The sequence below is a fragment of the Dipteris shenzhenensis genome, chromosome 8 (assembly GCF_047967505.1).
Source record: "Dipteris shenzhenensis isolate YYH24624 ecotype China chromosome 8, Dip_SZ_1.0, whole genome shotgun sequence".
Classification (NCBI taxonomy): Eukaryota; Viridiplantae; Streptophyta; class Polypodiopsida; order Gleicheniales; family Dipteridaceae; genus Dipteris; species Dipteris shenzhenensis.
Genome location: NC_141603.1, coordinates 9,507,863 through 9,579,951, shown reverse-complemented (window position 1 = coordinate 9,579,951; position 72,089 = coordinate 9,507,863). Strand labels below are relative to the sequence as shown.

The following is a 72,089-nucleotide window of genomic DNA, read 5'->3' as shown; positions in this document are numbered from 1 at the left end:
CCTTGTGTTTGAAAAGATAAACGTGTGAAAACTTGAAAATTGTGATAAAAGACAACCTTGTGTTTCAAAAGACAAACGCGTGGATGTGAAAAGGCAAATGTATGCTAAAAGCAAAACTTGTAGAAACTTGAATTTTAAATTTTTCTTTGTTTTTGAATTTAAAATGAGTTTCACTTTCATTTTCAATTTACTAGTTTAATTTAGACTATAATGCATTTTGTTTTGGAATATAAAAAGTATAATTTTAATTTTATTACATTTTAAATTAAAATTTTAAAAGTAGTTTAACTTACATTCGTTATTATTACTTTAATTTATTTCTTTTCAGGGAGAATTAATATATTCTTCTAGGTAAATATTAAATTTTTAATTTTAAGTCTTGTTTTCTTTATTTTACGTTATTTTTTCATAAACTTTAAGTTAAACTACTTTATAGTTTTTATTATTTAAATTCAAATTTATTAAGATTTTAACTTCTTATTAATGTGAATGTTCAATTCTTATGAGTTGTAAGTAAATTAGTTTTTGAAAATATAAATTTTATCTTTTTTAAAATGAGAAGGGGGAGGGAGAGAGAGAGAAGGGGGGGGGCCGCTGCCGTGGCAGCGAGAGAGAAGGGGGGGGAGAGAGAGAGAAAGGGGTGGGAGGATGGGAGTGGGAGAGGGAGTGGGAATGGGGAAGGTGAAAGAATGGACGTGGGCGTGGGAGTGAGAATGGGGGAGGTGGGGTGGGAGGATGGGGGCGGCAGCGAGAGAGAAGGGGGGGGGAGAGAAGGGGGGAAGAGAGAGAGAAAGGCGTGCGAGTTTAAAAAAGATAAAATATAAATTTTATCTTTTTTAAACTCACAACCTTAGTGTATTAAAAAGAATAATGGAAAATATATTATTTTTTTCTTTTAATTCGCAACCTAAGGATATTAAAAAGAACAATGGAAAAGAAATTATTTCTTACTTTTCTTCGCTTCGACGGTTGGTGTAGTCTAGATTAGCATAGATTAGTTTGTCCTTAGAGGAGAGAACTCCAAAAAAACCAATCAAAGCCATGCTCAAAATTTCCCGACTAGTTCCTAATCAGAGTCAGTCCATTCGTTCACATTCGGTTTCACAGTCACAACAACCCTACCATTTAAGCAACGATTAAGGTTTTTTAACTTTCAAGATGATTGAAAGTTGTATCAGTGGACATGACAGATTATAGTTGTGGAAGTTGACAGAGCATTTTACACTTATATCAGTTGCGGGAGTTGACAGAGCATTTTGCACTTATATATGACAGACTTCAAATTTGTATTCAAAGATCATTGTAAATCCTTATTTTTTTTCACATTTATGCTCTAAGCCTTGTAAAGCCTTTTAGGCTATTCCCAAAGCATTTATGCTCTAAGCCTTGTAAAGCCTTTTAGGCTATTCCCAAAGCATGAAATTGATACTTATATGATTGGGAAGAATAAAAACTTGAGGTGTATTAATGGGACTCATTGTACTTTTGATTTTTCAAAGTAATTGTAGTTTGTCAAAGTACTTAAAATTTGTGTTGTGCTTGAATAAAGGATGGATCTTGAGGCTACAGCATTTGTCAATGGTATGACACTGAAATACAATGGAAGAATTTATGCCCCAAAGGACTTCACAAACTGGACAGTTGTTGACACAACAAAGAAAGCATGGTTCTTGGTCTTAAGTAAAGGAAATCTCATTCTAGTGATGACAAAGAGAGAGTTGGAGAAAGATGAGTGGGCATCAAATGTATCTTTCTCAAAGAGCAATTTGATTCAAGGGGGCACCTTAGTAGGAATAAAAATTGAAAAAGACAGCAGTACAATGATGATTTACACAAAGTCAAGAATGAGCAACAGATCGTTTCTTCTTTCTAAGAAAGATGCAATGCACTTTGTGATGCCGCCGCCAAAAGCACCTAGATTTCCTGAATTGGTTCCTGCATTGGAGATCCTTCAACATGTGTGGGAGGAATTTCCCATTGAGGAAGCAAGAAAAATGCAGTCAAAGATTATCCTTGAATACTTTCAGGGTGTCATCCAACAAGGTTCAACTTCATTGGAGGGACCTAAGGTGCAAGAATCCACACATGAGAAAGGAAGTGATGAGACACGCCATGTAGACCTGGTTCATGGTAATACAAATGAGAGAGGAAGTGGAGTGGATGAGACAGAACACATTGTAGCAATGGATGAGGGTCTTGTACACGTGGATGCTTACAAGGGATCTACATCTGAGACAGGAATTGAATTGATGGAGACCGGACATGCACATGCATCTCAGACAGAAATTGAATTGAGTGAGACACGACATGCATCAGATAAGACAGGACATGCACACACATCTCTTGTTCATGGTATTACTCACTTAGATGGTGTAACTCATGAAGTTGATGGAATAACAGAACAAGTGAAGCCCTTAAGTATACCTGAAGTTGAGGCAATAGAAGAAGAAGTAGGATGATCTAAAGCAATTCACATTGAGCCCCTAAAAAATAAACCTCGACGTCAAATGCAAAAGGCAAGTACTTCACGAGCTACAGTTCCAAGTCCTATAACTGGAAAAAGAGGTCGTTCATATACAAAGAAAGGGCAAAGAAGAGAAGAGGAAGAACATGAAGAGGATGCGGAGGGTCTTGAAATGGAGTCAGGTCTAGAAGCAAAAATGTTATCAATGAAGAACCTAAATCTTCGCTTGAATGAGGTTGTGACAGATGAGGATCCAGGATATATATGGGGCCAGAAGACTCAAGTTATACATGCTTCAACAGTGGTCAAAGCAAATGTCTTCACCAACAGCAGGACCTTAGATACAGCCTATGCTGAAAAGATTTTTCAGGCTTTGATTGATGGAAAAAAACCAGTTGTTTCTAATTTGGTACTCCGTCCAAGAACATTTTGGCCAGTCATGGGAGATTATAGTCAATCCATCAATTTCTCTCAGCCTATAGATTTTGAGATGCAATTCACTAAGTTCCTCAGAAAACAAGTTCCCTCACTTCAAGAAGGACAGAGTTCAGTGAATGATCCAGAACGACATATAAGGGATGCCAAGAGAAATTTCTTAGCTCATTGTACATTTGAGGCAATAGATGGTCAGCACTATGCCTATGCTTGTAATGAGCGCTCTAGAGATGCATACAAGAAAGAAGAAATTACTTATCAAACCTTCGCGAGTGTGCCTCAATTTCACTACTATTCTGCATGCATTTTATCTTCAAGAACGAGAAAAAATATTTGATTGAGTCGGAAAGAATTAATCATGACATTTATGCACTATGAAAAATCACCTCCACTTCAGAGATGTTGCTCAAAACTAGGACCATATGGAAAACTTTTAATTCTCCTTTGACCACTCTCAAAAGAACTGCAACTAAAGTGGAAGCGGATAATCTTGTTGACTTCTACACATGCTTGAGTGCCATTGTACCAAGGGGAAAGCAGGAAAGAGCAGAGGTGATTACAAGCTTTAAGACAGTAAGGGATAGGTATCAAGACTACACAAGCATACTTTTCCGTAGTGATGAAGTTTCTCATCAGCAGATCAAAGACGTGTGTCTTGCATGTGAGAAAGGAGATGTCACATATGAGGCTCCATCATTGATTAAAGAGAAGGCGAAGAAGATTGAGAAAAAAGAGATGACAGCTCGGATGTGGAGGCCTTTAAGAAACCTACCAGACAAATACGCAAGTCTTGCTGCAGAGAAATTAATGTCCAAAGAATGGTTTTTTGGCAAAAAGGATAAAGATCATTGCATGGAAGATTGCATCATCCAACAGGTCAAGCGTGATGCAGTAAAGAGTGCAATTGAATATTTATTGGGAGAAAAAAATATTCCAATTAGCCAATGTAAAATTGATCATAACATTGTGAGGCAGATGGCATCAGCTTTACGTCAGCTAAACAGAAGGCTTGGGCGCATAAATGGGTGAAGGTAGAAGATGATGGATCTGAAATTACTCCCTCTATGAGAAGTGACAGTCCGGAAAATGTGTATGCATATGCACAAAAAGTCATCAATAAGCACACTCTCAGAAAAGAAAAAACTTTGAACAAGGGCTTTTATTTCATACATGAAATCATTTCAGAGTCTGGAAAGAGTGTTGAGTGCAAGGGAGTTTCATTGAATGATTTTTTGTCCGACGACACTGCTTGGGAGAGACCTCAGCTTTTCTTTGTCTATGAAATATCACCGGATGACATCCGTCAACTCCTTGACAGAATATTACATACCACCATTGGTAGAGTGGGACAATGTAATATAGTCATATTTGCTGATAAAGATGACAAGGAACAAATGTCTGCTACCCTAGAAAAACAATATGGCAATGAGCTCAAAATTTACAATGGGATATACTCAAGAAAAAGGGACAAGAGAGAATGCGGTCTCAAGATACAGAGTCTAGAAACCTTTTTCTTGTGCATGAAGAGCCCTTACAATGATCACTCCTTACAAAACAATATAAGAGGGAATGCAAAGAGATTGCAACTACTGCTGGAAGAGCATGAAGCTCCAAGTCCCCTCCATCGCAAGGCAAATCACTATGAAAGGCCAGCAAAAAGTGCTGATCTTTTAATTAGTATGATGGAATTTTTGCTACCATCCGGATGGGAAGTCACATTGTGCCGAATGGGACATCTGTTTGAAGCTCTTATCAGAAAAGGACACAATGTAAATATTATTGAGAGCCCTGCTTGCTTGGAATACCTTGATACCGTGGCTTCTCTCACAATAAAGTTTGATAAGAAAGGTCGGATCTCACATGAAGAGGATGACATAGAGATGATCATGTATGATGAGAGCAAGAAAGATGATGAAAATGATCAAAGCTCTGGATATAATAGTGAGGACACCAGCGATAGCAAGGAAGCAAAAGAAGATGGATATGACACTGACCTTGCCTCTGAAGGTTACATAAAAAGACCACGAAGATATGTAGAGGTATGAAAACTTATGTTTAATTTTCTTTATTCATTTAAAGGTCTTTTTAAATTTATAATTAATTTAAAAATTTGAATCTCATAATAATTTTATCATTTTATAGGAGAAGGGAGAGGAGGAGGATGAGGAGGACATAGCTGGAGCAGAGAATATAGAAAGCTCATCTCAAGAAAGCAAAGCTGCTCTGGCTATCCGTCGGATGACTCTAGAAAATAATCATACATTGCAGCAAATGGAGAAGTCATTTCAAGTTAGGTTTCAAGTTCGAGAACAACCTCTTACTTTTATATTCGACGAAGAGGACATTTCAATCCTCATAAACTTCAAGAAAGAGGTCAATGACAAGGTCATAATAGCCATCCTCAGGTTTGACACAAACTTTTTACTGACTTTATGCTTTTGTATTTCCATTGGATCAAATGAACTAATATTCTTTTCTTTTTATTGCAGTATGGTTTTACAACAGCTTCCGCTATATATACAAAGATGTGCATATATGGTCGATCCTCTTGTTTCTAGTGTACTTAGCAATAAGCAGAAGACCATAGATGATGTTTTTAAGTGGTTGCAACCTATTGATTTGACTGCGGCGCGAGTTATCTTTACCGCATATCACGAGGAGTGAGTATCAATCCCTACCTAGCTTATCTCTTACATTGTGGAGGATTATATCAAATAATAATTATTCTTAATTGATAATGCAGCTTGCATTGGAGCTTGGTAATTATGGACATTTTAGCCAAGCAATGCTTCTTTGTCAATTCAATAGCATCTATCCATGGCAGTGTGTCAGAGTAAGTATAACCTACTTGTGTCATAATTATGTCAATGAGATGCATCCTATGCAATGCGCACATTCATTTATGTTTTCTATTTTGATGTGTAGATCTGCTCGAAAGTTGGTAGGTGCTATAGATGCACTTATGCAAATGGAGGGTGACTTGGAAGATCAAATAGAGTATGTAACATGCCCTGCAGTGAAGCAGAATGATGACCACAGTTGTGGGTGGAGAGTCGGATATAACTACTTTTTGCTCCTTGCTCAAATTTTTAATTTGAGAGGCGGTGAAACCTCATTGTCCCATATACAGACTTGCATCTATATGCATTTATGTCATCTATCATTAAGGCATTTATTGATAACGTGGTGGAGCATCCAGAGGAAACATTGGTTGCTACGCCCATAAGTTGTCCTGATGTAACCGCTGTATTGGACGAAATGGGGAGCTCTTCTGAGGTTAGGGTCATCATTAGCAAGCAACCTTGTGTTTTGACTTTTGGTAGCGAGGAAGTTACAATCCTCTCCGACCCTTTGAAAGAGGCTAATGACAAAGTCATGATGGCCATCCTCAGGTTTGATATGAACATCTCTTGGCTTGATACTTCAATCATTTGATTCAATCTGCTTCTAACATTTGTTTATTTATTGCTGCAGTACGGTTATATCTCATTTTCCTAGATCAGTACAGAATCGCGTCTGTATGCTCGATTCTCTTCTTTCAGCTATACTTAGTGATACCAAGAAGACAGTAGATGATGTTTGTTCAATTCTACAACCTTTAGACTTGGATGGCATACTACTTGTCTTTATGCCATACTATGAGAAGTAAGTATGGTCTCAATCTTTCTTTTACTCTCTTATTTATAATATTGTGTCAATTAATACTTAATATTGTGATAAATCTTATCGCTCTTTATTGGTGATGTAGTTCACATTAGAGCCTGATAGTATGGGACCTTGATGACAACCATTGTTGGTTTGTCAACTCAATTACAGGCTTTCACGGGGTGTTCAGGTAAGTGTTCTTTTATCATATCATTATGAACATGCATCTTACTATTTACTACACAAATTCACTTTGTCATATGTCATGATGGACAGGTCTGCAAACAACTTAGTTTCTACGATTATGAAAATCAGGGAGCATCAAGACCAACCAAATTTCCAGACACGCCTCGCAGAGTGGAGCAGAAAGACATGTTTAGTAGTGGGTGGAGAATTGCCTACAACTTCATGTTGTATCTCAATGAAATTTTTGAACATGTCTCTATAGAAGCATATACCAAGCTCGAGCTACAAGATTTTGTGGCTAAGACTGTTCACTATCTAACTGCTATCATTGGGAAACAGCATGATGGACTCAATGAAGAACCTGAGGGAGCCAAAGAAAAAGAAGAGACAATTCAGTCTCCTTCTGTATCACAGCCTCAAGTAGAAGCATTACAGTCTACACTTGAATTAGAGACTCAATGCATTCTTCCTACACAAGAAGTGGAGACTCAATGTGCATCTACAACATCACATCTTGTAAAGGAGGAAGAGATTAAGTCCATCCCGATTGCACCAGAAGTAGAATTTCAATGTACACCATCCACACAAGTAGAGACTCAATGCACTCTTAGAGAATCACAGCCTCAAGAGGACTCATCAGACTCTATTCAGTTGTAAAACATGTAGAAAGAAACATGAGTCCTTGAAGATTTTTATCTTGTTTGTATTGATTAATGATAGTGTTTTTAAAACTTATGTTAAATGTTGCAATACATTAGGATATTTTATGATATTTATTCATTACAATACATAAGGTTTTACTTTTTTGAAAGTCTAATTTATTATGTACAATAAATATCTTATGATGAGAATCTAGTAATTATATCATTCTTATGTTCCATCACTTTATTTTATAGATTTCAATGTACTCAAAATCTATCATTTATTATGTACAGCAAGTCTAACTTATATTATATTAAAAGAATATCTCATGATGAGATTCTAATAATTACTAACTTATATTATATTAAAAGAATATCTCATGATGAGATTCTATTAATTATATCATTCTTGTGTTCCATCATTTTATTTTATAGATTTTAATGTACTATCACTATCTTACATGTCTCAAATGTCTCCCATTAAGGTCTTGCATCCCATCATTTTATTTTATAATGTCTCGCATTACGGTCTTGCATCTGTAGTTCTATAAATTCCCTAGTAGTTGTTCATCTTCTATATCTCACCCGCAGCAGACACTTCTTCCACTTTGCTCTTCTTACCTTACTCCTCTCCTCAAGCTTGCTCCTTCCATCTTGCCCGCATCCTTGCCTCCTCTTCTCAAGCATACTCCTTTCATCTTGCCTTACCTCCTCTAGTTACCTTCCTCACTCTCGTTACCTTCCTCACCTCGTTCGTCTTCTATATCTTTCCTCACTCTCGTTACCTTCCTCACCTCGTTCGTCTTCTATATCTCACCCGCAGCAAAAACTTCTTCCACTTTACTCTTCTTACCTTACTCCTCTCCACACTTCTTCCACTTTACTCTTCTTACCTTACTCCTCTCCTCAAGCTTGCTCCTTCCATCTTGCCTGCAGCCTTACCTCCTCTTCTCAAGCATACTCCTTTCATCTTGCAGCCATTATGGATCTTTTTAAGGTAATCGATTCTGTTGAGCAAGCCATTAGTAGCCTCAAAGAATGGATTGCCGAGAACCAAGGAAAGAGAGAGGAGAGAAAGCAAAATCCAGCTCCATTAACCCAGTACGAGAAGGATGACTTTGCTTGTCAGAAGGGCTTAGAGAAGGAAGAGGAAAGAAAAATAAGTATGGCTACTACTGAAATAGATAAATTGCAGTCATATAGGAGAGAGTTGATAGACTTTCAAAGTGAGATATCTTCGCGTGTGGCTCGTTATGGAAGATTTTCCCCCGAGGAAGCGCAAGCCATTCGGAATAAACAAAGTGTTATGCAGGAGAAAATTCATCAATCCTTACTTCTCTTCTATAATTTGAACTACATCGATGAGGAAGAGATGAGCTCAGCTCTTGAATGGGTTGAATTTAGGCTAAGGACTTGAAAATAGAAAATTCATCAAATTGAATGGCTGTAGTCTTGAAAATCTCAGGCTTAACTTTTGAAGGTGTTTATTAACACCATTAAATATTAAGAGAGTTTACAACAACCGAATCTTATTTTTTCATGTAACTTATCTAGGCTGCGTTAAATTTTATAATTTTAGTTTCATGTCCTTAAAAAATATATATAAAAATGCTTGTTTTTATGTTTTTATATGTGCTTTGAAGATTGGGTTTTTCTTAAATTTTATCTGAAAACTAGTCCAAAAGTATATGTAAAAATGAATTTGTACATTGACAAGTCCAAAATTAATGAAATAAGTGTTACACCAAGCAGGTCTCTGAACTTGCGCAGCTTCTCTGTGCCCAATGCCTTCGTGAATATATCAGCTACCTGATCCTCTGTGCTGACATAAACTAGATCAATAAGACCTAGTAAAACCTTCTCCCGTACATAGTGATAATGCACCTCAATGTGCTTTGTTCTAGCATGATAGACTGGGTTGTTTGCCAAGTGTATACTGCTCATGTTGTCACAATAAATGACAACTGGCCCATCTGTAGACTGATGCACATCATAAAGTAGCTTATGCAACAGTTGTTCGGTACTTCTGGGATGCCCAATTGTTCGTATCTTTGGTTGTTCGGTACTTCCGATGGCCCAGTTGTTCAATACTTCTGGGACGCTCAATTGTTCGATACTTTTGGATGTCCGGATGCTCGTTGTGTTTCTAGAATATTGGTTCTTGATTTGCAGGATCATTATGGGCTTGTATTTTCAGTTATTCAGTACTTTTGGTTGCCCAGTTGTTCTGTACTTTTGGGATGCTCAATTGTTCGGTACTTTCGGATGTCGGGATGCTCGTTGTGTTTCTAGATTATTGGTTCTTGATTTGCAAGATCATTATGGGCCTTTCTGTTGTATTGCTATGGCTTTCTTACACTATGTAAGCGACATTGCAGCCATGCTTTATGGACATATCAAATCCGATACTTCAGGATGCCCAAATGCTCATTGTATGATTACCTTGAAGATCATAATGTCCCAGTTTATGATGATGAAAAGATGGACTTACATGACCCGTTCAGAGAGAGGTTGGTGGATGAAGACAAACATGATGATGCCTTCTTTGATAATTATGGCTCGCAGGGTTATGTAAAAAGGCCACTACGACAATACTTAGCGGTATGAACTCTCTATTTCTCAACTAAATATAATTTTTTAAATAAGATTTAAATTTAAAGATAATGAATCTAATCTCTCATATTTGTTTACAGGCAATAGAGGGAGAAGAAATGGATGAAGTCAATATGGAGGCACTCCCTTCTACTTCAGCAATGCAACCACCTCTAAATTTGATTGAAGAATCCCATGAGCACAAGAGCTTTAAAGACACCATGGAAAAGCAGAATGACCGCAAACATAAAATACAAGCTATGACAGAGACCCATTCTACAAATTTAGCTGCATTGGATAAAATGGAGAGCTCATTTGAAGTTAGGATCGTTTTGAAACGAGAACCTCAGTATTTGAGCTTTGGTAGAGAGGAGGTTTCAATCCTCTCCAATCCTTTAAAAGAGGTTAATGCAACACTCCCAAAAGAGAACATATATCCACTAGTAGATCGTCTATTAGAAATACTACCAGCCCAATCAGCATCAGTGTATCCATGCAACTGTATCTGAACCCTAGCCTCATAATAGTCCATACTACAATGTGGACTTCACATACCTGAGTATGCGTCTAGCCGCATCCAAATGCGGTTTCCTTGGAGCCTGCATAAACTGACTTACCAATCCAACAGCATAGCTTAGTAGATCGTCTATCAGAAATACTACCAGCCCAATCAGCATTAGTGTATCCATGCAATTGTATCTGAACCCCAGCCTCATAATAGTCCATACTGCAATGTGGACTTCACATACCTGAGTATGCGTCTAGCCACATCCAAATGCGGTTTCCTTGGAGCCCTGCATAAACTGACTTACCAATCCAACAGCATAGCTCAAATCTGGCCTGGTAATAGTCATATAAATCAAACTTCCTACTATGCGTCTGTACATAGAGGGTCTTCCAGAAGCTCACCTGCATCTGTGCTCAGCTTCATATTCTGCTCCAAAGGAATTGAAATAGGCTTACAGCCTATCATCCCATATTTGGACAGCATGTCCAATCTATACTACCTCTGCAAGAGCTGTATCCCACTTGGTGATCTAATCACCTCAATGCCCAAGAAATAACGCAGCTCTCCCAAATCCTTCATCTCAAACTTCTGCTTCAATAGCATTTTCACATGAAGGATATCTTCATCACTATCACTTGTGATGATCAAATCATCAACATAAATGACAAGCAGCATAATACCTTTCTCTGTTTTTCTCACATAAAGTGAGAAATCTGCCTTGGAAATCTGAAAGCCAATAGTGACAAGATACTGTCCTATCTTGTCAGACCATGCTCTAGGTGCTTGCTTCAAGCCATACAAGGCTTTCTTCAACCTGCAACTCAGGATGAACAGCATGAACATAACCTGGTGGCTGCTCCATAAAGACCTCTTCTTGCAAATCACCATGCAAGAAGGCATTCTTTACATCCATTTGATGTAAATACCATCCCTTTGATGTAGCCATAGCAATGACTACTCTTACGGTTGCCATCCTTGCAACCGGACTGAATGTTTCTTCATTATCAATGCCATATGTCTGTGCATACCCCTTGACAACTAATCTTGCCTTGTATCTGTTCACAGAGCCATCTGCATTATGCTTGACCTTATAAACCCACTTACAGCCAATTGCATTCTTGTCTTTAGGCAAAGGCAGCAATTCCCATGTAGCATTTGCTTCCAAGGCATCCATTTCTTCATCCATGGCTTTCTCCCATTTTTCTTTTCCCATGGCTTGCTCAAAAGAAGTGGGTTCTGGTTCCTATATCACTTTGACCATATAGGCATAGTGAATGGCTGTAAATCCATCATATTTCAGCCTATCCACAGGATACTTGACTTTGGTAGACCTGCGCAAAATAGGCTCACTACCAAGTGCTCTCAAAACATCCCTGGTCTTCCTTACTCCAGGTGTAACAATAGAAGGAATACCCAACTCATCATCAATGCTCTGTTCTGAGCCACTGGATTCACCATCCACATAAGAGTGACTTGCATTCCCATCGAACATGGGCTGATCTACCTTCTCTTTTCCCTTTTGTGATACCTATGTACCACTATCTGCATTGCTTTGAGGAGATTCTCTTGGTCTCAATCTGCCTGTCCATGGCGAAGTATGTGAACCACTACTAGATGACACTACACATCCACTAATATTTTGTGATTGCTGTTATGAATTCTGTGCAGCATTACCATTTTGTGCATCTACATCAATCATCACATTTACTGGTTTGAACCAGCTTCTCATCTCATCAAAAACAACATCTTTGCGCACTGTAAACTTACAAGTAGAAGGGTTATAGCATCTATACCCTTTCTGCTGCAGAGAATAACCAATAAAGATGCACTTCTTAGCTTTTGGATCCAACTTGGACCTCAACTCATCTGGCACATGAACATAGGCAATGCAACCAAAAATTGTCAAATGAAAAATATCTGGTTTCCTACCAGTATACATCTCCTCTGGCATCATGCCATGTATTGCTGCAATGGGAGTCCTGTTCATTATGTAAACTGCTGTAGCAACTGCTTCAGCCCAATAATAATCTGGTAGGTCTTTTTCATTTAGCATGGCCCGAGATACCTCTCCAATATGCCTGTTTTTCCTTTCTGCAAGTCCATTTTGATGTGGGGTATGACTGCATGAATATTGCTGCTTTATGCCATGCTCCTGCAAGAACCTTGCAAACTCATTTGAGAGGTACTCTCCCCTTCCATCTGACCTTAGGCATTTTATTTGCAGGCCTGTTTCTTTTTCAACCATAGCTTTAAAAGCTTTGAAATTCCCAAACACTTCACTTTTCTTTTTCATAAAATGCACCTAAACTTTTCTACTGTAGTCATCAATAAAAGTGACAAAATAATGACAGCCTCCAATAGATGCAGCTTTAGTAGTCCACACATCAGAGTGGATTAATTCCAATGGCTTCTTACTCTCTTGAACATGCCTACGAAATGGTTTCCTTGCCTGTTTTCCAAATTGATGCATTTCTGCAACCTTGAATTTAGGCAATCCTGCAACAATATTTTGGGCCTGCATTGTTTTAAGTCGCTGTGCATTAACATGACCAATGCTATGACCCATTTTACCACAATAGTAGCATTCCATATTGCTGTTTGCATTTTGGCCTCTCTGCCATCCACCACGACCTCTCTGGCTCCCCCTACCTCTAGAGTTACCACATCCTCCTCCAAAGGACTGGTTTTCTTGAGTTTGTTGCATATTCTGATTTCTACATGGCCTCCAGATCAGCCTCCTCTACCTCTGCCTCTACCTCTTCTACCATTTGAGTAGAAGACAGTTTCTTTTGAAGTTCCTCCTGAAGAAGATGCACCACCATTTCTCTACTCTTCAAAAATTAGAAGAGTAAACAACTCCTCAAAATCAGGAAATTTTTCACGGACGGCAATGGATGTCCGGAACTGTGCATAATCCTTTCCTAGACCATTCAAGGTCACAGAAACTAAATCATCATCTTCCACTGGCGACCCAATGGAAGCAAGTGCATCTGCAATCTTCTTCACCTTCATGTGGTAGTCATTGATGCTCATATTTTCTCTCTGCACATTGTGCAACTCCTGCTTGAGCTGCATTTTCCTAGCTTGCGTATTTGTGCTGTACATTTTTGCCAAAGTATCCCATGCATCCTTTGGCGTACTTGCATCTTGAATATGCACAATCATAGAATCCAAAATACTGATAGACAGCCAGTACATAACTTTTCTGGCTCTCTCATGCCATCCTTTAAATGCCTGCATTTTCTATTGATTGGGAACATTAGGAAGAACTGGTTCTTCTTCATTTCCTGTAATGAACTCCCAATAGCCTTTTCCCATAAGGAAATTTGTCATTCTAAACTTCCATGCTTGGAAGTTGTTCTTGTCAAGCTTCTCAGTGACAATCTGTGAAAGAGAATCAGACGCCATTGCATAACACTGCAAAATATTCTGTCACTACAAAAAACACAGCTTCTGCCTCACACGGGCAAATCTGCAAAACTGACGAAAGTGGTATTTGACCACACATTCACTTCCTAGTGACGATTTTGCATCAATAGGCAATAAGGATGATTCTGTAACTCCCAATATCTCTGCGCACAGGCATATGATGCAATTTCTACAGCAACTTTTCACGGACCTGTAGAGCAGTGGTCGCATAGCAAAAACAGGGCCTTTTTCTCAGTGCCTGCGAAGAACTTCTGCCTTCAAAACGGGCCCCGAAATGGCCTCGAATCAGAAAAATAAAGTCACCAAGGGCTTTGCCACACCGCGAAGGGCGTCTCAACCTGAGACAATGCACTCTTGCACTTTCCAGTTGTGCTACCTGCAGAGATTTGCTCCCAAACTCGAAAAAGGAAAGCAACACTGGTCCTCTTACCAGGACACCGTGAACTTGGTTTGCTTTCTTGAGCTCCTTACCACGAACCAGGCTCTAATACCATGTGAAGATAGTGGGAGAGAAGGAAAGAGTCTCACTTGCGGCTTTCTCACATACACAATGGGGGAATACCTTATCTGGTTGTAGCCACTGAAACCATCAAGAAAACTATAGATTTCATGACATTACAACATCTAGCAAAGAATCACAAAATGGTAGAGGGAAAGGGTCACTAATGGTAGCAACATTTAGCTTTCTGTAGTCCACACATATTCTGAGTTTTCCATTCTTTTTGGGCACAATGACAATAGGTGAAAGCCATGTAACATGGGTGACAGGATATATAAAACCAACTCTTAACAACTTATCAATCTCTTCTTTGACTTGCTTTGCGTGGATTCATTCTGTGTCTTCCTTGCACCACAAGAACATCATCTTGCTTTAAATTGATCCCATGTTGACAAAACTTAGGGTCTACTTCCTTCATACCAAGCAAATATGTCTTTATACTCTATCACTAAGTCTTTTAGTGCCATTTTGAAAGGTGGAGGAAGGAGTCCAATAGCTCAAAGAAGAGTGTAAGGTATTCATGTTCATATTTTACCTTTTGTTGCATCTGACTTTTGTTCTTCAACGTGTTTTATGCAATTGGGAAAGCTTGCTCCTCTTTGATTTCTGTTAGCTTGAGTTGGGCACCTCTCTTTTTTGGCTCTGCGGAGTTCGAGCTTGTTCTTACCAGCAAATTAGTTTTTTCTTTAGGAATATATTTCGGGTTGAAAGAAGCTTGTCCTGCTGTGTGTGTATCTGGAACCTTGTTAGGTTGTTGAATGTTGCTTTGCTACAGTGTAGGATATATATTTTGATGTCGGATGGTTTCAGAAGACTCTCAGACTGTGTCCCTGGTTGTCTGAGGTGATCTTAGCCTTGCCCATGTTTTGGAGCTGTGATGTTCTTGCATCTGTTGCTGCATTACTCTCAAGTACTTGCTGTAGAGCTTTATTTTTGCCTTGTGCTTGATTGGGCTAGTTCATTGTTTTTGATGTCTCTCTTGGTCATCTCCAAGGCCGCGAACACTGGCTTTGTACCTCTGGATCTTGTGACTGCTAGTGCCTGCATGTTCCTCTGATTTCTTTCATTTTGTTGATTGTAATCCTCATTGTAGGAGCCAAGTACACCATATGAACACCTGGTGGTGGCGGATGTTGCTGCTAATTTTGGTTACCTCTTGCATTATAATTGATTATTGGTATTCCTCTTTCAAGGCCCCGTAAAATCACTGAGAGGACCTGCTCCCAAACCGCCTCTCTAACCAAAAGAGTGGTTGGCAATGCCTCCTTTGATTGAAAGAGCTAGTAATAGAAAGCCATAGTCATATCAAGGATCTTTTGCAAGTCTATGCTCTTATGAGTCCCAAAGCCATTGTAAGCTAGATCCCTGTGGATTGTGGTCCTTTAGCATGGAAGAATTGTCTGATCATCCTATCACCCTACTGGACCCACCTAGCCTAAGGAAAGTGATATGAGAACTTTGCTCTATAGACCTCCAAATCTTGCAACTCTAAACATGCACACTCTAGACGTCCCTAAGCCACTAGGATCCCTAATCCTACTCCATGAGTCTGTTTATAGGTGCAAAGACTCTACGAAGGGCTCTCTCCTGCCCCTGAAGAGCCACACTCTGTCTAATTGCCTGACTTTGGAGCTCCCAACTGCTTTGTTGAATCCTCTTAGCTACCCAAGTTGTCCACCCCTCATCGGGTCTGCCTCTAGAGCTCTGCTACTATTAAGTGATAGACATCCACCTCTTGGAAGAGAACATTTGGTACACATACCCCCTTTTGGGGGAGTCTGCATTGACGGGGTTGCTCCAAGCAAAGAACTGATGGAGAGTGGTCTGACATCATAGTACCTACTAGAACACCAATGGAGCCACCATGGAGTAGAGACCAATCACAAATATAAAATCTATCTAGATGCTCCAACAGTCCATCATGCCGCCATTGGCCAAAAGAGAAACACAGCCTACCCAGGGTCCTAGTAAACTCAGGCTCTCACCAAGGATCCCTGCTACTTATTGCAAAAATGAATTGCCCCTAGGTACTATCCTTAGTTGGCATCTTTGCAAAAGATGCTTCTCGTTGCTTATTCTCCATAAACTCGAGCTTATTGAAGTCCCCTCCAACAATCCACGAGTCCACCTCTGGGAGGTGATTCATGAGCTGTCTCACTAGAAAGACGATCGGTGCTATCAGCAAAGCGGGTGCAAACACTTTCAAGATACCAAACCGGGCCGCTCATGCCCAAAGGCCCATCCACACTTCATGGCTTGGAATGGAGCTTGCCCTATAAAAAAATATATGGGGCCATTTCTTGGGATACTGCAATACATAGCCCTCCACTCCTGCTAATTGTTGGCGACCAAACTTCAAGACCCCTCCAAGGGAGAAGATGGTGTCGGCATGTGATGTTTGCATTGGAAAACATGTGCTCCTGAATCAAGGGAAAGTCAACTGGTCTACTTGCTAGAGTCTATTGTAGTTCTTGATAGAGAATTAGGTACTACGGCTAGCTGTGTGCACGATCATGAAGTCCGTCCATATTCCAACTCACCACCATCAAGCTCATAGAGAAGGGGTCGTAGTGAACAAGGCTCCCTTGTGCATTGGATCCTGCTCTAAGAAACTAGATTTAGTGACGTTGTTGAGGGTCTGGAGAGAGAGTAATTTGTGTTTATGTGCCGATGGACTAGAGTCGCCACTGGCTCAATCCCTACCTTGCATCTCCAATACTACATGAAAGAAACATCTACGACTGTTAGGGGTTAACTACGCACCTATAGTTAGCTCTAGTCCTAAGTACTACCTATAGGGGTAAGTGATCATAGTCAGCATCCTAAAAAAGGTATTCAATTATATATGCATGTAACTACTAAGCTTGTACTAATGAGTCTTGTTGGTCAGACAGAACTCAAACATGAATCGGTTTACAATGATACCATGTTTATGAGTTCTACTGTGATCTTTTACTTAAATGCAACAATGATAAATGAATGGAGAACACTTTCTGATTTGTATCTGCTATTTGCAATGTGTTATTAAATTGTGATCAGTTTCTGATTTCTATCCAATTGTATTCCAAATTTTGTGCAAAGGCTCTTCATGAGAAGTGTTTGCTTAAAGTCTTATGTAGAAGTGCTCTTGGTATAACCACCTTGAACACATTTGGCGATCTTGCAATTGGTTCGAGTTCAAAAAAGCCTTTGAGATCGAAGGAATCAAGGAAGCTTGATGCAGTGTGTCGAAAAGTGCTAGCAAAAGATGCCATCCAAACAAATTTAGGTGTTAGAACAACATAGATTTGTGAAGGAAGACCGATAATATGTGTGCACCCTAGCTTGTTATCGCTTATACGAAAGACCAAGACTAGAGATCACAATTTACATGTAAAGGGGGTTGTAATCCACTCCTTTTAAGTAAACATGTAGACGGTGATGGGATATCTCAAGGTGTATGCCCCAGGCACACCTTGGTTTCTATGTGTGTGTGCTAGAGGCACAGTTAGGTGCCCATAAGCATTGTTAGGTGGTGGTAGAAGCCACATAGGATGATTGAGAGAATCTAGGAGCAAATTGAGGAGATGTTGTTTTAAAGTTTTGAAAAGCATCAGTACAACAGTGGCTACAACTTTCTTTTAAGTTGCTATACCTGAATTTGCATGGAATACTTTCATTTAGTCACCTCTATGAAGCATGCAAGTGAAAACATCATTGATTTGTAGTATGGATTTTGGTTGCAAGCCTTTGCTACTCTAAATGCTTGTATTTTGAAGCTCTTCAACTCTTTCTAGCCTTGTAAGAGAGTAGACACTGCCCATTCTAGGTTAGACCCTCTCATAGCTACCATCTTGAATATGGATAAGTTCAATGGTAAGGGCTTTCACACATAGCAGATGAAGGTTAAATTTGCATTGATGAGGGAAAACCTTTGGGGGCTTGTCAAACCGGCTTCAACTTCTTCTTCAATAGCCTCCAATGCTGGAGAATCCTCAGCTCTGACATGCCCGGCAAGAGATCCTGCTGGAGAGGAGAAAGCCTATGGCATCATTGCTCTTGCCTTAGGAGATGACTATATTCATCACACCTTTGATTTGGAGTCTCCTTCAAAAGCTTGGCAGAAGCTTGACATTATTTTTGGTGCTAGCTCTCACATCTCAAAATTGTCACTGAAGATTGCTTTCTTTGAATTGAAGATGGTTAGTGGCACTCCTTTGGCTACCCATGTCAATTACATGTGGAGTCTCATGACCTCCTACCACTACAGATGATGCAATCGTAGTGTTGCTCAAGAGTATGCCTGAAGATTATGATCATGTTGTTACCACTTTGAAAAATCTTCCTAATTCTAATCTTGAAGGTCTTATCTCTACTCTTCAAGAAGAAGAAAGGCACATGGAACTCCGGAAAGGCAGTGACACAACCTATGCCATAAAAATCCAAGAGGGCAAGTTTTCACCTTGCAATCATTGTGGGAAGACTAATCACCTCTCAAGAGACTGCTTCAAGATCAATCCATGCAAACACTGTGGCAAAAACAATCATCATGAAAAGTTTTGTAGAGCCAAAAAGGAAGCAACTTCAAAGTCAGAAACTACCAATCTACTTTCAGTTGATGTGCCTCCACAAGATGAGGCATCCTATGAAGATTATGCTTTTTGAATCATCTCCATCTATGCTCCAGATCTCTCTTTTTTGAGTCAAGGTACTCAGCCTGGATAGTCCTCCAAAATGAATGAAATAAACTATTGTGTGTTTTGTAAACACCACTGGTCACCATATGATGTAGGCCATGTGTATGTGTTTTTGCTTCATGGTACCTCCTGCAGACATTGTGTTCATGTACATGCAGGGGAGATAACCATTGGAAGGTCTTTTGTATCCCTTTTGTTTACTTCACTCCCTTGGGAACCCCTTGCTAGCATGAGAGCCTAGCCATAGATTTATCCTTGACCACCATGAGATGGCATGAGAAACTATGAGACTAGATGTATCCTTGACATAGTCTGAGGCATGCCCTTAAGGGGGGGTATGATGGGGATATCTCAAGGTGTATGCCCCAGGCACACCTTGGTTTCTATGTGTGTGTGCTAGAGGCACAGTTAGGTGCCCATAAGCACTATTAGGTGGTGGTAGAAGCCACGTAGGATGATTGAGAGAATCTAGGAGCAGATTGAGGAGATAATTGTGGAGCTCAGAGGTCATCAATGATGTGTTCTTTCTTTATTCCATAAGCAAGAATTCTCAGTTTGTGTTCACTCCATGCTTTCCTTTCAGTTTTCCAACAGACGGTAGTCATCACTCTTCAACAAGCTGGAGTTAATGTGAGAAAATGTTGTAAACTATTTATATTACTTTGGATATACATACAAAATGAAATTGTTAAAGTGAAAGACCATAAAAAAGGAAATTAGAGTGCTTACAAAATTTTATGAATTAACTAGATCCACTTTAATAGTAAACTTTAAGTTTAGTACAAAAAAATGAAAAATACCCATGGCTATTCTAGTAACAAAATAATAGTAATAAATGAATTCATACAAGGAATAAAGGGTAACATGAATAAATTTGTTTAAATGAAAATTTCAAGAATTCAAGAAAAGACCCCTAGAAAAATTACAAGCATAGGAGTAGGCAAGAGCCAAAAAATTATAGTATACATTTTTTCAAAATAATCATTAAAAAAAAGAGTTTAAAGTTTTAGGAAGGAACAACCAAAATGAAAGAGCAAAACAATCTATAACTAACAATTTTCCAATGCTAAATCATTACTAAGTGGCTAAGTATATAACTTACTTTGTGACTAGTTGAAGGACAAAAATAAAAATATATGAAAAATTAGAGGGGTGAGAAGGAAGTAAAGAAGAATAAATATATAGATATATAGATTTATAACTAAAACAAGACTGGGTGGCAGTAGCAAGGAAGGGGTAGAGGAAAGAGGAGCAACCACAAGCCAAGCTCATTTTCATGTTTTATATAACTATATATAACTATATATATATATATATATATGTATGTATGTATGTATGTGTGTGTATATATATATATATATATATATATATATATATATATATGTATGTATATATGTATATATATATATATATATATGTACATATGTATATATATATCTATATGTATATATATGTATATATATCTATATCTATCTATCTATCTATATATGTATATGTATATATTTTAGAGAAGCTTCTTTCTTGGTCGCAATGTGAAGTGCCTCCATGTATGTTGTTGGATCTTTACTCATTACTTTTGAGTGAAGACAAGGCTCCAAAGCAATAACAAATTTGTTCATCTTTAAGTGCTCCATCCATACAAGACTTTGAGGGGCCAATGATGCAGATGCCACAGCTCGCAAAGTTGCCCTTTCATACTTTGTCCATAAAGTTTCATATCGGATTGCCAACGCAGAGACCATCTCACCCTCTCCTTGATAGAACCGGTCCAACTGCAACATCAAAGCATTTGGCAACTCCACTGCCCCAAATCTCTACTTCATTGTAGCCACCACTTGGTCCTAGTCCTCCTTGGTAGAGTTTGACAAGGCCTCATGCCAACTCAAGGCTACACCTTCAAGAAAATCAGGCAAAATCTCCGCCCGATTCTTCATGGACCATCCAAAAAGCTGGCATCCTCAAACAAAATCTCAAAGATAAGACTCCGGGTCTTCCCCTTGGGTCCCTCAAAACACTTAAATCTTCACCATGATGAAACACAAAAAGAAAACACCAAGATCCAAATAATATCCCAAACATGATCCAAACAAGATCCCACAGAGCCTTAGTATACCAAGACCAACTTATTATGCATAACCACTTGTTGAAAACCCTCCACAATGTGATCCTCAACAAAATCTTCAAAAATAAGTGACCAACTAGCACCATGAAAACATTGTGGATACATGTATTCAAGAATCACCCTTGTCACAATTAGAAGTGCACATAATAGCTTCAAGATATTGTACTCTTCATCATTTGCATAGCAAAAGAAGTTGAAAGCATTGAGAATCACCACTCCACTGTTATAGTCAGAAACTACCCAAAGACTCAACTCTTCTTCACACCAATCTACTAGTGCATGAAACAATCCCCAATCTATCATTGTGCCTACTGTCGGCATTGTCGATTCACCAACATATTCAAGAGTGCAAACATAAAAGATATGATCATGATGACCGTGCAAATAGCTTGAGCATCACCTTCACAATCTTCTAGTTCTCTTAAACAGGCTGCAATCTCTTCTAGCAGAGTTCTTCTAGGCATCTTCTTTATCACATCAGAAATCACATGCCTAAACTAGGCATAACATGCAATCAAGTATACCCGAGACCGTTTAGTAAGGTGGGATGAATCCAATACCAAATGTACCGACATCTCCACCAAAAGATGTGACATGAAATTGGGGGTAATAAACTTCATGCACCTCTTCATTTCCTATTGCTTTTGAACTTAGTGACAAAGATATTTATCATTGAGAAAGGGACATTAAAAAGAAGCTTTTATGCCAAGATACCACACCATACTATCCTCCCTCAGATGAGAATGAAGATGGTAACATCCCAATGATGTTGTACTCAAGCATAGGGAGAAGGAAAGGATCAGCCAAGGCCATAATCTCAGCAAGCTAGTCTACGCCAAAGAGAAGAGCGATACTCATACATACAAGAGGGAGCGGAAGCTCCAAGACTACTCATAGAGAGAGAATGAACTAGAGAGGTCTCTGTACATAGGTTGGAAAGTGTTGCTTGGGATACCTTTGTGTGGGCATTTAGTGATCTGATGGTTTTCTCCACATCCAAAACACTTGATAGGTGCTCAATATGTGGTTGGTCTTACTTGATTGGCATACACTAGAATGGGTCCTTTGGCACCACCCATGTTGTACTTGGGGTATTCTATTTCATACTCATATTGCGATTCTAGTTCTTCAGGTTGGAGTTGCTGCACTAGGACTTCTAGAGCAAGATTGCGGGCTTGAGGACACTATGGAGGATTAGGATTTCTCAATAGTTGATGCACTTGTGTCCTCATAGGAATGGGATTGAGCCATGGCACTTGTGCATTGAGTGCGAGGCTGGCTGCCTATATATCAGGATTGGCACATGTTTATACTGTTGGGGTTGGGGTTGTGCAACCCTCATATTGTAGAAGCATGTGTTTACATCATGGCATGCAACATTGCAAATGGCACACCATAACCTTGGGGTAGGCCGTGTTGTTGGCCATATAGGGTGGGCACCATACATTCTCTCTTCTTGGATACTGTGGTGGTGGCTGAGAGATGTGCAACTTTTGCTCTCTAGCTTGCATCGTTTCTTTCTTCACCCTTAAGGCCATGGCTTCCACTCGATCCTTGGTGGTGCGATCCTTTGTGGAAGTTCTTCCCTTCTTGGAAGATTTCTTGTCACAATTACTTGATTTATAGTCATCATTGTTGTTGTTAGAGTCAATCATGGCATCTTGGATCTCAATTGTATCTTCATGAGCATGACTTTTTTCATATCTTGGCGAATGAATTTTTCAGCCAGAGATGAACCATGCAATGAGGTACTTGTCGTCAAGATGGGGAACACACTTGGCTACTAATCTTTTCATTCTTCCCAAGTATGCTCATACCTTTTCTTTTTTGCGCATTTCCATATTTTCCAGCTGGAGGGTGGGGTCATCTTGTAGCCTTTCGGTTTGGAACCTCCTTTTGAATTGCTTGGATAGTAGTGCCCATGTGGCTCTTTCGTTTATGAGAAGTTCTAGATACCATTTAGAGGCCTCATCAATTAAGGCCATGAGAAACCAGGTGACTTTGATTTCATATGATTAGTCACCTCCAGTACATGCTGCATTGAAGAGTTGAAGGAATCTGATAGAATCCCCTCATCTATTATACTTTGGCATTTCTAGTTTACCAAAGTGTCTTCTTCCATTTTTGTTGTTGTTGGTGTTGTTTCCTTGTTGGTCAAATAAATCTTTACAATGCAGAATGTTATTTACTATTTCTTCTTTAGGACCAAATGTTATTTACTATTTCTTCTTCACGCCTTTGGTCCTCCATGCTGCTTGTCGATGGGGGAGAGCTTGCATTCTTGGAGAGCGTCGAGGGTAGAAGAAAGTTATTAGAAGTAGGTAGGTGGTAGCCTTTGTCTTGATCTCAAGTGCATACACAATGCTTAATTGTAGCTTTCAAGTGAGTGCATATGACTGTGAAGTCTGCAATGATTTTGAACTCCGTAGCTCAAAAATGGCAAAAAATATGCGATAACCACGAGTCAAAATTAGTGCGTATGTGGTGGCGACTACCATGGCCCAAAACGATGAGAAAAACATTTGAAAAAGTTCTTTTAATATAGATCTTTGTGGGCGTGAAGTCTGGGTTCAAACAAGGTGTGATTTGGCCTCCAAACGGCTAAGTTACGGGGCTCGATGAAGGGATGAAAATGGGCAATTTTTTCGATAAAGGCTCTTTCTCTTTTTTTGTTTTCCACTATAAGGTTTGGTTAATCTAACCTTACTTAATGTCCCTAAGTATAGTTGGCTAGACTAATTGCTCTCTTTTTTTGTTGAAAGGGTTGGGATTAGACTAACCTAATCTAATGTAATCAGTTGTAACTAACCTAAGGCTTGATTTCTATCCTCTCTCTCTCTCTCTCTCTCTCTCTCTCTCTCTCTCCACAAAAGTGAACTTGAACATTGAACCCCAAAGAGTGGGAGCTTCATTCGATTAAGAGAGATTTATACATGTTGGTCTCTACGCAATTCATAGGTACCTCTATGGTGGGACCTCTTTTGTAGGGGACTTCTTGGACAAGAGTCCCTCCACACTTTTGGGGGACCTCTTGGGTCTCTACACAAAGTGGGGGAACCTCGTGAGTCCCTCCACAAAGTGGGGGGACCTTTTGAGTCCCTCCACAAAATGGGGGGACCTCAAAAAGTGTAGGCTTTTTATATATTTGTCTCTAGTTTTAGTATTTCTCTCTCTAGATCCTGATTTTGCAAGTATGACTGGATCTTTTCTAGAGAGGATTTTGGCTATCCTCATCCTTTAAGATTCATTATACCATCTTTCAGGCTCAAGATATTACAATTGGAGCTTTGCCGCTACTCTACACACACAAGGATCTCATCATCATTGCGCTAGACTGTACTTCTGGCCCTTGTTGCCACAGGGTTCACATTAACTCGTGACATGTCCTATATTATTGGTGCTTTGCTTTAGGTTGCTAGTATATACTTATGGGACCTTGTATGTGCTACACAACCATAAGCTTTAAATCCTAGACATAAACAACACAATGTTTAAAGAAATCCCTATTCTAATTGCATCATGGCGTCACCAAGACCATAATCCATGTATTATGCATTTGGGGAGAAATGAGGTCTCAAAAGGACCTCCTAAGGAATGCATTAGGACAAGATTAATGGGCTAATGCAATCTCCCTTCTGGGGTCCCAAGGAGGCAAAACCCCCTACCAAGGTGGATTAAGTCCATAATTGGACCCACTTGTCACCTTTACACATAGGCACAAGTGACTTGGTTATAAGTTGACATAGTTTCCTCTACTCATAATGGAGCTAGGTTTGTAATAAGGCAATACTTAGGAAGGGTCCCCATTAATGAGGACAAACCCCTTTCCAATTGCATAGCGGCATAGACATTGAGGGGAAGTAATTGGAAGGGGCTTCCCTCATTAACGGCCCTCCTCCTCCCCTCATGTTAGATTTAATTGCTCCCTCCCTCACCCTTTTCACCCCATTTTCCATTGCATCTTATGACATGAACAAGTGGAATCTATCACACATTTCAGGTATAAGTTTGCTTGCTTTGGAACAATCTATGCCAAACTATGAACATAAGTGAACAAAATTTAATTGCTATAGCAAGCTTGGTAACAGTAAGCAATCCACAGGTGCTTAGATAGATACCATGTGGCAGATAACAACTTTGTAGAGGTTGCCTGCATACCTCTACTTAGATCTCTCCGTGAGGCAAGCTAGGCAAAGAAACAAGGGAGTACAAGTACTGCACTGCCTTTACTATGGGAGGGAGGGAGGGAGGGAGGGGGAGGGAGGCAGAGACAGAGTGCCTTTACTAGTCGGGAGGGAAAGGGAAGGGGGGGGAGGAGTACGAGCCGCGACGGTGACACTGTTGGTAGTGCATGAGAGAGAGAGGGCACAAAAATAGAAAGAGTCCATGTGGCAAAAGGTTGTGGGAATTTTTTTTATGAAAGTGTAAGTAGAGCGCTATTTGGAAGGTAGTGCTAACAAACCAAAAAAAAAGTGTAGAATTTCTAAAGAAAAGGGGGCCTTGTCATAAAGGGTAACTAGCAACCTTCACATTGTCATCGCAGGTAACATTTGCAAAAGGGAAGGGGGCGTTGTCAAGGGTAACTTCAATATGTTTGTGTTGTTGCATCGTTGGGACCCCCACAAAATCCTTGTGAATCAAAACCTTTTGGTTATTGTTGTGAGATATAAAGTTGCAGAGAGCTTGCCCCATAGCCTTTCCCATACTTGTGCACCAATCTCCCCTCCCTCGGCCACCACCATGGTGACTCAAACTTCTAATTCCCAAAACACCACCCGCCCCACTTGTCAAAATTTACATTATCCACTCACATTTAGAGTAGAGGCATCCTATATATGTGCTTCAAGTGAATCCTTTGCTGAGAGAGTTGAACCGAGAGACGCAAAAGTACTAGGCATCCTTACTCATGAAGTAGTACCGATTTGAAGAAAACCACCATTACCCACCCACATTTCCCACTTGTCAAATTTTATATTACCCAATCACGTTTGGAGTACAAGCATGCTGTAAATGTGCTTCAAGTGAATCCTTTGCTGAGAGAGTTGAACCCAGGGACTCAAAGGTATTAGCATCCTCACTCAATGAAGTAATACCCATTTCAAGAAAACCACATAGCACCACCATATCGCTTTTGCATTGCAGCTTAGAAGCATTCAAGCTTAGTATGGAGAAAGGAGGCTGCATTCTCCAAGCTTCATTACATCATGGCTATGGTGGTACAGCCTCGCCCCCTCTTCATTCTCATTCCTTCAACCTCCCCCTCGCTTTCGCAGCTCTTTCCACCCAGCAGCAGCCTTCCAAGCGGCCTCGAAAAGTTGCATCCAATCCCAAGTCCAAGGACAAACCACCCAAACTGTTGAGAACTTGGAGAGAAGGTCGGCGAGTTCTTTCTACCACTAAATTTGAGAAACCCAGACACAAGGAGACATTAACAGAGCCTGACCACGAGCGGGTAGAAGAATCCAACCCAACATTTTTGGATGCATTCTATGAAGAAGAAACAGACGATGAAGACATGGTGGATGATGAAGATGCCGATAATTTTAGTTCTGACGAAGAAGAAGAAGAGGCGCAGGGCGAAGCACAATCTGTTCATGATGCTGGAGTCGCGAAGGACCTCAACTGTGAACATTTTAATAGGTACAACGAGGGGCTATAAAATCCTTTTGCATAATGTATTCAGGTCAAGTTAAAACACTTATCTCTTTCAACATCTTAAGACTTTACCTGGGTCATCAATTATTTTTTGTGTGTGCAACGCTTAGGTAACTATACGATGGATATCTATGAAAGCCTAGGGGCTTTTTTGTAGCTTGGGCTCAGTTGTTGCTTGTACTTCTTTGTTTGGGGGAGACTCAAATGATCTTTGCGAGCAGTTGTAGCTTAATTGAAGAAAATTTGGGCTATGAACTACCACAATGTACGTGGATAAATTTATATGCACGTTTTGTGGGGTGTAATATGCACGCATTTGCATCCTTACAAATTTAAATTTAAACCCTCAACTCGGTGGGGATGTCACTGCTAGTCCTTGCCATGCACGATGGAGTTGGTTGTCCAATCTTCTTGATGACTATCATGGGGTTGATGACCGTTTTATTACTCTCGCTTTTCCATGGCAGATTCTGAGGCATGGGTGTAACACACTGTGTGCCTACGTCCATCTTGGATACATTCGTGCCATATTAGCAAACGTGTAGATCTCTAAATTCAAATTTTGGTCCGGGGCTAATAGTAATAATTCTTGTGCTGCCTTGCTCTTATAAGTTTTTTCATGTGGAATAATTTGAGATGAAATAACCTTTTTCTTAAAAGCATTGACTGGAATGAAAAGAATATGGATTCTAATGCACGCCCTTGTGTGTCCAGGCACGAGAGCTTTGTCTAGTATACGGTGTGTGTGGGGGTGTGGATATTTATGTTGTGAGAGCGTTTGTTCACACTATGGTCTACAGCCATGGTTGACAGCTGATGACGTCGGTGGGTATGTCATAGTAGCTAGTCCCTGCAATGCGTGATGGAGTTTATGGTTTTCAACCAGTGACTGTCAAGAGCACTATTTCTCAGAGTAGATTCATGTAGATATATATGGTATGCATCATCTTGTGGGCATATATGAAGCGCACAATCTGGTGGGCAGATATGGTGTGCACCATCTGGTGGATATTGATGCAATCGGTGGGAATGTACTGGTAGCTAGTTCCTATTATTCGTCATCGAATTGATTGGTTTTATCATCTCCAGTGAATGGCATGAGCTAAATGCGAAAGATAGATAGATAGGTAGTTAGGTAGATAGATGAGCTATCAATAAAGATCAAGAGATGGATTGTGGGGGGTGTGTGTTTTTCACCTTGTGAATTTGTCGTCCAAGTTGTAGAGTGTTGATATGGTCATAATTAATGCTGTCTTTAGGGGCATGTTGCTGGCAATGTGCCTTGAAAGTATTTTTTGCTTGAATTGTTTCTTTAGGGAAGACTATAACGAATAATGTTGTCTCATAGGTTAGATGGAGAAAATGTTGGCACAAACCAGCTAATATAGGCCCTGCCCTGCCAGGAGCCTGCTATGACAAGTCAGGATAGAGCCAGACACGGGACCAACTCAGTCGCTGTGGGTTGGTGTGTGTGTGTGTGGGTGGGTTGTGGGGGGCCTCCCCAGCCCTGTGATATGTCCACCAAAATGTGTTCACAGTCAACAGATGGCTGTGAAACTCCTGAATTGCTGCACCTTCTCATCAAAAGCTGGTCTTGGATTCACTTTAAGCGATTAAGGAGAACAACCATGCCCTCAAAACAGCTCATAGTTGGGTTTATATACACAACTGCTGAATTGCTGCATCTTCTCATCAAAAGCTGGTCTTGGATTCACTTTAAGCGATTAAGGAGAATGACCATGCCGTCAAAACAGCCCATAGTTGGGTTTATATACACATCTGTATGTCCCTCCTAGCCCATATCTACAGCCCAGTCCATGTTATTTGGAGGCTCCGATCTGGGCATTGCCTACATCTTCTGACAGTGTAGAGAAGTGAAAATATTAAGGTCAGGAAAGGCAAGAGGACATCAGTGCTTATCCACATCTCTCTTGCCTGTGTGCTGTAGCTCTGCTATCTCATGCTTTATTATTGTGGTGGTGTGAACAGATGTTCTGGCTGCGTCTTTGAAACTGCATTGGATCAGCCTCCAATTGTTAAAGATGCTCAAAGATTTTTCCGCTGCCATGGTATCCAAGACCTAAAGTTGACAACAGGCAACGTGGTGAGGTGCTTCCTCCTTGGCATGCGATCAATCCTATATTTGAAGTCATGTGTGATGTTTCCCTTCCCAGGAAGGTTTTCCTAGTTTGATAGCAGGCAGTATGGTCTGATTTTCGCTTCTCATTGTGTAAATTGTTCATTTTCTGCTGCTTAATGTTTTTCTAACACAAGGGTTATGCTTGGGCTTTGGATCAGTGCGAGTGGAGGTGCAAAGCAAAATTGGCTGTCAAAGGGACATCAAAGAATCCAGTCATAGGGCTCTACCTTGAGGGCACACATAATGTTACAGATATTCCTAATTGTCGAAGTGCGCATTTCACAGAGTTTGGAAATATTGCTGGTTTTGTTGTGTTATACAGTTTCTCCATTTTCAAAATTTCAGATATGCTATCCCTGCAAATTACGATATATTCTTGTGGGCTTACTGTTAAAATGATGTTTGTGTCAGCTCACCACCCGAAAATCAATGCAGCCGTCGAGCTTTTAAAAAGAGGCAAGTATTTTAGGATACGTATCACATTGTATGTTTGCTTGGAAATATTACTTTCTTTAACCAGGCGCATGTCCTGTTCTTTCAGGGATCAGAGAGCTTGGTGTACAACCTTATGATGAGGATTCAGGGAATGGTGAACTACGATATGTTCAGGTGGCCATCACTAGATATCAAACGTTTTATGCACAATCTCACTGAGGTCAATGCTAAGATTTGTGATGGCTTTACAACCTGTAGACCATTGCAGTCTTTCATGTCAAAGGCTCACCACAGTTCATTTTGTATGGTGTGCAGATGTCGGTGACTACATATGATACATCTATTCCGATTTCGGAGCGCTATGCAAATGGTGATTTTGTGAACAATTGAACTTAGGGAACACACGGTAGCACAGAGAAAACACTTGCTGTGGTCTTCTCATGCACTCACTGGGTGAATGTCTGCACATTCACATGGGTATGTGCACTAAGAGAACAGAGAGAGCAGAAATATCAATATACGTAATGGGTGCATGTGGGCAGAGAGAGAGAGAGAGAGAGAGAGAGAGAGAGAGAGAGAGAGTTTATTAAAGTCTTCGAAAGACCGATGGGTCTATGAAACTGTGAAAAATCCTGATACAAACAAGCTGTGTGGGCGGAGCTACTAAACGAGCATCCACTCCAATACAGAATGCAAATGATAAGTGCTGAGAGAGAGAGAGAGAGAGAGAGAGAGTAATGTGTGCAGAAGGCCAAAAGAACCCTATGAGACCAAGAGGTAGATACATCGTGTGATTCGCGCACCCACAATTGGATGCACTGGAGATGCCTAGTAATCCCTAAAACTAAGAAATGGAAAAGTGGAAAATAATTATACAATGAATATGTGTCCACACTTGGGTGATTGATTACGTGCCCTCGTGATTGAATCTCTGCCCTTATACAGCAAAACGAAATTCACAGCCTCTCAATCGCTGAGAAAACCACACACTATTTCACAGGCCAGAAGGAGCATGCGTGAGCTCTACTCCTGCTGTGAATTTGGAACATAATCAAACTCGAATTCGATCATTAAACTGCAAACACCAAAAATGAAATTGAAACCTCAAGCACAGATAGGAAGCAAGTAGACAATTTTGAAGCAAGCAAACAGAGTAGGCGATGATACCAAATGAAACACCCCTTCCCCCCCTGGTATAAAAGGGTGCAGTTCTGCCTTTGGTTGTTCTCAGCAGTAAAAGCAGAGTTTTCCAGCACATTTCTTGCATACTCTTGTGCGATATTTTCTCTCTCTAATCGCATTTCTGCTCTTCCTTTCCTTGTCACGTATTTTCTGCTGCACCTTTGACATGCTATCAGCATGTCAAGGGTGCAGTTCTGCCTTTGGTTGTTCTCAGCAGTAAAAGCAGAGTTTTCCAGCACATTTCTTGCATACTCTTGTGCGATATTTTCTCTCTCTAATCGCATTTCTGCTCTTCCTTTCCTTGTCACGTATTTTCTGCTGCACCTTTGACATGCTATGAGGGCACAAGGAAGCTTGAATCCTTGGACACAGGCGAGCACCCGGGACAGTCAGTTGTTGCTGCTGATCGCGGAGCAGGTATGGACAGTTCGGGACAAGGAGGAGGAGCTAGGAGGTGTCGCTGAAAGATGCCACCTTGCAGACAGCCTGCAGCCTCTTCTTTCCTTTCTTTTCCACACACCTTCCCTTTACAAGAGCAAGCTCATCTCACGAGATGGCAGGAGATGTATTACGTACATATCCTATTCTACACTACTGCAGATCACAGGAGGAGCACCACAGATATTCCTCCCAGCCATATCCTTGCTAGAGCGTGAGAGCACACAGAGAGATTCTGTATCGAAAATCAAAATCACGTAAAAGTTCATTCTCTTTCTCTCACTAACTCCAACAAGCCCCATCTCCCTAGATGGATCTAGATGCCACATGTCATCATCATAGGGCCTTCCTAATGCATCTTTTCACCCCTCTCTTGGGATACTGTAATTACAATTGCCCCTAGGCACATTTCTTGCATTAGGCCTTAGCCTTAGACCCACCTAGTCTGGTGCTATCAACCCTCACCCAGGACCTTGACATTAATTCCCTCTCGATCATTTACATGAAGCGCAAACAGATATATTACAAACATAGATCCTTTATGGGAAATGTCGACTGATTCTTCCGAGGTCATGCTACCTCGGCTAGAGCGTAACATTCCTTCCCTCTTCAGACATCAGCGTCCTCGATGATAAAGTCTGGGAACACTCTCCGCAACTGGTATACGGATTCCCAGGTAGCTTCTGATAGAGGCTGACCATGCCATGCAACCAACACCGTGGGTATCTTCCGATTTCGCACTTGCATTGTTCCTCGGTCCAGGATTCTTGTTGGTTTGCGCCTTGCATTATCCTCTATCTCCTGAAACAAAACCACACCTTCGATTAGTGAGTCACCTGTATGCAAAAACTTCTTTAAACGAGAAACATGAAAAACCGGGTGCACCTTGCAACCCTGTGGCAATTCTAATTTATAGGCTACCTTGCCTATTCTCTTTAGAATTAACCACGGCCCACAGTATCGAGGTGATAACTTAGCACACTCTCCTGAAGTTAACAACTTCGAGTGCGAAGGAACTCTGAGAAAAACTTTTTCTCCATCCTTAAATTCTCTTATAGACCGGTTTTCATCTAACCATAGTTCAGCTCAAACGGACTGAACCCTGTAGAGGAATGTTTTCTATCATTGTAGGCAAACTCTAACAATGGCAACCACTTGTCCCATGTATGTTGCTTCAATGACACATATGCCCTCAGCATATCCTCTAAAATATGGTCGACTCTCTCCGTCTGACCATCCGTTTCAGGATGATCCCCACTACTCATTCCCAACTCAGTCCTTAGTATCTCAAATACCGCTGTCCAAAAATGACTGGTAAATCTGACATCTCTGTCTGACACTATGGATCTAGGCAATCCATGCAGACGAAATATATGTCTAATAAACAAATCCGCCACTTGCGGGGCACTAATAGACTCTCTAGTCGGAATGAAGTGAGCCATCTTGGTTAGACAATCAACCACCACAAGGATAGAATCATATCCACCTTGTGTCGTAGGCAGCCCTACAATAAAGTCCATGGAAATGCTCTCCCACTTACTTAGTGGTATCTCCAAGGGCTGTAAAAGTCCGGGTGGCTTTACCCGCTCGGCCTTACTGACACAAAAAACACCGTGTCACATTCATGAATATGCTTTTTCATCTTTGGCCAAAAGAAATCTCGCTTCACGAGATCATATGTCTTCTCGACTTTTGGATGTCCCGCACATGGGCTATCATGGCACTGTCGAATGACTCTCTGCCTGAGATCATTCTGACTAGGTACTACAACCTTGCCATTTCTTTTCAGCATACCATCCCTTATGGTATATCTTGCATATGTTTGGCCTTTTCTGGATGCCAGGTCATCCTTTTCTTCCCCGGGTCTAAACACATGAGCTTTAGGCCATAAGCTCAGGACAAACTCGTCCACCTTTTGAGTTTCTCTAATCTCGGTCATTAGAGCACTCTCTAATACCGTAAAACTCATATTGTGCATAATGTGAGACAACGCATTAGCAACCTTATTATCTTTTCCTCTTCGGTACCGAATCGTTAAATTAAACTTCTGCATGAGCTCTGCCTACCTAGCTTGGCGGCCCCTCAAGTCAGGCTGTTTACAAAAATGTTTCAGAGTATCATGATCCACATCCACATAAAACTCTGAACCATACAAATAATGCCTCCATGTTTTCAAAGCATGGATAACAGCATACAACTCCAATTCATGAGTTGGCCAATTCCTTTGAGAGGGAGAAAGCTTCTTGCTTTCAACGGCTACTGGCCTTTCCTCTTGAAGGAGAACTGCTCCTACCGCAATGCCACTTGCATCGGTTTCCAGGAACAACGGTTTCTGGGGATCAACTATTTTTAACACCGGTCCTGTGACCACAGCTTGTTTTATGGTGTTAAAACTTTCTTGTTGATTCTGTCCCCATATAAAAGGTACTTTATATGAGGTCAGATCAGTCAATGGCGATACTATTTCGGAATATCCTTTGATATGCCTTCTATAAAATTGGACAAATCCCAAGAATGATCGCAAAGTGGTCAGACTCTAAGGGATTGGCCAAGTCAGTATCCCAGCTTTGTTCCTTCGTCTTCCTCAGCTGTACACCTCAGGTGCTTAATCACGTGAAGCACATGATGCTGGACAAAGAAATTTGAGAGCACTTAGCCTCTCTCTACATCAGGGTAATGCCCATGAAGCACGTCTCCTTGGAAGTACAGATGCGTGTGCTGAATCTTGTGAAGCCCTTGACATGCTGAATCTTGTGAAGCCCTTGACAATGCACGAGCACACAACAAGCTGCAAGCTCTTTAGCAGGAGGTTCTTCAAGCTGGAAAGGAGATATTGTTAGAGGATATGGCCATCACTTTGCTTTCCCATGTTTCTTCTCAGTACTCAACGTTCTACTCTTCTTTGATTACCAGTGGGAGACTGAACACTGTCACATGGGAGGAGCTAGTGGTGATAGTCTTGGACCAAGATGAGGGCTCCAAGAACCCATTACAGGGTGGAGGATCGGAAGCCTTGGCTGCCCCCGAGTTGAAAGGGCAGAACAACAACAACAAAAAGTAAGGGTAAGTGGAAGTCTTCTCATTCATAGTCTTGGTAGAAGATGTCCGATGCAGATCGTGATGCTCTAAAGGGCGAGTGGACCAGTAACCACGGTGGTGAGAAGGGCCATTACTGGAGGAAGTGTCCTCAACAGAGTCACGAGAAGGGTATCAGTTCCTTAGCTGAACGACAATGATTCCAGCTTTTGTACACTTGGGGATCATGGATACTAGAGCTCCATCTTCTTCGAGCAGGGAGGCAGCTCGGCTCACCGTTGGCGATTCTCTAGAATCGATTCCACACAGTAGTGCTTCTAGGCATACGATGCCTTTCTGCTAGATGTTCCAGGACCTTCGATGGTAGTGAGGTAATATATGCATTGGTGATAAGTCCACTATCCCAGTTTGAGGTGATGGCAGGTTGAAGATCATTCCCGATGGCAGAGGGAGGAAGCATTTCTCCTAGGTTCTGTATGTTTCATTTCTTGGTTTCCATTTGTTGTCAGTGCACGAGGTTTGAAGAATTGCAAGCGGGTGGAGTTTGAGGAGGATTTAGTGGCTACTAGGGAGCAATTGGCTAGATTGTTTGTTGGAAGGAGCAGTCGACAACGGGATCTACAAATTCCTTACACTCTTTGAAACTGGCCTCAAGGCCAACAAGAGGGCGGTATTGAACAACTAATTAGCCAATGCTATCACATTAACAAATCCCAGCACATATTTCAAATACAAATTGGGAGCTAGAGCGCTCCTAATCAAGGGACAACGACAGAGATTGGTCCCAAACCCTTGGAAGTTGGCGCCCCTTTTGGTATTTCTTTATTACTTTGCCGAAAAAACAGTGCTGATTATATTACTTCGAAAAACAAGATACATGAGGTCAGTTTTGCAGCTGACGGGCTGCGTTCACAAATCGGACGCAGCCCTAAATGGAAACAAAAAGCTCTCTCTCACGGAGGGATTAGGCGGGTGTGAATAAACAGCCAGAGAGGTGGTGAATAGCGCCACTGAAGGCCCTGAGAAGTATGCTTGAAGAAGAGGCCCTGCGTATCCCAATCTCGGAGGAAACGTCTCCGCTTCTCCAGGCCAGCCCGGGAATCTCCCTGTATCTGGTCCCACTGGCCTCTGAGTGTGTGGATAATCTCACTCTAGATGTCGGCCATGATCTGGGCAGTCGAAAGAGAGGTACCACCGAGGATCTGCGCGCAGCGCGAGGTCCAAATGTGCCATCCAGCGATGCTGCTAATAATCTCCCAGACTGGTTGCCTCTCCTGAGATCCTGTGTCCGCCTCTGCCAGGTGTGGCGGGATGCCCTCAAGCGGCCCCCAAGTCCCCTGTGTGATAAGGAACATGGGGTCCTGCGGGCCTGCCTCGAACAACTGATGAAAGCCAGGTGTGGTGCTGCACCAGCAGAACGCGCCCCAGGTGATCAAACCTAGCTCCGGTGCTGCGTGAGTAAGGATCCCGAAGGTCCACCTCCACACTTCCTGGGCGCGAGTGTAGCTCCACAGGCAGTGTTTTGGTGACTCCTCGTCCTCATGACAGATCTGGCAGCGTCCATCGTGACCCACCTGCCGCAACCAGCTCCCCACTGGAAGACCTTTGTGGGCGAGAAGCCAAAGGAAGTAGGAGATCTTCCGCGGTCGCTAGCTCTCCCACAAGGCCTTCCAGAAGGCCTGCAAAAATAGCCTGGAGATACCCTGAGCATACCAACTGGGCCGCTGGGTGGGCGGGCGGCTCTGCATCCTCCCCAGAACTCTCCTGCCCAATGTCGTACTGTAAGCGAAGAAAGGGGTCGGCCCCTGGCCTGCCACAACCTCTGGCCATGTCCACTCACCTGGGTCCCAATCAAGCTCTGACAGGGCCCGCCCCTCCCAAAGCCAGAGTCGCCATAACTGCAGCTGATCTTGCTCTATACTAGGATCGATCCGCCAAACCTTCCCCACGAGGCCTACGACCCGAACCCTCTGCCACGAGAGAAGGGGGTCGATGAGCACACCCTCTCTCTTGAGTCGGCCGTCCCCCAAAACCGCGAAGAAGGAAACAGAGGTGTCGTCCATCCGGCCTGCAACCACCAGTGGGATGCCACGGGGGGTGAACTGTCCAAGCCAACGGTCATCACTAGGCATGAGGATCTGAATCTCGGGTGGAACCAACCAACCGGCAGGAATCGCTCCGTCTATCTCTGTGCGTCTCGCCTGAGCTCCACGGACACCTCCTGCTGCGGCTGCTAGAGCAACGATCTCCAAGTGTCTGTAAGTATCCTCCAAACTCGAAGGGATCGGGCTGGCCCCCGCATCCAACCGTCCCACAAGATATGTGATCTCTCCCCCAGCTGAAGGCCCAAGGTATCTCTGACCTGATCGTTCCAGATGAGCGGCTGGCGGTCGATCTCCTCCTGACTGCTAGGAGGGGACTGGAGGAGACGAGACGGAGTCGCCTCCAAACCGTGAGAAGGCTACGAATGAGCAAGGAGCGGGGGCGAGTAAGCGGTGCAGAGGTGAAGATCCATCGGAGGGATGGTAGCCACTCTCCACCTCGGCGCAGGACGCAAGAACTGATCCCCTGCTGAAGTAACATCTTCCACGTTTGCCCCCCCGGGGTCAAACCGCAGATGACTAACTTGCCCAGCAGGGCCTGACAGTGAAGCTCAGGATCAATGACCCCCAAGCCACCCTCAGCCCGCGGAAGAATGACTGTCTGCCAGGCTACCTTGGCTCTGGTATCTCTGAGACCATCCCCCCCAGACCACAGGAAATTCCGGACCATCCTCCTGAGCTGTGCCACGTTGGATCTCGAGAAGCACCAACAAGAGGCCACATACCAGGCCGTGGCCATGAGAACCTGGTTGACTACAAGAGCACGACCTGCAAGAGAAAGCTTAGCAGTGCTCCAGAAAGCTAGCTTTTGTCGAATGGAATCTAGCACCGGGAGAAACTGCTGAGCTGGCGTGATGTCCAGGCCGACCTGAAAGCCGAGATATCTAGCTGTCTGCCCCCACGGGATCCATCTGAAACCCAAAAACCTCCCCCACTGTGAGCATGCCCCAGGGTTTGTGAGAAAACCAACTGATTTGTTTCAGTTGATTTTCGCACCGGCTGCCGAGCAGAAGACCTCTAAGGCCAGCCTCACCCTCTCCAGCATCATCTCATCATCGTGAACGTACAGTGCTGTGTCATCTGCATACTCCGAATCCAAGAGCTCCGTGTCCTCCCTGATGGGAAGGCGAACACCCCGGATCCCGGTCGACCTCGCCCGAAGGTAGTATGTCATCGCCTCGGCGAAGAAGAAAAACAGGTAAGGAGCAAGGGGGCAGCCCTGACGCACTGATCTCTCCAATCGAAATCGCTCTCCCATCCTGCCGCCGATGATGGCCCTGCTGGAAGCTGTCCTGTATAACGCTGAGATACCCTTGAATCCATCCTACTGGGAATCCCAGTCTCTCCAAAGTACCCTCCAGGAAGGACCAGTCCACTCGATCGTAGGCCTTCTCAAAGTCGAGAAGTAGGATGGCTAAGTGCGACCCGCTGTGCTGAGCCCACTCCGTCGCCTCTGAGAAGGTAAAGACATTATCCAGGATACTGCGATCCTGGACAAAGCCTGTCTGAGTGTCATGAATGAGGTCAGGAAGTAGTGGCCGAACTCTGGCGCTGATCATCTTGGCAAGGATTTTGTAGGCAGTGGTGAGGAGAGTGATCGGGCGCCACTGACGGATCTCCTGTCGGTCTCCTCCCTTCGGGATGAGGCAAATCAATCCCGAGGAGAGGCTCTCTGGCATATGTCCGCTGCTGAAAATCCTCTGGAGGGCTGCTAGGAGGGGCTGATGGATCTGATCCCAGAAAGAGGTGAAGAAAGTGTGAGAGAGCCCATCCTCGCCAGGGCATTTCTGCCCATCGATGGCCATCAAGGCCTCCTGCATCTCGACAGTGGTGAACGGTGCCATCAACGTCGTCTGCATGCTGGGCTGAACAAGGGCTGGAATGTGCCTCCACACCTCCTCGCGGGAGCGTCTAGTACGGGGGGCAAGCTGCTCCTGCTGGAAAAGAGTCTAGTGATAAGAGCACTGGCGCGTGGTCGGAGAGTGTCGTCCGTGGTACTATACCCACCTGACCACCTCTGCTGATGGCCCAATCACTGACATAAAATGTGTCCAGTCTCTCCAGGAGTCTGCCTCCTTCCCTGCGGAAGCCCCACGAGAAGTCCAAGCTCCCGTGCCATAGGCGGAAGGACGGGTCTCTCCAGCTGTCCCTACCTCCTGTCGCGAAGATAAAGGAGTCCCAAGCGGACTGCTCTGCCTGAGCCATACCTGTAAACTCTGGTCCTCTGCCCTGCTAGTCCTCCAAGGTCTCCAGATTGTTGAAGTCACCTCCAACAATCCAGGAATCCATGTCTGGGAGAATCTCTGAGAGTGTCCTCTAGAAAGTGGCTCTGCATCGGAGGTCTGTGGGTGCATAGATGTTGAGGATTCCTATTTTGGAACCCTCCAACTCTAGGCCAACCCAAAGTGCACGGCCTGGGATCAACGTACCATGACCAAAAACTCCCTGGGCAAACGACTCGCAAACGGAAGTACAGACACCGCCACTCCTCCCCTGTGCACCGATCGAGGGCTCCCAATAAGTGTGAGAGCGTCCAGGGAGGATCTTCCTGCAGCTACGGGAATGAGCCATTGAAAGCTTATGCTCCTGGAGCAGGAGTATATCCAAGCGACCAATCACTGCTGGCTGAAGTTCCTGTCTCAAGATGAGCTTCCTAGGACCACGGGTGCCAGAAGAATGAAACCCGTTCACGTTCCAGGAGACAAGGTGTAAGCTCATGATGAGGACTGGTAGGCTGCGAACAACTGTGTCTGCTCGCGGCTGAGGTCGATGAAGAGGCTGAAGTTTCGGAATGAAGGCGCTGACGCTTTTGTGAGGGTTTGGAGGGGGAGGCGGGGTCATCTTGCCCGTTCTTCAGAACTTTTAGCAAAGGCGTGAGGCCTTTGGTGCCATGGACAAACGCTTTCTCGAGCCAACTCGAGATCTCTGAAGTAGTCATCCCGTAGAAGGCGCGAAGTTTCTGAGGAGTCCAGGCTCTGACATCCTGGGGGAGGGGCCACAACAGAGGGGGCCTGAGGATCACAATCAATCTGAAACGCTTGGCGGCGCATCGCCACCGCAGGCGCATGTTACCCTCAGACCACTGAGTCTCGAGAAGCTGTCCACCCGACGGGCCTATCCAGGAGCAAATCTGAACGTGCGTCTGCTCTCTGAGAGCCTCCCAAACCGAGTCGTCTGTCCAAGTCTCGGTGCCGTCGCTGAGGAAGGTGAAAGCAAAGCTGGGGCCATCCCTCGGGGCCAAGGCTGCGATCTTCCCATCCGCCCCTTTACGGAGCAGGAAGATACTGATGTCGAGGCAAGCAGGGAAGGTCCCGAGGTCGGCCACATCCAAGTAATCCCAGGGACCAGATCTGTAGAAGTCGCGAGAAGCTCTCTCTCCTGGAGCTGAGGCCCGCCCGAGTCTGCAACTGAGGGGGTTGGGCCAGCCGGTAGGGAAGACTGCTCCAGGGGTGGTGCAGACTCGGGATGGCCTGCCTGGGGTGGGGAAGGGGAAGGAGGCTGAGGGGTAGGCAACTCAGACTCCACAGAAGCGGCTAGCGGGGGGGTCGGAGGAGGGGGAGTGGGGGCTGCCCGCGGGTGAGGAACCACCGGTGCAGCTGACATTGCAGAAGAGCTGAGAGGGGCGGGGGAGGGGGGATGGGGCTGGAGCTGGGACTAGGGCTGAAGAGGAGGAGGAGGGGGCTGAAGAGGAAGAGGCGGGGGCTGATGCTGCGGGTCGGGAAGAGGGGGCTGCGGCTGGGATAGGGGCTGGGGTTGAGTGGAAGGGAGCTGGGGATCGGAAGAGAGGGGGACCTGAGGCTGCGGAGGGCGGGCTACAGACGAAGAGAAGAGGCTCTCCCAGGACCCTGGGGCGGCTGCCTGTCAGGTCTCTGAGGTGCTGCTGCAGGTAGGGTAGCCTCTGCCTCCTTGCCTTTGTCAGAAGTCTTCTTATTCTTTCCTCTTTTCCTTCTGACCTCGGTCCAGCCGCCAGCCACCTCTGGACCGGACTCCGGCTGCCTTTGCTCTTCTTGACGTGGCTGCCCGGAGGGAGGGGGAGGGCGCTGAGGGGGGGGGACGGGGGGGGCCGAGAGGAACTGGAGAAGCGTGGACAAGCAGCAGCCAGGTGCCCAAAGCCGTGACACCTCAGGCACTGGCCTGGCTGTCATGTAACTACCATGCTCTGAGTAATGCTGCCAGCATCTGTCACGATCTCAATCACTGCAGGGAGGGACGCAGGGTCTGCCACAGCCACACGGACTCTGGGAGCTCCTGCCGTAGTAACCGCGTCGACGAAAGTGTCATGCATCACCCAGCCAAAGTGGGAACCCAGGTCCCTGACTATCGGCCGCAACTCAGTAGCAAGGCCTGGAAATACTAGTGTCACTGGATGGCGAGGTATGCGGAAACGAGCATCAAAGTCCGCTACGCTGAATCCTCGGTACCAAGGGACTATCATGATGATCTTTCCATCCACCGATGTGGGGGAACCAGCAATCAGGTTGCTCGCAGCTTTCGCAGTGGAGAGTTTAAGCCAGAAGATGCCCCTTCCCATAAGGGCCACCTCCTCGATGTGGCTATTCTCTAGCATAAGCGTGGATTGCAGCCAATCCCTGATGGCTGGCCTGGAAGGGGAATGTCCGATGACTCTGCCATAGACTGAGGTATGGGCAAAGTCATTGGCAACCTGTTGTACCCGGGACGATTGTTGCTCTGTCAAGATCACGCGGTAGGCTTCTGGAGAGGGGGGTCCGGCTGGGCCTCCGGTTCCGGGCAGGGAGCCGCCATACCGCCAAGACAAACTGCGAGAGCTCCGATGAGGAAGAGGCTGCCACCAAAAAGGGTAAGGAGTTAGACGAGGGTGGAGCCTGGGTATGGATGAGGGGTTGGCGAGCGAGGCGAGAGCGTGGCGAGGGCGAGGGCGAACAGAGGGCGGAGGACGGAGGAGAGGTCGGAGGGTCGAGGCGAGGGTGTGGCGAGGTGGAGGAAGGGGCGGCGGCGGCGAGATTGGCGAGGTGAGGCGGGCGCGGTGAGGTGGGCGAGATGAGGGCGGGGCGAGGCGGGTGAGGCGGGCGCGGCGAGGCGGGTAAGGCGAGGCGGGCGAGTTGAGGTGGCGAGGCGGGTGAGGTGAGGCGGGCGAGGTGAGGCGGTGGTGCGGGCGAGGTGAGGCGGGCGCGGCGAGGCGAGGGCGGGCTAGGCGGGTGAGGCGGCCGAAGCGAGGGCGAAGGCGAGGTGGGGGGAGGGCGCAAGGCGAGGCGAGGCGAGGGCGCAAGGCGAGGTGAGGGCGGGCGAGGCGAGCTCGCAGGCGAGGTGGGCGAGGGGAGTAGGGAGGTAGGCTATGGCGAGGGAGGGAGGCTCGCAGGAGCGATTCATCTAGTTTGAGCTCTGAATTAAGAGCGCCCACTATTGATGGTTAGCGGATACACTTAGGAGACAGCATGCAAAGATGAGACAAGGGATACATGAGAAGTACTATTTCTTTATTACTTGGAAGACCTTGAAAGGACTACAAAGTAAATACAAATCCTCTTGCATTCAGAGCATTTGGTATTTGCTTAGGCATCAATGCCAATTTGCCTTAGCCTGCTGGGCTCTGCCTTCATCAAGCATACAATAAGCATCCAAATCTGTCCTAGGCACTTGCATAAACACGCGGAATTGTTACTAGCTATCCAAAATGCACATGGGACTATTGATGTGCACAAAGTCACAGATGAAGGCATAATCGACCATCCGACAACCTCAGAGCATCCAACTAAGCTCATTCACGAGCTATGGCAAACCAATTCGAAAGCACCCTTTTCATTATGCCTCATAGACAGCTGTCCCTGCAACCAAGATCCACTTGCCCCGTGCACGTAGCCCAAGGCATTTCCCATACACACAGTCCGTTTCAAGCCTGAACAAATTGCATGGCTGATCCGTACAACAACCATCCAGTCTCACAGACAGTTGCCCGTACAACCAAGACCCACTTGCCCATATACGTAGCCCAAGGCTTCTACAAATAGCCCATACACAGTCCGTTTTAAGCCCAAACAAACTGTACGGCTGATCCGTGTAGCAACCTGTACATTGATCGTACACCTTATACGACTGATCTGTACGCTGTAGCTTTGTACTAGTCCGTCAAGTCATACAGCTAGTTTGTACACAATACACCAGTATCCCGTACACAGTCGTACCATGACTTTCGTACAACAGGTAGAGTCCATACTAGCACCAAAATCCGTACGACCACTTGCAGTTTTCCTCCGATCTGTGTGATGGAACTTGCGTCCTTGTTTTCTCTATCGTGTCTCCCCGTCGTCGACCAGCCGTCTTACATGAAATCCCCTTGGGTTCTCTCCAGGTGCTTCCTCAAGTAACCTTCCAAATCCATCCAAGGCTCAAGGGGAATGCCACATGGCATCCCCCTTGTCATTTGCCCCCATTGCCCCGTCTAGTGGGGCAATTTTAAGGGCCTAACCAATGGCCCAAATGAAAAACCTTAGGGCCCTTTGCCCCCTCTTTTGGACTAATTCACTAATTCAACTCCAAGGCACCAATTCGTAGGGAGAACTTTGCACACCCACATCCCATGGCCGTGCCCACTTAGTTTTCCAGGGTGTTGCCCACATGCAAGTTAAAAAACCCACGCCCTTGACACTCTCTTCTCTTACATGTACTCATCTTGGTGATGGCACTTTTGCAATGGTCACTTGAATGTGGATATGCTGGGGCAGGCCTTTCGGGATAACATGGTGATGGCTTGATAGATGTGTGTAGCAAGTAGGGACAAATTGCCTTTGTGGTGGCGAGCAGCATAGCAGGCTACGAGGCGGGGTTCTAGACCGAGAAGACCAGAGTCTAGGTTCAAAGTTGGAGTGGCTTTGATTGGGGAGGAGAACCAAACATGAGAAGATCTACATCCGGATAGAGGAAGCAGCCAACTGTCGCCTTGACATCAATTAAGGCTGAGTATCAAGCTGCTTATGGAGCTGTGTACGAGGTGGTATGGCTGCAGAGGTTACTTGGCTAGAAGGCATGTTCGACGAAGGACAATGGGACGGGTGGACCATCACGAAGCCTCTACGACAAGAGATGCGTTGTCCACATTCCAGCTTTGTGGGTTTGATTCGAGTACTATAGGGAGTGAGGGCTGTTACGTAGGTGTGCCCGCTCGAGATAGTTGTGGCTTTGTCTTCTTCTCTCATAGGGAATTCTGCAGATAATTTAGAGGAGCTAAGCCATGGCATGTTGCCAAGGTATGTAGGCTGGGTTAAGGGCTGAGTGTAGGGCTTGGTTAGGGGCTGGTAAGGTTCCACATAGGGCCAGCCATTGCAAGGTTGGTGAAGGCTAGTCAGGTGATCTATCCAGTCGGATCAGTCGACCAGCTGGGTTGGGTTGAATAGTTCCTACGATATTGTGTGTTAGTTATGAGAGTGCGAGTGTCTTGTGGCCATGAAGAAGAGTCATGTATCTTTGGACCATGTTTGAGATTTGTTGTTGGAGTCCTCAACTTGTTATTGAGAGATGTACTCATGGGTGATGTGAGGTAGCGTGGCGTCAAGATGCAGTAATGTTGGTGCGATGGACGGGACAGGTGCTCGCAGGTCTTGTATTCAATCTCTTATGGTCCTGGCACATGTGGAACTCCAGGTCACAAGCTTGGTGCCCACAAACAGCTCTTCTGTTGTGAAGAAATTAGTGATCTCTTGCTGTCTAGGACCTGAGTCGAATGACATTATTGCAAAAAGTGTGACATATTTGTGGTTGGGGTAGTTAGTGACTCTGCTCATGTTTGTGTAAGCGTGAGTAAAAAGACCATGATGTCTCCATTGGTCTCATATTATCTTAGCATGGCATCAAAACATGCATCTCTGTCTTTGCCTCCTGTGCGTCAGAAAGAGTGCAGGGTCTGAGGTCATATGATGCCATGTGGCTATGATCTTGGGCCCTGCCTTGATTCGGAATCCATGGGACAAGGTCTTGAGTTGACCCATGGTGGCACATACTATGTGAGTGGTAGATTTGTAGGTACCTTGGTGTTATGATGAAGACCCATATTGGTCGCATGTGGTTGTGTTTGGGGGGGGGGAGGGGAGGATGGCAGGTATGCATGTCCTAGGAATAAACCTGCCATAGGTCATTCCTAGTGACCGGATGAACCTCTACTGTGTTAGGTGCAAGAAGAGGTCCAATAAATATCGATATGGTGCTAGGTGATTGGTAGACATGCCCTGCAACTTATGTGTGCCAACTTGCTCATAACCCTCTAGTTCAAGTTGCATAGATGATGAGAGTCTCTATCTATCCATGTCAGTCATGCCATATTTCTTAACTTGGTTTAGTTATGTGATAATCTGGAACGACGCATCCATGTGAATGGGAATGCTGTGAACTTGGCCAAGATAATGTCATTTGGATTCCAGCATCTTTCGAAACCCAGATGGCAACTTCTGCTTGGGTATTGATGAGAACATAAGCGTAGTTTTGCTTATTAAGTTATTATTTTTCTCATTTACTTATAATTTTTTTACAAGTCGCTTACAAACTCCATTATTTCTTTGTTCTTTCGCTTATTTGACTAAAAAATATAATTTATAAGATTCTAGTCTTATGAAGGTGTTTATATGTGTGTGTGTGTGTGAGAGAGAGAGAGAGAGAGAGAGAGAGAGAGACTTATCCAAAGCATCATTATGCTTATTGCAGGCAAAGTGCAAGTGGTGCTCGTATGGAATGCAAGGTCTGAGCTATCCTCAAGTGGGGCCCTTTTGAAGTCTTTAGCTGAGGTGAGTTTGGTGAAGCATGCAGAGTAAGTAGTGAACAAAAAGAAAGGGTCTTTGCTGTTGTATTATGGAAAAATATCTAATTCTTGGTAAGCTCAAGTTTATTGTTGCTCAAATGGCTGCATGGTCTTATTCATTGGAGCATATTACTGATTGTGTGAAGATTTTGGATGGACTTCTGATCTATATGTGTATTTTGTAGTTTTTGTGGGAGAAAGGTGGTTCTAAGAGTGCAAATCCGCTAGTCCATTCAGTTTGGGCCAATTTTCAAACGTCGCAGACCAATGTAAGGGATAATTGTCTCAAATGCCAAATATGTCTTACTTCTTTCTATGTTTACCTTATCCCAGTCTTTAAAGTTTATGCCACAATATCAATTAGTATTCTCACACTGGATAAGAGCTAGGCTTGCAACCAGTCCTAAATGTTTTCTACTGCACACAAAGATTATAATGCATGCTTGCAGTCAACTCCAAAATTTGTTTTTATGTGAGGCAAAGTCTACACATATTGTATGCATGGTTAAATTCATGTGCCAAAAGTAATTAGCATTTGTTGGTTATGTCTCCAATATAGACTTTGTGACATATTATATGCATCAAGGAATTTGAAACTTGTGACACCAACCATTGTTTTGTTAGGGTGTCTAGGGCTTCATAAATATTTTGACCTTACGATGTTAACCATGGAGCTAGCTTCACAAGACCAATTTTGGACATCTCCTTGCAAGACAAAAAATAAGGCTGCTTAGAATAAGTAATAGTACATAGCCAAACCTTTAGAATAATAGAGAGTGCTTGATTTATTACATTGTTGACTGTCTTGGAAAGTTATGGATGTTTTACTGTAAGTGCCAGGTATATTTTATCGCAAAATTAGTCAGGTTTCTTTTATACTAAGGAATTTCAATAGATCGCCTGTACGAGGATACCAGTTGTACAAAACGTTGAACCTTTCGAGTGGCATTTCCAAATTATGGGAGTTCCTTTGGCTGGACATGTGGGGTCAACAGATGTACTAAAATTTCATTATATCTTGTGTTTTGTTTTACTCATAAGAGAAGTCATTGTGAAACTTGACATGTGTAATCAACAAATTTCTGGGACGTGAGGTAGCAACGAATCATGCTCATGACTCATAATAGGTGATGAGACATCATTGTTGCGAAAATCAGTGATGAACCATGTTCTTTGAATTATCCTTGAGGTAATTAGGAGGCTAGGATCATTTAATAGGCTAGGTACCTTAGAGCCTAGAGGTTAACATGTTATGATTTCAAGCTTGAGTTTACACACACTTGAGCCAAGGTATTGGAATCCTTCAGGGAGCCCTTGTAAGTCTCAAGATTGAGAGATCTCGGCTCTCCAAATCTGATGTTAAAAATCTTTGTGAAGCCCTGCATCTAGAGTTCTGAGCCACAGCTTAGATTCAGACGTATCTGCAGCAAATAAGGTCGACACATCTGCATCAGCATATCTGAAAGTCAGCAAAGGTTGCAACACTAGCAATAATATCTGTAGCACTGGCACAAAGTTCAAACATGCATCTACAAGCGGTGGGCAGATCAACGCAATCTGTGATATGATGGGTCATGGAACAGGACAGAATGTATGCTCGTAAGATGTGAGTGGGGCTTGCCTATCTATGAAAACATGGGACATCCTTGCCTCATCTAAATCAACATCTGGCAATAAGAGAGAGTCATCGTGGAAATGCAAAAGTGATACGTTTTGGCGTCGAAGCCTCTAATAAGGAGAGGTTCCCCGCGGCTTGAGAAATCCATGATTCCAGGTATAGGGCTGCGTATGGTGAAGTCTTAGCCTTCTCCCTTGGGTCTCTAGTAAATGTGAGGTCTCTGTTAGAGGTCAAAATCTCCTGATGTCACCTAGAGAGAGGGCCTTGTTTGTGGGTGTGCCCACCCAGTGAGTGAGGCTAGGGTAGATGAGTGAGGGCCACTGTTGTGGGTGTGCCTGCCCCTCATGTGGGGTGGCTTAGGTAGAGTAGGGTTGGCAGGCTACCCAGTGCTGGAGGGGTTGCTGCCCACGTGTGGGGCTGTTCAGGGCCTTCTTGAGGTCTGCTGTGCTGCCGCATGGCAGCCCCTTTTGAAGCGCCTAGGGAGTCAGCTCCCTTGTGCGAGGTCAGCTGGAGGGCAGAGGGCACAGCCCCTTCATATAGGCTGTGCAGATCCCGGTGGAGGGCTAGGAGCAGTCAGCTCTAGAGCCTAGCCTGTCGGCTGGTAGGCCCATGCATTAGAGCCTTGTGCAGCCCTCTATAGGGGGCTGTTTGGGTCGGCCCCCTAGGGCTGTGGGTTGGCCATGTAGGCAGCTGGTCGGCCCAGCCCCTTGCTGGCCGACTAGGAGGCTGGCGGCTATTTGTAGGCCCCCCCCCACTTGAGCATTCATTACATCATTGCAGGGTCTCGGTTGACCAATAGTTGGATGGGCTCAATTACAAATATCCATCTTGGATGAATATGTGTAACCATGATATAGTTTCTAGGTATACTTGAGATGAGTGCATGATACTTTAGCCATACCATGGAGGGGGTTTGTTAGCACTTAGCCCTGGTATGCTAGTTAGGATCAGTCAACACTCAGGTTGACTTCATTGATCAACAATTATGGTTGACTTTGGGGCCTATATTGGCCACCACTTATACTTTTTCATCATCCATTTGCAATTAATTCTAGTTCCTTCAGCTGTTGTGTGCCTCCTTGCATTCCATCTCCATTTCATTGCTCCCTGTACCCAACACACCAACTTGCAAATTGTGTGCTAATGGGAGTGAATCAAACTTTTGATGTCAGATGGATGATAGATAGTCTATTTATGAATTTATGAAGTCCCACCCATTATGCAAACTTTAATGTAGTGAGAAAGAACAACTTGCCTCCATTAAGTCTTAAGGTGTGCAGTTTTGATGTTATTGTCTATACTGATTAGCAGGTTATATTTGGCGGAAGATGGAGGCATCTTTTGGGAGAACAACAATGTTGGGAGCGTGTTGGAGGAGTTGATGTCAGTCTTACGCCTGCTAGCTTTTCACAGGCTAATTTCGAGGTAAGAGGGTTTATTTAGACTTGGTCTGCTTATCATTTCAAAGTCATCTTTGATTTTTCGTTCCTTTCTTCTCCAGGGTGGCATCGAGCAGCCATTGCAATGGTATAAGCTACTTTATGATATGCATCAGTCTACAGATGGGTCAATTGTCATTTATTGTGACAACATGAGCAGTATACACTTGGCAAATAGCCCAGTCTATCATGCTAGAACAAAGCACATTGAGGTGCATTATCACTATGTGATAATGTATAAAACTTAATGTAATCACAAAGTGTATGAATTTTCAAATAAAAACTTAATGCGTTTAGAGAACAATTCTCTTCTGAGTTCCAATTCCTGCATGATACATTATAATATTTAGGGAGGAGTTGTGATTCGTCTCTATTGTGTGGCAGGCTTTTGAATCCTTAATGCGAAAACTCCAGAAATTTGTAAAGCCAGGCAAAGCAGTAGTTGAATTGTATGCTGGCTCAGGCATCATTGGACTTAGTCTTGCAGCTACATGTCAATGCAGGTAACCCATAATTATGTATAATGATATGACGTTGATGGCTTATGTTGAAAGAGTTTTGTATACGTATCAATCTAAATGGGAATTTGTGTACGCCGCATGGATCATGAACATCATTATTTTGATTCACAAAGCAAGAGACCCCACGGACATAGGCAATCATCAAGTTGTCATGCTATACCAAGGTGTATGTATCTGCAGAGTAGAGATGCACACTAGTGAACATGCTGAGTGAGCACGAATGCAAGTGACTGGCCAAGCAAGCTTCAAACACGATCGTTTTACTTTGGATCGTATTTCATACATCTAGGAGGCTAGACATTAGAACGGAGAGTATATTTGTTATGACCCAGTTCATAGCATGAGCCAGCAATAGGATGGGCTTAGGTCCAAGCAGTCGACCCATTAAACAGGGTCTAGAGTGACTTTAGTTGATACTAGTGTGTGGGTGTCCTTAAGGTAGGGACATTCTAGGGTAGGTGTATATATTGTTAGCATTATATGGCATCTCATGTGTAGAGAGAGAGGGCTTTGTTGTGGGTGTGCTCACCATGTGAGAGGAGTAGACCTAACGAGGTGGGGTCACTCGACTTGCTTGGTTAGGTCAAACCGACCGAACCGGACCCTGTGTGGATCAAGGCATCCCGACTTGCTGGTCGGCCTGGTCAAGACAACCCTAGGGTCGGCCAGTCAGCTTGCTCTAAGGAGGTCAACCTGGTTGGGAAGGGCCCTATTTATAGGCTCTCCCTCTCACACTTCTATGTGGTCACTTGGGTCCTCATTGCACGCTTGTATCCCTCAGGTTGGGGCTGTATTTCAGCATATATACAGTTGCCATTGCCTCTCTCTCTCTCTCTCTCTCTCATGCTTCCGCACGTGCACTACTTTCAGATGGTATCAGATGTTGTGGCCCACTAGGGGTCAGGAGAGCGCAGGGCTGACACAGTCCGGGCATTGTGACTTGCCAATCGAAGGGCTGATATGTGATTGCAAGGCTTGGTACAGGGCGATTTGAGGCAGGAGGCTTATGCTGCTGTTCAGAGCAGCTTTGCCCAAGGTGTGGACAGCATAAGTGGTTGGCAGCTTGTTGGAGACGGCAGCAATGCAGCCTCTTCCTCTCTCCCACACGCCAGTCCCGCCTTCCCTCTATTCTTCTCTGCCTTGAGGACAGTTCTCTTTCAAGTTCAGCAGGTGTGTTAGAAGAGCCTTTTGAGAGATTGTTTAGGGCTTCAAGAGAAAGCCAGAGCGTCGACGGAGCTCGATCCATTGGGATACAGATCGTGAGGATGCTTTTCTAGAAGAGCTATAGGATTGGAAGGAGTGAGATTCCAAGGCGCATTCTGCAATCGTGCGAACCATTTCGAAAGAAATCTCTCAGTACTGGAGACCTTTGACCAGGCCTTCTGAGGTGTGGTCCAAACTGGAAGATCTCTATGCGAGGATTCATCCATGAGGGCTGTCACTTTGCAGGGGCAACTATACAGTCTTGAGTTCCCTAAAGGTAGCCTTATGCAGCCATTCCTAATGCAGGTGAAGGTGATTCATGACTAGCTCCTGGCACTGGGTGCTTCAGTAACCTAGTCGCAATTGACTGCCTTGATTATGACCAAGCTCCCTCTAGAGTATGAGATGGTTGCTTGATTGTTGTGCTGCTAAGTCATGACAAGTCAGCTAGACTTCGATGACCTATGCTCCCTTCTCTTAGAGGAGGAATTGGATCTCTTATCTCAAGACAAGTTGAAGAAATCTGTTGATGCTGGTGAGGCATACTCAACAGTACAGAAGAGATGAAGACAGAGGTGCTATGCGTGTGGAAAGAGGGCATCTGGCCAAGGATTGTTGGTCCAATAACAAAAGTAAGTCTCAGGCTGGGGACACTAAGTCGGATTCATTCTCCGACCAGTCTGTCCGACGAGTCTGGTACTCTCAAGGCAGCTACTGCCTTGGACCTCCAAATTACACTAGCTTTCCAAAAGTGAGGAATGTCTTCCCCCACGTGTCACAGCCAGAGAGGGCTTGTGGGCATGATAGTGGGCTGATTGCAACTCCTATCATTTGAAAGTCTGGCAGACAAGGCAAGACTGTGGAGCTATGGATTAGATATGTTCATAGTTCATTGCTTGATGTTGCAGAGACTATGGACGCGGTGTGTGCCGGAGCTCATTGTTCGAGGTTCTTGGACGTGAGGTGTTCACCGGAAGATATTGGGCTTGGTGTCTTCCTCGGATCCTTCCTCTTTTGGGAACTCATGGCAGACCAGTATGGGAAATGAAAGCCGAGGAAATCTCTTTGCCACTCGAGGTGACATTATGTTTTGAGTATCTGGGCTGCAAAGTGCTCTCTCTGAGGTGAATCCAGTATTGCGGTGTTGGAGGGCCCATGGTTGCATCTTCATCAGCTTGCATCTTCAGATCATTGGGATGCAGAGGGGGTGTTAGAGTCTATGGCATACTCATGTGTAGTGAGAGAGGGCTTCTTTGTGGCTGTGCCCGCCCTGTTAGAGGAGTAGGTACACAGTCTTGGGGGGCCAGCTACCTGAGCATAATTGCAAGGATCAAGGTCGACTTTAGGGCTGGCTAGGACAGGCCAACTAGGCCCAAGGTGAGCGCATGGTTGGGGCCCGATTTGGGCACCCACCCAAGTCGGGTCAGTTGGCCTAATTGGTGGGGTCAAATCAACCTAACCTGACCCTGTGGCAACATATATCCGCGTGGAGGTTATGGAACCTTGGCACTTTCTGGTTTTGCTAAGACCTTGTCAGGTGTGGAGCTTCTGATTCTAAGAGTGAAGAGGTGTATTGGCTTGTGAAGGATGTGGGTGGGCGCCAAGTAGGTTGAATTGATTTGCTTTGGTGCTTGGTCTTTCTATTGTTTGCTGAACCTTTCGAGTAAGGGAAGAGGGTTGGTTGTCGCATGAACTAATGGAGTTGACATTGAAAGAGCAACAACTTACAATATTGCAAGCAGAAAGGGCAGACGTTTGGAGCTGTTTGTCATGCTTGGTATAGGCGTGGATGACTCAAGCATGCAGATCATGTTAAATGCCAATGAGTGCATGCATGACATGCAAGTGTGCATGCATGCGAAAGTGCTTCGTAACCAGGCATGCAAGTATTGCATGTGGTCTATGTTGTCAAGTGCTGGTAATGCAGTTGGCTATACATTTGACTAATTTCAACATTCCTTAGGCGCTCCTTTCAGCTTGTCATTCTCACCAATTGCCTCGCCCTCCTGGATCTTGCCAAGGTTTGTTTTCTCTCTCTACATTGGACTTGGTCTGGTCGTTAGTTGTTGAGTGTTTTTCAAAGATGTGGACGCATTATCTTATATGGCTCCAAATTTGTGGTGTGTAGATAAGACATCTCTCAAGTACTTTTGTAACGCTTCAGACTTGTGTGGTTGCAAACAAAGATGGTTATTCTTATGCAAGATTTTGACGGCTGCCACTAATATACAGGAAGATGCCTTGAGCTACAGTTGATATGTGAATACTATGAGTTTCACTAAGATTGAATCTGTCTTGTTTCTTTCGCTTAAGGATGTTAGGGCATGCCCAGATGAACTGAATGGTTCAAGTTCATAGGGACAAGAAATTCAAGATCAATACTCTGTTCGGAACGGTCATTGGAAAGTCCATATAACATGAAAAAGTATGTCCAATGGTTGGATTGCCATGGCATGATGGCATTTGGGAGGTGGTGGATAGATTCACCAAGATGGCTAAGTTCATTCTGACAGAGTACAATTTCTGCTCCACAACTAGAACAAATGTTATTTTTGTCTACACGGGTTACTAGCTGAGATCGTCAGTGTTGTGATCCAAGTCTATGGGTCATTTTTTGGGGTGAGGTCTTGGACACTAAGATGAGCACGAGTTCATATGATTAATCACCTGAATCAGATGGATAGACAAAGTGTGTGAATCAGATTCTTAAAGATATGCTGCGAGCTTATGTCTCTCAGAAGCAATCTGATTGGGAAGGCTATCTTTCCATGGCTGACTTTGCATATAGTAGTGCAAAGCATTGTATCACTAAGTTGAGTCCATTTGTATTCATGTATGGATTGACCTGGATGATATTAAATTATTCATGGGTGATACTTAACTCCTTCTAAGACCCAGGTGAATGCAGGTTTACCCACACTGTTTTGACGATTATTTATCTTGTACTCTACCCATAGACCATATTTTGGTCTCCACAAGATGACAAAGAGATCCATCTATCTAGCTCTGTGTGCATGCATGTGCATACTTGTGTGTGCACGCCTGTGGATTTGTGCACACGTGCACGATTCTTGTTTTGAGACTTCTACACATGACTTATTCTGTAAATTTCACCTTTCCTATGCATTGATCATAGATGAATAAAATAGGGTTGACTGTTACTCAAACACTTGGCAAATATTTGTTAAGTCAGGTAATAATTCTGAAATCACATCACAAAGTAAATTTGTGATTTCTTGGAAAAGTGGCGGGGGGGGGTTAAGGACAGAGTACATGTTTGGATCTTCCGCATGCCAGAACCTTTGTTTGGGATCTCATAAAAGCCTAGTTGTAACTATGGCAGTAATGTGCATGCTTTTATTTGTTTTTCGTTTTCTGCATCCAGGATGACTGCAGTGTTATTCTTCTGTTTTCAGAACAATGATTGAGAGACATCGGTTTTTGAAGTTTTCAGGGCCAGTAGAAAGCGATGATAGTTGTTTAGTTTGTGTGACTGCTGGAAGATGACTGTTTTCTTTATTTTTTTACTCTTTCAAGGTCTGTGAGATGTGTGGAGGTTAATAAAGAGTCAGGAGCATCATTTGAGCAGTCTTTATCAAGATTGCCAAAGCGGTTTAAATCACTAATCAGCTGGCAATGTGCTGATGTTTCAGTGGTACCCCCTCTTAAGCTATCAATGGGCTACTTGTCTTTGTTTGGTTTGTTTTCCTCTCTTGGGTCCTGATGGACTAAATAAAAGGTAGGCTATTTTGCTGCAAGTGGTTTCATGTATAAAAATAATCTAATGCTCTAAATTTTTTACAGAGTCCAATGAACTGGATCAAAGGTTCAGATATTGTTGTTGTGGATCCTCCTCGTAAGGGTTTAGATGCATCTGTTATTGGTGCCCTGAGAACAGCATCTCTGAGAGGCCTAGGGAAGAGCAAGCCTCCATCTAAGGAAAAGATTGAAAAGTACAGCTCTGTCTCACTAACCCTTTTTACATTTAATGCAACTATATGGACATGATTAGTTGATCAGTGTGCCTTCATGTGATAATCTAATCCCTTCCCAAAACTTGGTATCACATGATAACTAGCTTACCTACTTTCAAAAAAATTCACGTCCTTCGATTGTCTGATGATGTGGTGTGCTGGTTTTGTTTGTGTCCATAACCAAACAAGATTTGTGTTCAGAGCAGAATTGAGAAGCGACCATGGATTCTTCGAGCAAAGCAGTCTGGTTTGCAAATTGGAAGTGACTTGATTGAGGAGGATGAGTCAATCTGGCCAGACACTTTAATATATGTCAGCTGTGGTTGGGAGGCTTTCAAATCCGTATGTAGGAATTCTGAGTAATTGTTTTACAAACTTTGTGGTATGTATGCAAGGTCTTTCTGAAAATCTCAACGAGATTCTTATTAGCTTATTTTGTTTGGTGTGAACAGGACTGTACTGATCTAGTAGCAGATGGGGCATGGCATCTTATGGCTGGGCAGGCTTTTAACTTTTTCCCTGGAACAGACAGGTTAAGGTGTTTCTAAGCTGCATTTTATTTGTCAGTTTCCTCTGTGTAGGAGTCAGCTTTCATTCTCTTGTCCGAAATGTCAATGCAGCATCGAAGTGCTTGCTGTTTTCAAAAGGGGCAAAAGGATGGTCAAGAAGAAAATACTTAAAGCTAGCAAGAAGAAGCAAATCAAGCGGGTAGGAGCAAGACAGTAATGGATGTGCCGACTTGACCTGCTGGAGGAAATGCTATTCGCATGTGGTTGACTGCAAGCTTAGTGTAAGTATCTTTACCAACTCCGGTACTAGTGATGTCTTTTTGAATCCGTTTCTTCTTCATGCTTGTGGCTTTCATCATGCTCTGTGTATATGCAGAATGCGTCAGACTATTGTTGTTCAGCACTAAAGAGTACAAGAAAATTTGAAAGAGAAAGGTGGGTGCAGCTAGACACATGGTCTATCCATTTCTCCAATTTGAGTTGGAGCAAGTCATGTATGATATAAAAAGTTTAGACTCTTAAGTGAGGCATATGTTTCAAGTCTTGTGACTTTCTTTCAAACTTTTGGTTGTATCCGATATTTTATCATTTTGTGTTGGTAATAATTTATGTAATATGTATCTATTTATGTCACTCTTTATTGTTTTAAAAATATGCCTTCCTTGCAGTTCTTTACCTCAAGGATATCACTGAGCTTTGATTTGGGAGTGATTCTTCCATTTTTCAATTGATTATGTCCAATTTCTCCAATTTGAATCAGCCCATTCATGCTATGTCCGATTTTCAATGCACCTAGCCATTGTTAGTATTGTAGTACACACAGTTGCATGAAGTTGGACAGTTGCACTTCACGATTTTACACTTGTACCTTCATGTTGATGACCTTGTTTCCTTCTCATTGCAATCTTTTCTTGAACTTAAATTGGAATTGTCGTAGAAGGGGGCTTTGTGCTAAATGTTGTCATAAAAAATCAACTAGCAATTACAATAGGTATTTTAGAACATATGTAAATACACTTCTGTATCTTGAAATTATGTAGAAGCTATTTCACTTTATAAACATTGTTTAAAAAAGTAAGCACAATCGAGATTATTGCATAGGTGAGGAAGTTAATAAAGCTTGTACATCTTATTATCAAGTCGTGATGGTGATGTTTATGTTTTTGATTCCTTAATTAGTTTCTTTGACAGGGAGGGTATCGTGGAGCTTTTGTTTATAACTTTGTTTTGATGCGTATCATCAATACTCATCTCAGGCCTTCATTGCATAATGCACATGGTGTTGAAGTGACACTTAGAATTCCTAGTGGAAACTGAGTTTGTATGAAGGATGAGAGAGCACGAATGGTTGTGAGCATTAGCTTTGTACTTTACTTTGTTGTAACATTCCATGTTTTCATTAGATTGTAAAATAGAGAAAGACATGGCTATCTCTATGGACATCAAAGATGTGGAGAGAGAGTCTTTGTGGAGAGAGAGAGAGAGAGAGAGAGAGAGAGGGTGTGTTTTGCATTAACGTCTTTAGAAGGCCTCGTGGCCTTGAGACAAAGTACAATCAACAAAATAGCTCGTACAAGCCATTATGGGTTGAAGCAAAGGGCTTTGTGGAGAGAGAGAGAGAGAGAGAGAGAGAGGGTGTGTTTTGCATTAACGTCTTTAGGAGGCCTCGTGGCCTTGAGACAAAGTACAATCAACAAAATAGCTTGTACAAGCCATTATGGGTTGAAGCAAAGGGCTTGCTAAGGCCCTTGGTGAGTGTTAAGCTAAGCTAATAATCTTAAAATCTCAAAAACTCTTAAAAGACTCAAGCAAGTAGTGCGAGTGCTCCAAGTACATATTCGAGAGCCGTAGTAATTCTTTGATGAGAGACAAAGATATTGCGTATTTGTAGTTGTCGTGTTGTCTCTCGTTGTAGCAAGGGACATGGATCTCTATATCCGATGAGCCATATCAAGGGTGACACCTCGGGTCGGTCGGTCTTCTCTGAGTAGAGCGATGATGGGTTGGACCTCTATCGTGCGTGCTCTGGTCATCCTTCTGGTCATCCTTCGTGTCGTAGGCTCCATCGCTTTGCGTCGTCTCTTCTCGTTGATCCCTTGTTGCCCTCATATTAGCTATCTCCTCCTCCTCTACTCCAATGTGCCTTGGAGCTGACTTGAAGGCATAGAAGTTAGTGACGTGTGTCTGTGCTCCGTCTGCATCCTGTGGTACTATTGTCTCCTGTTGTTTGATCTGATGTGAGAGAGAGAAAGAGAGGTGTGAAAACTAGGCGGATGGCATTCTTTTTGGTCCTTTATATATATATAGAGAGAGAGAGAGGTGAAAACTAGGCTTTCTGATAGCATTCTTTTTGGTCCTTTATTTTGATGGTGGGCAAGTTGCTTACTTGTATAAAGATACAATGATCTTGACAAAATTTATCTCAACAATTTCTATATATTGATGTTAGACTTTAATTGTCGTATCAAAAAAGTTGTGCTTGAAAATTTTTCACAAAATCAAGATACTAGGGTTAATAAGTTAACTCTTTCTCTATTTCACTCTTTTTGTCTTATTCTATCTTTATTTTTGCAAAATGTATCTATGATATAGAGCATACCACAATTGGTTTTCTATGTGTGTCTTTTCTTTTTCTTATGAAAATCCAAGTGTTATGAGGGTGCTTGACTATACCTCAACAAGGCTTTTTACAAGCATTAAATTATAGTTGCTAGATTGCACTATCCTCTGCTCTCTTGTTTCAGTTGGCCTTACCTCTCTCTCTCTCTCTCTCTCTCTCTCTCTCTCGTGATATCATTGACTATGTCTACACAGTTTTCTAGCATGGGTTAGGATGCTCGCTTAGTAGCTCCACTCTTTTGCATATTGTATTAGGTTGCATATTGTATTAGGTTTTTCTTCAGTCTCATATACCCATCGATCTTTTAGTAGCAGACTTTAATAAATTCTCTCTCTCTCTCTCTCTCTCTCTCTCTCTCTCTCTCTCGCTTGCTCAACTCAAGTCCTAGCTCTACCTCTCACGTCTTGGCTGAGTCGACATTCGCAATAGCTTGAAAGGAGCCTTTGGCACAGTGTCAACCTTGTACTGTTGTCGTCACAAAGTGTCAAAGCAGCACCACAGTGTCGCCACAGAGTGCTACAATAACTCGAAAGGAGATCTTCCACCACAGTGCTCTGTTTCGTTTTATAACAGTGTTGCTGTTGTTATTTTTCAACGTTTTATAGTTTGACGACATAATCTGCTGTTACATTGCTCTACCAAAGGTTGCTGCCCTCTACACTAGAGCTATTGCTTTTGACCTTGTATAGTGGCAATCGTCTGCAACTCCCTTTGGCTCAAGTGCATGTGGTTTTTCTCCCGCAGCTCGTCTTGGACAATATGGGTAGCAAGAAGGTGCCTAGCCCCTCATTGCCTCATATTAGATTAAACACATAGGTTCTAAGTGCAATAGCAAGTTGAGGACGTCGAGTAGGAAACACAACTCCTCTAGAAACTCACAGGGCAGAGCTACACAGGCGTCTAACCACTCTAGAAGATTAAGTCGACAAGCAACTCAGTCGTCAATTGTCAAAGCGATAAATGAATGCATTCTTGAAGAACTTGATAAGTAAGCCGTCATAAATGAAGTCATCAAAGCTTGCAAGGCTTCTCCACCTACTTTTTCCTTGGCTAGTCTACAATTAAAGATCTAATTCACACCAAAGTACAAACAACTAAGAAGCTAGTGTGGAAGTTGGTACAAAGGAAAATAAAAATTGATATTCGGGAAGAGATGAAGGAATATGAAGCCAGACGTGGCAATGCATTGAAGTTAGAGTACGACGACTCCTTGAACGTTGGGACAGTCTTTCAGTGAACCTCATGGATGGTTGATGATGTCAGAGCACAATGCCTAGCATTGAATGGATGGACACTCCAGGGGATAAGTTATCATTACGATCAAGTCCAGAGATATACGGATTAAGCTTCTTCAATAATCCTACAAGTTGAAAGAGACTATGGTATCAATAGCTGAGGAGCTTATGCGAGCTCGATTAAAGAATAAAGTAATGGAATTAGCCAAGGTTAAGGCTGCTAGGAAAGATGGAAAATGGGCATGCCGTATTTCATGAAGGCATAGCAATCATCAAAGAGTTTAAATCCAAACCAAAAGACTCTCAATTGTAGATTGATGTATGGCTGGCCGATCATGTTTTTCAGAATATAAACTAATGTATAATTGATCATGTTTTTCTAAATATTGTGTAGATACTAGTAATTGGTGCTGCTTTTCACTCCTTTGGAGCTTTCATGTGATCTTCCTAAGCATATGTACTAGCTGTGTTTTTTTGTTTTTCGAAAGACTTGTGGGTCTCTTGTGGACATAAATAGACTCTCTTATCAAGACAGATGATATAATCACATGCCTTAAGAAGTAGATAACACAAGTTGAATGGGATGAGAATGATATATGCAGTATCAATCAAAGTGGCATACAAGCACAAGTCTACTTCAAAGGGAGGGCAACAAGTTAAGATCTTGAGACAAAAGCATAAACTAAGGGGCACAAAGATTTGGATACTTGAGGAGCTCACTCAAACAAAGAAATAGTGAACTCACCAATGTAAAGGAAGCACATAAAGCAGTCAAATAGGCGATTTATCGAGATGGGCAAAGCATTGATTAGGAATTTTAAATCTAAACCCAAAGACTCTTAACCTTAGATTGGTGTTGTAAAGGCCACCATATGATAGTATTAAAATGTAGTTATGCCCTATAATAACTCAAGACGATCCAAGCCTTGTGCACTCCCCTTACTCTTTGGCTATCCAGATCTAGACAATCACTTTTTGTTGTACTTTGTCTCATAGACCCGTGAGGTCTTTTGCAAATGTTAATAGATCTTTCTCTCTATCATTCTATGTTTCTCTCTCTCTCTCTCTCTCTCTCTCACACACACACACACACACACACACACACTTACTATTCCTTCATTGGTTTGGTCACTTGCTAATTAGATCTCCCCTCGACAACCCCCCCCCCCCCCCCCCCCCCGCCCCCCCCAAACCCCTCTTTCAATTTCTCTCCCTAGTATTTCCCTCTTTTCACCCACTCTCCATTCATTTCCCTCACTTTTCCCTTCCTAAATGTCCCCCTTTTTTCCCCTTATTTACCCTTATTTCCCCTTATTTCTCTTTTCCCCTTAGTGGCTCTACTTGATTTCCTTTAAAATTTTAATTTTTTTCATTATTAGAAAGTTCCCCTCCAACCCTTTTCCTTCCCTTTTTAATAAAATTTCCCCTTTCTTTTGTTTACTAATTTTCTTCATTATTCACCTACTTCTCACTAATTGTTTGTGCTCTCTCTCTCTCTCTCTCTCTCTCTCTCTCTCTCCTGTTTTCTTATATATTTGTTTCCTTAATTTCTCATTATTTTTGTATTAAAAAAAAAAGGGTTCTCACTTATCTTTGCCTTCTTTTACTATCATTTCACTTTTTTACTCCCTTTAAAATAGATTTCCTATTTACCCTCCCTCTTTATAAGGTGTGATATTTATTGAATAGCTCTCTAACTAAAACTACAAACACTCTACCCTAACCAACCCTCTTCTTCTCTCAAGGTATTTCTTCTTCATACTTTTCTCTGTAAACATTACTTATCAAAGCTCTACTGCTCACATTTCCTCTTTTATAAATAATTATCACCCTTTAATTATGCTACTTCATTTTTTGGATGTTTATTTCAAATTTTACCTACTCCACACACACACACACACACACACACACACATTTTTGTGTGATGAAACCACTGTATTTATATCAAGAAAAAGTTTTTACAATGAGAGTAGTCTAAAGAAAAGACTATTTTGAAAAATCAAAAGCAGGGGAAAGCACCTCCAAAGATGATACATCCAAGTCATCATGATGACAAGCATCATACGGAGATTGCCGTAACGATGCTCTAAAAAACTCATAAGGTTGGAGCAATGGGAAGGATCTTATCCCAGAAGGAGGTGAAGAAAGCGCGAGATAGCCCATCCTCGCCAGGGCATTTCTGCCCATCGATGGCCATCAAGGCCTCCAACATCTCGTCAGTAGTGAACGGTGCCAACAACGTCGCCTGCATGCTGGGCTGAACCAAGGCTGGAATATGCCTCCACACCTCCTCGCGGGAGTGCGAGGGGCAAGCTGCTCCTGCTGGAAAAGGGTCCTGTAGAAGTCGGTAGCCAACCCCAAGACCTCACCCGGATCAGTAACGATGTGCCCCTCCGCTGTCCTCAGACTCCGTAGCTGATCACCTGCTGCTCTCTGGCCATGCGTCCTGAAGAACTCCCTGCACATCCGGTCGCCCTTCCGAGCCCAGAATGAGAGGGAGGCGTGATAGGAAAACTCTGAACGACACTGTAGAGTCTCCTCAAGAAGGGCTCTGGCTCGAAGGGCCTAGATCCGAAGCTCCTCCGACCCCGGGGCTGCCTGCTGGTGTCGCTGAATGGAAGCGAGGTCCCTACGAAGAGCTCTCTCTGCCCCACCACTCCTGTCGAACCTGAAGGGCTGCGAGCTCGCAAATTTGGCTAGACTCCTGCAAAGCCTGCACCACCGAATCAACCAGATCCACGCACTCGCCCCAATCTCTGTCCCAAAGGCTACCGATACTACTACGCACGTCCTCCCTCAAGAAGATGGAGTCGAGGATCCGGCACGAATGGGGAGGAAGGGACTGAGCTGCTGAGTCTAGTGATAAGAGCACTGGCGCGTGGTCGGAGAGTGTCGTCCGTGGCAATATACCCACCTGACCACCTCTGCTGATGGCCCAATCACTGACATAAAATGTGTCCAGTCTCTCCAGGAGTCTGCCTCCTTCCCTGCGGAAGCCCCACGAGAAGTCCAAGCTCCCGTGCCATAGGCGGAAGGACGGGTCTCTCCAGCTGTCCCTACCTCCTGTCGCGAAGATAAAGGAGTCCCAAGCGGACTGCTCTGCCTGAGCCATACCTGTAAACTCTGGTCCTCTGCCCTGCTAGTCCTCCAAGGTCTCCAGATTGTTGAAGTCACCTCCAACAATCCAGGAATCCATGTCTGGGAGAATCCCTGTAAGTGTCCTCCAGAAGGTGGCTCTGCATCGGAGGTCTGTGGGAGCATAGATGTTGAGGATCCCTATTTTGGAACCCTCCAACTCTAGGCCTACCCAAAGGGCACAGCCTGAAATCAATGTACCATGACCAAAAACTCCCTGGGCTAACTGCTCGCACATGGAAGTACAGACACCGCCACTCCTCCCCTGTGCGCCGATCGAGGGCTCCCAATAAGTGTGAGAGCGTCCAGGGAGAATCTTCCCACAGCTACGGGAATGAGCCACTGAAAGCTTGTGCTCCTAGAGCAGAAGTATATCCAAGCGACCAATCACTGCTGGCTGAAGTTCCTGTCTCAAGATGAGCTTCCTAGGACCACGGGTGCCAGAAGAATGAAACCCGTTCACATTCTAGGAGACAAGGTGTAGGCTCATGGTGAGGGCTCATGGTGAGGACTGGTAGGCTGCGAACAACTATCTGCTCACGGCAGATGTCGATGAAGAAGCTGACATGTCGGAATGGAGGCGCTGACGCTTATGAGAGGGTTTGGAGAGGGAGGCGGGATCGTCCTGCCTGTTCTTCAACACCTTTAGTAAAGGCGTAAGGCCTTTAGTACCATGAACAAATGCTTTCTCGAGCCAACTCGAGATCTCTGAAGTAGTCATCTCGTAGAAGGCTCGGAGTTTCTGAGGGGTCCAGGCTCTGACATCCTGGGGTAGGGGCCACGACAGAGGGGGCCTGAGGATCACAATCAATCTGAAGCATTTGGTGGCGCAACGCCACCGCAGGCGCACGTCACCCTCGGACCACTGAGTCTCGAGAAGCTGTCAACCGGACAGGCCTATCCAGGAGCAAACCTGAGCGTGCGTCTGCTCTCTGAGAGCCTCCCAGACCGAGTCGTCTGTCCAAGTCTCGGTGCCGTCGCTAAGGAATGTGAAAGCAAAGCTAGGGCCATCCCTCAGGGCCAAGGCTGTGATCTTCCCATCCGCCCCTTTACGAAGCAGGAAGATACTGATGTCGAGACAAGCAGGAAAGGTCCCAAGGTCGGCCACATCCAAGTAGTCCCAGGGGCCAGATCTGTAGAAGTCGCGAGGAAGCTCTCTCTCCTGAAGCTGAGGCCCACCAGAATCTGCAACTGAGGGGCTAGCAGACAGGGAAGACTGCTCTAGTGGTGGTGTAGATTCAGGGTGACCTGCCTGTGGAGGGGAAGGGGGAGGTGGCTGGGGGGTAGGCAACTCAGACTCCACGGAGGCGACTAGCGGGGGGGGTGGAGGAGGGGGAGTGGGGGCTGCCCGCAGCTGAGGAACCATCGGTACAGCTGACACTGCAGGAGAGCTGAGAGAGGCGAGGGGGGGGGATGGGGCTACACCTGGGACTGGGGCGGAGAAGGAAGAGGAGGAGACTGAAGAGGAAGAGGCGGGGGCTGATGCTACGGGTCAGGAAGAGGGGGGTGCGCCTGGGGAAGGGGCTGGGACTGAGTGGAAGGGGGCTGGGGAGCGGAAGAGAGGGGGACCTGAGGTTGTGGAGGGCAGGCTACCGTCGAAGAAGAAGCTCTCACAGGACCCTCCTCTGCCTCCTTGCCTTTTTCGGAAATCTTCTTATTCTTTCCTCTTTTCCTTCTGACCTCAGTCCAACCGCCAGCTATCTCTGGACCGGACTCCGGCTGCCTCTGCTCCTCCTGACGTGGCTGCCCGGAGGGGGGGGGAGGGGGCGGAGGGGGAGGGGGCGGGGGGGGCCGAGAGGAACTGGAGAATCGTGGACAAATAGCAGCCAGGTGCCCAAAGTCGTGACACCTCAGGCACTGGCTTGGCTGTCCTGTGACTACCATGCTCTGGGTAATGCTGTCGGCATCTGTCACGATCTCAATCACTACAGGGAGAGACGCAAGGTCCGCCACAGCCACACGGACTCGAGGGGCTACTACCGTAGTAACCGCGTCGGTGAAAGTGTCATGCATAACCCAGCCAAAGTGGGAGCCCAGGTCCCTGACAATCGGCCGCAGCTCAGCAGCAAGGCCTGGAAAAACTAGCGTCACTGGGTGGCGAGGTATGCGGAAACGAGCATCAAAATCCACTGCACTGAATCCACCGTACCAAGGGACTATCATAATGATCTTTCCATCCACGGATGTGGGGGAACCAGCAATCAGGTTGCTCGCCGCTCTCGCAATAGAGAGTTTAAGCCAGAAGATGCCCCTTCCCATAAGGGCCACCTCCTCAATGTGGCTGTCCTCTAGCATGAGAGTGGACTGGAACCAGTCCCTGATGGCTGATCTGGAGGGGGAATGTCCAATGACTCTGCCATAGACAGAGGTAAGGGCAAAGTCATTGGCAACCTCCTGTACCCGAGATGATTGTTGCTCTGTCAAGATAACGCGGTAGGCATCTGGAGAGGGAGGGTCCGACTGGGCCTCCGGTTCCGGGCAGGGAGCCGCCATACCGCCAAGACAAACTGCGAGACCTCCGATGAAGAAGAGGCTGCCACCCAAAAAAGGGGGGGGGGATAGACGAGGGGGGTGGAGCCTGGGTGTGATGAAGAAGGGTGAGGCGAAACGGGACGAAGCGAGTCGGGTGGAGGAAGCGGAGGCGCAGGCGGGGGCGGAGGCGAAGGGCGGAGGTGGGAGTGGAGGCGGGGGGCGAAGGTGAGGGGGAGGGATGGCGGTGGAAGCGAGGGCGGGAGGCCGGGAGGCGGAGGGAGCGGGGGTGGAGAGCGGGGGTGGGGGCGGAGGATGGAGGGCGGGGGGGGGGGTGAAGAGGCGAGGGCGGGGGACGGTTGAGGTGGGGCGGGGCGGGGCGGAATGGCAGGGGGGGCGGGGCGAAAGGGCAGGAGGGGCGAGGGGGCGGGGCGGAAGGGCGGGAGGGGCGAGGGGTAGGCGGGTGGGGAGCGAGGGGCGAGGGGGGGCGGGTGGAGAGCGCAGCGAGGGGGGCAAGGGGCGAGGGGGGGCGGGTGGAGAACGAGGCGAGGGGGAGGGGTGTAGCGAGGGAGCGAGGGCGGGGAGCGAAGCGAGGGGCAGGGGAGCGAAGCGAGGGGGGGCGGGGAGTGAAGCGAGGGGCGGGGGAGGGCGTAGCGAGGGGGAGAGGTGAGGCAGAGAGGCGAGGCAAGGGGGACAGAGGGCGCAGCGAGGGGGTGAGACGGGAGGTGGCGGGGTGAGGCGAGGGGCGGCGAGGGTCAAGGGCGAAGAGGCGAGGGGGTGAGGGCGGCCGAGGCAAGGGTGAGCAAGGGGAGGTAGAGGCTGCGGGAGAGGGCTCGCAAGAGCAAGGCAAGGACCAAAAATTGTTTACGTTCCAAAAGTTCATGGTTGAAACTTTTTGAGATTACCTTACTAAGTTCATTGCCATTTATTTAGATGATTTTTGTGTCTATCTCTCATATATAATCATCTTGGATACCTGGAGAAGGTCTTTCTGAGATGCATACTTGTATCTCCTTGAATCCAGCTAAGAGTGTGTTATGTGTCCAATTTGGGATACTACTCAGCCATATTATTTCCAAGGATGGATCAGAATTGAGCAAGGTAAAAAGCCTCACAACTTAACTCAATTGCGTTCTTTTGTGGGATTTATCAGTTTTTATCACAAATTCATCAAAAAATTTGCTAGAATTGCAGTGCACTTGTATGAATTAACAAAGAAAGATATTAAGTTTGAATGGAATATTGAGTTGACTGTAGTTTTCAAGGATTTGAAGAACCAAGCTATGGCTATTATTAAATTACACGGCGCAGCGGAACAGAAAGTGAAAAAGAATAGAGGGTACACAGCAAACTGGAGATGAACAAAATTTTCCTTCAATACTGATGTAGTACAGATGATGGCTCCATCCACCCATGCACTCCCACAATGGAGCTTAGATGGCGGTCTAAACAGATACTAAATGAAGAGCTACTAGTTGGAAGATCTCTACTGGAAGATTTGATTTGGTACATGGACTCGGGAGGTCACCTCGCTATGAGGGTGGTAGTCGGATCAACGTAGCCGGTGGAACCAACCTAGACGATGAAGCCAACTAGTCGACCTAGTCAGTGGAACTGACTAGTCGTCCATGGAATATTTAGGAAAAATTCCCTATACCATCGCCTCGAGGGCTCTCACCCCCGAACCCCCACCAGGGGGGGCGCTGGCCCCCAGGACCCAGCAAGAATAAGGGGCTCCCACACAATCACCTTTCTACCATCAATGGTCTCATTGGATAGACCTCATCTTAGACCTCATCTGACATGCAACATCCAGTGTCCCAGGCTCACACATGGCTTCTCCTCATATGGGGGCCTTACAACTTGAGCACCTGACCACTGGTGGTTACCAAGAGGGTGACATTGAGCATGTCTAACAGCTATACTAATTATCAAGAAACCAAAGTACGATGTTATCTTCCATGTACATGTGGATGCTTCTATTGGTTATGCTTTAGGCATTATTTTAGCTCAGCCAGAAGACTATCTAGTATATTATGCTAGCATGATTGCTAACACCTACCGAGTTAAACTATAGAACTTCTAAGCGAGAAGCTTTGGGAATGGTATTTAGTGTGCAAAATCTAAAGCACTATTTACACGGTAACCAGTTTGTGTTCTATGTGGATCACCAAGCCTTGATTTACCTTATAAAAAATAATGTCATTCAAGGATGACTTGTTTGTTGGATGCTTCTACTATAGGAATTCAACTTCACAATCATTCACAAACTAGGCAAGAGGCATGTGGGAGCTGACTATTTGTCAGGTTACTAGCACCCGAGGATACACAAGGAGTTAATGTGGAATTTCCAGATGCTGAATTGTTTGCAAGAGATTATTGTGAGAATGAATATGCCGAGTTGATGAATTACTTATCTAAAGGCACATTTTAAAAAACCATGCCTCGAGAAATATTCGAGCAACTAGCTTTAAAGGCTTGGAAATAAAATTGGTTGGTGGGCAACTATATCATCAATATCCAGATGGAGTTCTATGGTGTTGGGTTTTATCACATGAATGAGCTATTATGTTGCAAGAGTGGTGGGAAACCTTGTTTAAGGATGCTTAGAATAAATGCATGCAATGTGATGTTTGTCAATGCACTGGATGGTTATTGGCTAATCAGCCTATGCCTTTACAAACTACAAGGCCATGGGAAGCTTTTCAATGTTGGAGTTTGGATTTTGTTGGCCCTTTTAAACCAGCTGGGTTTACAGAGAACAAATATATCATCATTTCCATTGACTATGCTACCAAGTGGGTAGAAGCTAAGGCACTCCAAGACAACTCCACTTGGAGTACTGCTAAGTTCATCTTTGAAAATCTTATATGCAGGTATGGATTCCCTTTTCAACTTGTTAGTCATCAAGGGACACGTTTCCTCAATGATTTGATGCAGTCACTCAAAAGAGAATTCAAAATCATGCATACAATCTCCACTACTTACTATGCCCATGGTAATGGTGAAGTCGAGTCAGCTAATCAGACATTAAAACTCATCCTAGACTAAGACATGACAATCAGCTAAGGGTGAGTCTGATGCAAAGCTCCACTCTACTATATAAGCTTATAGAATTGCTTTACAAGGTGACTACCAATCTTACAACCTTGGTATGGCCATTGGCTTAGAGGCAATTTCTCTCTTAGAATTTATTGTTTCGAGTCTTCAAATTGCTTCCTAGCATCACTTAGGTGAGACTGAGGCAATCAAGGGGCAATTGCATTAGCTAAGCCAACCGAATGAGTTACGTCTTTAAGCTTCTTGGTCATAGTTGGTAATACAGCATAGAAGGAAGGCTTGGCAAGATAGACACATTGTGCCTAAGTATCTGAAGAAGGATATGCTTGTGTCACTTTATATTGCTAAGTTGGGGCCTATCCAAACCCATTTTAAGTTGGGCTAGAATGGACCCTACTAGCTAGTGGAAGCTTTTGACAATGGGACGGTTCTAACTCGTAGATTTAGAAGGCAATGTGTTCTCCGAGTTGTACAATGGAAGCAAAGTAAAGCCATGCCGAGCAATGAGTTCTTTAGACAAACAAATCTCTGAGATAGATGACTCAGTTGTGACAATGCCTCGCTGATTTTTTCAGAGGATTACACGCCAATTAGCTGTTTGGTCATGGTGGATCAAATGCATCATACTACACCACGTGGCAAGATTAATGTTGAAGGACTATTAATGCAAAATCATCATGCTAAGTCAAGGGAGGCTCACACAACAATTGATTTGACACAAACCATAGTTGCAGATTCAAATTGACCACATTTGGTCAAGAACTCTACTATTCAACCTAACTTGCAGATTCAGTATACCTCTTCGTCATTGTCATCTTCATCATCTTCAATGATCCTCTCATTTATATTGCTTGCCATACCTCCATAGTCTTTGTCTTATTGAGCCCTCTACCTCTGTTGCATCAATCTACCTCTATTACCCATCCCTTTCACCAGCCACCTTCCTCGTCTTTTTGTATCTACATTATCTTCATTGTCATGGAGGGATGAGAATGCCACAATCGACAGAGGCACAAAAGGAGCTCTCGCATTTCACCCCCGCACTTGATCAAAGATTTTTCTAGTGATGTCTTCACAGGCATCCTAGAGGCCAATTGCCTACTGAAGTTCACACAACTACCTGGAAGGAGGTCTAGTTTGAGGAGCTGGTGGAGGAGATCCTCAACTCCTATGATGAGGAAGACCACAGCCTCATCATTAACAAGATCCATGTTAGGATCAAATCTGACTTATTGAAGAGAGCCTTTAGGTTGAAGCAGCATACTACCCCAACAAAGTTGGTGTTTTGAGCTTTTCCATGTTCCGTTCGATGACAGAGACTCCTTATTGACTTGTAGAGGCAACTATTGCTTACTTTTGATGTCCACTTCACTTCAGGAGCTTGGAAACACCTTCATTCTTGAATCTGGGATCATTTCATTGGATTTCTGACTCACTGTGTCAGTTCCTACCGGGTGTTGGAACTCATGTTTGGAGCAACCATTTGTAGATCTGTTAGTTCCGGTGGACTTAGGAGGTCCTAAAACTTCTATGTTGCTCATCATTCACACTCTGGTGGAGTTTACAAACAATTCTGTTTCCAAAAACGTTTTTCAGTCCGTGTGTTGGACCCAGTGATTGAGACCACGGTTTCCAAAACCGTCTGTCCCATTACGTTTCGGACGCCCAAAAACCCCTACTTGTCAGTTCTTGCACGATTCGGTGGAGTATTTTCATAGTTATAGATATCTGTGTATTCGATTTTGTCTCTCTGTTATGCATTTTTCATTCTAAGGTTTTGAAACCTTAGATTTATGCCACATGGTAGTGGATAAGTGTTGACTCCCATTTCTCACTCATTGGTTGGGATTTTGGAGTTTAGGCAGAAGAGAGATATTTGCAGATTTTCTTGCTGAGTCCGATTATGCAATGGCGCCCATGTTTTAAGGCATCTCAGGTTCTATTTTCAGTAGCGGTCTTTTCTGTAGGACCATGATTTCTTGAGTATACCTTATGCAGATCACTCTGGTTGCAGTTTGAGCCATGTCCGCTCATTTGTGGTGTGCATTGGGTTGCAGTGGATGATTTATAGGCCATTTGGATGCATTGCGATCCTTATTGGATGCGTTGATAGGCCCAGATTGCCTGGTGGGATGCTATTTTTATGGACGCTTTGCACATGGATGCTATTTTATGCTGAGGGACAGCTTTGACACATTGTAGGTGATGCACTGATAGTGTTATGCTCTCTTGGATGAGATATTATTGATGCATATGCCCATGGACGGTGTTTATGCTTGAGCCATTTGGCACCTATTGGCATTTTGGATTGCCATTGTAGTTGCCATTTTCTTTTGGGCCAGATTTGCTCATATGGATGTATAGTAGATGCACACGAGTCAGCTGCATCTTTTGATGCTTTGAACTTTGAGTTTTGGTAATATTTCAGTCTATTGTGGCATACACATTTGGGTGCACCTGGTATTTAGTGTGATTCTCTCTTATAGGCACTAGCATTTGGGATTTTGCTTTATTTGCATCATGGCATCCTCTTCCATGTCTGAAAACGAGTTTTTCGACACTAAAAAGTTTGATGGGACAAACTTTTCTTTGTGGAAAGAACAGATAAGGGATGTGCTTATTCAAAAGAAGCAGATTAAACCGTTGGCAGGGATTGAAGCTAAGCCTGCAAATATGTCTGAGGATGATTGGAATGAGTTGGATGAATTAGCAAAGTCTACTATTAGACTTCATCTTGCAGAGTCAGTTTATTTCACAGTAGTAAATGAGTAGACTATGGAAGATTTGTGGAAGAAACCGTATGCCACTTATGAGAAGGAAACTACCTCTAATAAAGTTTACCCCATGAAGAGGTTGTTTGACCTGCAAATGAAGTAAGGGGTCTTCATTGCTTCTCACTTGAATGAATTCGATATTATTTTCAGCCAGCTTTAGGCTCAGAAGATGAATTTTGATGCGGAGACTAAGGCAATATTTCTCTTATGTTCATTGCAATTTGCCATCCTCATGGGATACTTCTGTACAGCTGTCAGTAACTGTGCACCTGGTGGAGTACTGAAATTTGATGATGTTGTGGGTAGCTTGTTGGCTGAGGAGATTAGACGGAAGTCTATGGATGGCAATAAGCAGGATGCAGCCTTAAATGTGCAAAGGGGTAGATCAGAGTTCAGGGGGAAGTCCCAAGAAAGAGGGAAGTTTCGTAGCAAATCCAAGGCATGGAACATTGAGTGTTACCACTGTGGCAAAAAGGGCCATATGAAAAAGGATTACTACAAGCTAAAAAGAGAGCAAAAGGATAAGAAAAATAATGCAAATTGGGGTGCAAATCAAAAGGAAGAGAGTCCAAGGGAGGACAAAGGAAAAGTGAAGATCGAGGAGATCAATGCAGTCACACATGATAATGACAATGACGTTCTCTTCATGTCTACTTTATCTGCAAAGTTGCTTACCACTTCAGATGATGCATATTCCCAGGATTGGATTTTGGATTATGATGCTTCATTCCATGTTACTCCCCATAGGGAATGGCTCTCCACTTATGACAATGGAAAGACAGGTTGTGTGCATCTTGGAAATGACTATGCATGTGACATAGTGGGAGTAGGTGACATAAAGTCTTCTTTTGCAAATGGGTCTACATTTATTTTGAAACATGTGAGAATGTGTCTAAGTTGACCAAGAGTCTTATTTCAGTGGGTCAGCTAGATGATGCCGGTTTGGCTTTTAGAGTTGGAAAATTCAGAAGGGCTCTATGCTTTTGGCCAGGGGTGCCAAGTGTGGGACTTTGTATCCCTTACATGTATCAGGGGTATTTGATCATGTTGTTGCAATAACCGAGCAGCCAAGCACTTCTTTGTGGCATTGCAGGTTGGGGCACATGAGCCAAAATGGAATGAAACTCTTATGCCATTTGGGTTATGTACTGCATTTGAGTTTCTCTGATTTTGAATTTTGTGAGCACTGTCTCTATGGGAAGTAGACTAAATCAGCCCATAAAAGAAGGGGAAAGAAAGAGTTTGAAAAGCTTGATTTGGTGCATTCAGACGTATGTGGTCCCATGCCTACATGGTCATTAGGCGGGGCTGAATACTATGTGACATTCATTGATGATGCAATTAGGAAAGTGTGGGCTTATGCTATAGCTCGGAAGAGTGATGTGTTCCAGATATTTCAGAAATGGCTGGCCTTGGTTGAGAATCAGTCAGGTAGAACGCTTAAATGCCTATGGACTGACAATGGTGGAGAGTATCTCTCTCATGACTTTCAGCATTTCTGTTATACACATGGGATTAAGAGGGTGCTCACATCCCCTTGTACTCCAGAGCAAAATCCAGTTGCAGAAAAGATGAATTGTACCATTCAAGAAGGGTTGCAATGCATGATTTCCAATGCAATTCTTTTTGGTGGTTTTTGGGCTGAGGCAATGAAGACTGCAGTTCATGTGATCAATAGATCCCCTAGTAAGAGTTTGGATGGTGGTATTCTTGAAGAGGCATGGAGTGGCAAGAAGCCCTCTTACTCTCATTTGCGTATATTTGGGTGTGAGGCATATGCACATGTGCCAAAAGAGCTTCAAAAGAAGCTAGATCCTAAGTCTAGGAAATGCATCTTTCTGGGTTATAGTGAAAGTGGAGAGATGGGCTATCATCTCTGGGATCCAGAAGCAAAGAAGATCATACGCAGCCATGATGTAGTCTTCAATGAGAAGAAGATGCATAAGGCACTCATGAGGGATGTTGAAATGAGGAGAATCACTTTCCAGGATGTGAATCCACCTGCATATGTTGATAGATAGCAAGCTGTCCATGCACCAAATGTGCAAGAAATGGTACCACCAAATACTCCCACAGGTATACAATCAAGGGTAGATGATGGATCATCTATTGGTGGAAATGATGAGCCAAATGTGGCTGATATACAGGTGGGACAGCAAGCTGACATGCCCTTGAGAAGATCATCTAGAGTGTCTAGACTGCCTGATAGGTTTGTTCTAGGGGTAGACTATGTGATGCTTACTGATTGCGGGGGGCGTTCTTGCTACAGAGAGGCTATGATGCGCGAGGATCAACACAAGTGGGAGTATGCTATGCAATCAGAGATGAGTTCACTTATGAAGAATAAGACTTGGGACTTGGTTTCTTTGCCACATGGAAAGAAAGCATTGCCATGTAAATGGGTCTATAAGATGAAGGTCACAGGTGATGATGTGCCTAGGTACAAGGCCCGTTTGGTCGCTAAAGGGTTCAAGCAAGAGAAGGGTGTGGACTTTGATGAGATATTCTCTCCGGTTGTGAAGATGACCACACTTAGATGCATGCTTGGACTAGTGGCATCAAAGGATATGGAGCTTATGTAGA

The 72,089-nt window shown here is 44.1% G+C and overlaps 1 protein-coding gene and 1 pseudogene across 2 annotated transcripts; both read left to right on the top strand.

The window, feature by feature from the left end:
* The first annotated feature begins 26,122 nt into the window (after positions 1-26,122).
* Positions 26,123-54,820, top strand: LOC147899072 (S-adenosyl-L-methionine-dependent methyltransferases superfamily protein). Of its 2 annotated transcripts, XM_087378063.1 has the most exons (16): positions 26,123-26,837; positions 28,842-28,956; positions 29,151-29,262; positions 29,404-29,448; positions 29,534-29,601; positions 29,743-29,797; positions 44,856-44,935; positions 45,135-45,218; positions 47,879-47,992; positions 48,391-48,509; positions 53,268-53,385; positions 53,535-53,683; positions 53,911-54,046; positions 54,157-54,236; positions 54,325-54,494; positions 54,590-54,820. In XM_087378063.1, the coding sequence occupies exons 1-15, from the start codon at positions 26,362-26,364 to the stop codon at positions 54,428-54,430; spliced, it is 1,857 nt and encodes a 618-aa protein (XP_087234189.1). In that variant the 5' UTR covers positions 26,123-26,361; the 3' UTR covers positions 54,431-54,494; positions 54,590-54,820. The 2 variants fall into 2 exon arrangements, with proteins under 2 accessions (XP_087234189.1, XP_087234190.1); XM_087378064.1 differs by lacking the exons at positions 54,325-54,494; positions 54,590-54,820 and having other exon boundaries at positions 53,906-54,046.
* LOC147899073 (uncharacterized) lies at positions 33,730-34,283 on the top strand (annotated as a pseudogene).
* Positions 54,821-72,089: the final 17,269 nt, after the last annotated feature.

Bases quoted from the DNA above. Each gene is read 5' to 3' on its own strand.
- LOC147899072 (XM_087378063.1), top strand. From the start codon at position 26,362: ATGGAGAAAGGAGGCTGCATTCTCCAAGCTTCATTACATCATGGCTAT. The intron at 26,838-28,841 runs GTACAACGAGGG...TGGTGTGAACAG, and splicing joins AACTGTGAACATTTTAATAG to ATGTTCTGGCTGCGTCTTTG. The intron at 29,602-29,742 runs GTGGCCATCACT...TATGGTGTGCAG, and splicing joins GTGAACTACGATATGTTCAG to ATGTCGGTGACTACATATGA.